A 61765-nucleotide genomic window follows, 5' to 3' on the forward strand; every position below is an offset into this window, starting at 1 on the left:
ATCAAAAGATCAATAGCAAGCAAAAATAGTGGGGTAATCCTGCCACTGTATAAATCATTGGTGAGACCATACTTAGAGCACTGCGTACAGTTCTGGTTGCCACAGTACAAAAGAGATATTGAAGAAATCAAGAAGATACAGAGGAGGGTAACCAGAATGATTGAGGGAATGGAATAGATCATGACAGGCTGTCTCAACTTGTCCAGAATAGTAAAACCAGAGGACTCGGATTGCAATTGAAAGGGGGTAAATTCAGAAAGAATCTATGCAAACACTACTCCAGTGAGCGAATAGTGATCCTGTGGAACAGGCTCCCTAGGGAGACGGTTTAAGCAGGAAGTATTGCTTCTTTCAAACACAGATTTTTTTAGGAAATAACATTATGGGATTTAGTGCACAGGTAACTTGGGACATATGTGCATGCGACCGCAAGGAAGGTGGAAGGCGAACTAGATGGACCTTGGTCTTTTTTCGTCCAGCATTTCTTATGTTCTTATGTTAAGAGCCCAGCTTATCTACTCATTCCTCAATGTTAGGGTCCAGTTCTTACCAATTTGATAAATTAACCTCAAAATTATGGTTAACCTATTTTTTCATTTAACCTATTCATTGTGCCCTCAGCATTGCTTTTCCTTTCGTTGGTTTTGTGCTATCTGAATTGCTGTGGATCAACCAATAGATGGCAACAGTGTAACAATGACAGCAATTTAGCATTTTGTTCAGTTGCATTACCCATCCACATTTTTTTATGGGATTGTAATAATAAATAAGTTTTAAATTGAATATTTTGTGGAGTTAACTTAAATAGTTATGTCCAGTTTAATTTGCCTACAAAAGTACAGTCACTACACTTTACAGTGAATCCAGTGAAGTGCTTTGAGACGTTGGGAAAGCCGCTATATCAAATGCAAAAGTTTATTATTAAGATGATGTTACTATCTTCATGCCCTTGTATGTTTTCCCTTACTCTGGCAGAGATGATGGGTTGAATCTTCTGATCTCAGAAGTGCATAGGGGAAGTCCGAGGAAGTGTCCCACAACCAGCCCTCTGTGACCCATTGAAAGGTGTTTAGCCTCCACTTGGAACCTCCCTGCAGTCATGCACTTGAGATCAGATGTTCTGCCAAGTGAGGAATTGAATTGTGTCACACCACTCAATGGTACCATATGTTAGTTCTCCAATGAAATTTGCTGCTGTGACAACTGTTCAGGTCAATGTTGTTAACATATACAGCAGTAGAAACAAGCACTTAATATAACTCCTAATCAATCATGTCAGTATCTTTCCACATTAGAGTCTGCAGTCCATTGAAGTTCAGCTCAGATAAGATCACATCTCTGACAATCTGAATTTTTGTTAATGATTAATTCCTGTATTGTTTTATCTCAGGTGAAGTTAAACACATTGTAAGATTAACTTTCTTTCAACCATACAGATTAGATCCAATGCATTTGAAAGGGTGTTTTATATGCACAATTAGTATCCTGACAAGTGGTTGGGAAATTCTCATGAAGGGTCAATCATTGAAATAAAACATTTTAGATTTTGAAAAAAATCATTACACGGATGAAAAGATAAAAGCAAGCTGATCATTTGTGAAATAACTCATTAAAGTAACAATCCTATTAGATCTAAATATTAATTAACACGGGAATCCAAAGGAAAATGTTTTAGGACTCAGTGGAATCTGAGTCTAAAAGCTAAGTACAGTATGTTATTGATGGAATGTTAACGAACTCTTTGGATTATTATCAAAAAAAATTGAATTCCTAACATGTGCAGAATCTATGATCAATAAAATTAACGTAATTTTCTACTTTTAGACCTTGAAATCAAATATTACAGCTTCACTTGTTCCTATATTTTATCCTTCCATTGCATTTTCCAATTCACTGTAGTTATAATAGTTTTTGTTTTGAAAGGATATAATTCATATCACGCAAGCTGAATGATTAGATATCTACTGGGCCAAACAGTAAAACATGATGGTGAATGGTATTTGTGCACTATCTCAATTATATTAAAAACAGGAAAAACGTATGAGATGAGAAAATACCATTTGATCTATGGAACCTCATTCCTCTAACACATTGGTAACAACACCGAACATCAATACAGATATCGTTCTTGTTCAAACATACCAAACGTGTATATCTGCAAGTCTTCAGAATGGCGTCTTACCTGAGTCAACCCCAAGAATTTCAGAACTATTTATAAAGTTCCACGGCATTTTATAGCACTGGTCTCTCTCACTTTCGAGGATACTTTGCAAATTGCATTCCGGTGGGGTGGCTTTCACCTGAGAAAGGAGATGGATGAATACAGTAACACCTACGTCCACAGTTCTTCCGTTATAAAAGATAAGACACTTTATACAGCAAAGTTTTATCGAAGTGTAAGAACATAAGCCCCGGTAATAAAATATAACATTTTTCTTTTTTTAATACAAGTCTTAAATACTATACAACCAACTACCTAATGATTTCATTTTTCTAAAAAAAGCACTTCAACTGTTAAATGCAAAGATTAACGCAAAGACACCATTGATCGATTAGGAAGAGAAACCGCGCGGGGACTCCCTCACACCGTCACACACGGTACCTGGAAATGGGAACAGTTTCAAGAAGAGTAAAATAAGATTGTCTCTCAATTCAACATTACAGGATTTATTATTTTATTTTAAAGAAAGATATTGATGTCGAGGATGTAACGATATGTTGTATTATGAATGTATACGGCAATAAAAACGTTAAAAATCCGCTTCCTCTGGGGTCACGGTGGGAACTATTGGCGCTTCACCAAACAGCCCGCAGTGAGCTCGGCCGCTACACTGTTATCTTGCACATGGGTTTGTTTGGTTTGGTTCGATAGGAAGATTGATTAAAGTTTATCATAGCGTAACCCTCTTCTTCGACAAGACATACGGTACCGAATATTTCTCCTGCGTTCTGAAAAAAATGGCCAAAACATTAAAACACAACTCCCTCTTGACTTGTCTTCTCTCTCTCTCTCTCTCCTCTCTCTCTCTCTTGCCTGAGTCTTCAGCGAAGCAAATAAATCCGCGATTGCATATCACAATTAATCACAAAGAAAGATGAAAAGGTTTACTTACTGTGAGAAGGATGTCCAAATAAATGAGAAAGAGTAGGGTCCTCATTGTGTAGCTGAGCCCCAGACCTTGTACTGCAGCCGATGTGCACATAATTGTAACAGATTAGAGCGAGTGCAATAAACCCTGTCCAATTAAATGTTGTAAATTGTAGATTTGTTTTAGGTTCTGATTCGTCAGAAACCCAGAGTAACTCGGTTTTATTGTTCTGTGAAGAACCTTCGGACGCTTTGACCAGAGACGGAGCTGCTAACCCGCCTTCTCGCTACAGGATTCCCCTTCAGCTTCACTGCAAACCTCTCCCGCCACCGACTGCAGTTTGACCATTTCACCTGAAACAGTGCGTGTTCCGAGGGCTACATTTACAGATCGCATTGACTCAATGAGAAGATCGTGGATTTTACACCATATAAAACATAGATCAACCTTTACTCTGTTGTTTTGAAAAAACACAAAACACTTAATTTTTCAATTTAAGAAAAATCATTATGTCATGACTTAAATTTGGAACTTTCTCTTCCAACTTTTACCGAGACATTCCTTTGTAAGCTGTTCTGAAACTGATCGTGATGCGCGACCTCTTTCCAATGCTGATAAATTATGTGGAAAAAAAACTTCAGCTTCTCGATCTGTTGGGAGCAAATGATCTTTCGTTTTGGTCGCTGTTCTGGAAACCACCAATAGTCTTCAGAGATCAGTCAATTTCTCATTTTCTTTTACTCACCAGCAGTGAGTTATACAATCCGCAGGAGGTGGGACATTGTCCAGAGGACAAATAACACAATTATAACACAAGAGACACTAAATGGCAGTTTTATATGCTTCGAGTAATATTATAAAACGGAAAATAGAAAGTCTCTGTTATGATATATTTAACTACATTTATTTAACAACAACAACAACAACAACAACGATAAAATTACATCTGTATAACGCCTTTCAGGTCGGGAGGACCACCAACGGCACTGGACAATCATTGAGATTCAGATCCGCGCTGGAGGTCGGGATCTGGGAGGGTGGGGCCCAGGGGAGGAAGGAGGGTGATCAAAGGCACAGTCAAAAAGGCGGGGCTTGAGATGGGTCTTGAGGGAGGTAAGGGAGGGGGCGAGGCAGAGGGACTGAGGGATGGAATTCCAGAAGGTAGGGGCAGAGTGGCAGAAGGCCCACCCGCCAATAGTGGGGCGAGCGAGGCGGGGGACGTGAAGCAGGCCGGAGCCCGCTGAGTAGATAGAGCGAGCAGATGGTAGGGGTCTAGGAGATCAGAGAGGTAGGGGGGAACAAGCTCATGGAGCCTGGTGCGGGAGAGGACACGGGCTGCAGAGTTCTGGATTATCTGCAGCCTGTGGAGGGTAGAGTTGGGAAGGCTAACAAGCAGGGCGTTTGCATGCAACATGACAGAACTCCTTTTGTATCTGAGGAAGATAAGATAGCTAGGAGCAGATATTAAAATCAAAACTGGAGCTACATGGTCCAGATGGGTCAATGGTACCTAATTTTTGACCCAAGAATGGCACTGAAGGTGAGAAGAGGTTATCTGCACATCTTTCATCAGTGATGTTTTTTGGTGGAAAGGGGGCAGAGTATCAAATAAAAAAAAATCAATACAGACTAAATATAAAACCTCATTTAATCTTAAAAGCTTTACAAAATATCTACCCTTGCCTCCAGCAGCCATCTGTTAAATAGTTATTGCAGCTACAAATTCTAAGTGCTCAGTTTGCATCAGAGCATAAAATTATGTATATTAGCTTTACCATTCAACCAGTTACCATTCAGTGGTCTGAGATTGTTAAACTGAGAGTAACTGTGTGTTTAGCCATACTGGTGGTAAGACTGTCTTCTGTTATAAATTAAGCAAACTTACCAAAATGAACTCGAAACAAATTGGATGTGGGAAAAAAATGGGTCTCATTTAGAAAACTGATAGGCTGTAAACTTTTGAATTCAGATTACAATTCAAATGAGAGTAACATACATCAGATAATTCATATTTTTACAATTATTGTAGAAAAAGGTCATTTTTTATTTTTGCAGCTGAATTTCTAAACCATTAAATTGCTTTGAACAATTTTTTTTAAAAATCAATTGTTATAGCTTTAATATTTTTGTCACTATTTAAAATGTTCTCTATCTTCACCAACAATCTTTTGATATTAATGCCACTCTAAACTCAAGAGGATGGATAAGTAACTTGCATCCAGGCTTTGAAAGAGTTGTCCTGACGCTCATTGTGTATCATTGAGATTCATAATAATGTTTATTTATGTCAATGGATTTAAATGTAGACAATAATTTTCTCCATCTATTGATTAATGGTCAATCTTGCTGACATAATATCTCAAAACAAGTAAGCTGGCTCTGCACTTCCTCTGTGAGGGAAGTTGACCAATTGTCCAGACCTTAGCAGTCGAATAGGTTAAGCATATGGTTGACACATTTATAGAATATATTGCCCGCTATACAAATATTTTTAAAACTTAGTGGAAAACCTATATTAATGAAAAATGTTTGTACAATACAGTAAAACTCACATAAGCCAGGACCATAACATTTTGTATGACTTACACAAAGCCCAAGTTGCACGCAAACTATATAAATCATACAAAATCCTATTTAATCAATAATCTACATTGTGCATTGTATTCTACATTCATTGCAGCTGGTAAGTCGACATGTGGTAGTTTGTCACTGCAACCGGTAAGTGCACATGTGATGACGGGTCAAAACTACATTCCATGCAGCTTGACCTGTCGCTGCATGCACACTTACCAGCAAGTATTGAATCGCTGGAAATGGAAGTTCTTCTGCACATGTGTTGACGGATCAAGACTATATTTTCCACGACTCAATGCAGCCGGCTGGTAAGTGTGCATGCGTTGCCGGGTCAGGGCGCCATTTGTCGCAATTTAATACAGCTGATAGCTGCTGAAGTAATGGAGGTTAGAGGTGCAGCATTATGAGTTAGGAGGTGATTAATGTAAGTAGTGCAAAGAAATATAAGTTTTGATAGGATGACTGGGACTCGGGTGGAAGGTACAAGTTTTAGGGGATTATATGATTTATAACGATAAGACTTATGTGAGCTTTACTGTATAACCACTTACTTACTTGCGCACATTTACAACACACGGCTTCTATTGTAGCCATGCTGTTTCAAGCACTGTTGCATAACAATATCTAAAAGTGTTTACATCGAAACCCTTTTTTTTCAGCTACTTTCAAACTGTTTCCTTTGATTAATTTACTACCAAATAAAGTTACACAAGAAGACATGGGGATCAGAACGTAGCATCAGGGAGGGGAAACGAGTTACATAGTGGACGAGGAGAGACAAATAGAAATGAAACAAGGAGGAGTCCAGCAAAAAGTGGAAAGAGACGGGGAAGAAATGTAGAGCGGATTAAACCGATATTGGAGTGCATGTGGGTAAATGCACGAAGCGTGACCAATAAGCTTGGTGAGCTGCAGGCTCAAGTTGCCACATATGGTTATGATGTAGTGGCAATTACAGAGACTTGGCTCAAACAAGGACAGGAAATGGGAGCTGAATATTCCTGGTTACAACCTATTCAGGAGGGATAGGGAAGGCAAAAAAGGAGGAGGGGTAGGAATACTTGTAAGGGTCACGTTCACGGTCCTGGAAAAGGACGATGTGTTAGAGGGTCCAAAAACTGAATCGATTTGGTTAGAGTTACGGAACAGAAAAGGAGCTGTTACTCTGTTAGGCATTTACTATAGACCTCCAAATAGTGGGAAGGAGATAGATGAGCAAATCTGCAAGCAGATTTTGGAGAGATGCAAAACCAATAGAGTATTGATAATGGGGACTTCAATTATCCGAACATAGACTGGGAAACACACAGTGTAAAGGGTAGGAAGGAGAGGAATTCCTGAAATGTGTGCAGGAAAACTTTCTGGAACAGCATGTTTCCAACCCAACGAGGAAGGAAGCAGTGCTGGATTTAGTTCTGGGAAATGAAGTGGGGCAAGTGGAGCAGGTTTCAGTAGGAGAGCATCCAGATAACAGTGATGTTAGGTTTAGCATGGGGTTGGGGGGGGGGGTGTTCCGTGTGTGTGACTGTGTGTATGGGTGGGTGTCTGTGACTGTGTGTCTGTGTGTGTATAGGTGGGTGTATCTGTCTGTGTGTGTGGTGTTGGAGAGAGGGTGGGGAGTTCTGTGTGTGTGTGATTGTGTGGGTGGTGGTGGGGTTCTGTGTGTGTGACTGTATGTGTATGTTGGTGGTGGTGGGTTCTGTGTGTGTGTGACTATGTGTGTGTGTGGGTGGTGAGGGATTCTGTGTGTGTGTGTGACTGTGTGTATGGGTGTGTGGTGGTGGGGGGGGAGTTCTGTGTGTGTGTGATTGTGTGTGTGTGTGTGAGAAAGGCGGTTCTGTGTGTGTGATTGTGTGTGTGCGGGGGGGTGGGGTTCTGTGTGTGTGTGTGACTGTGTGTGGGTGTGTGGGAGGTTCTGTGTTTGTGTGTGACTGTGTGTGTGTGGGGGGTGGGGGGGTGTCTGTGTATGTGTGTGGGTAGTGGGGGGATTCTGTATGTGTGTGTGTATCGTATGGGTGGTGGGGTTCTGTGTGTGTGGGAGGGGTGGGGGGATTCTGTGTGTGTCTGTGTGGTATGGATGATGGAGAAATCTGTGTGTGTGTGTGGGAGGGGGTGGGGGGTGGATTCTGTGTGTGGTCCCGACTCCATTGGCTCCCTATCCTTCAGAGGATCCAGTTCAAGATCCTGGTCCTCACCTACAAAGCTCTCCATGGCCTCGCCCCACCCTATCTCTGTGACCTCCTATCCCCCTACCAACCCGCACGCTCCTTCCGCTTAGCCGGTTCCAGCCTGCTCCACGTCCCCCGACCCACCCATCCCACCATTGGCAGGGGAGCCTTCAGCCACTCTGCTCCCAACCTCTGGAACTCCATCCCCAATCACTCTGCCTCACCCCCTCCTTAGCCTCCTTCAAGTCCTGCCTTAAAACCCTCCTCTTCGACCATGCCATTGTTCATACCCCTTCCCCTCCCCTCTCCCCCCTGACCCCAGCTCGGGTCTGAAATTCTGTACACTGTCCAGCGCCTTGGGACGTCCTCCTGATGTGAAAGGCGCTATACAAATGTAATGTTGTTGTTGTTGCAGGAATGTAAAATTAAACTTTGAGCAAAATCATTGAGATATATGTGTAAAAATCCTTGCCTTTTATATGGCACCTTTCAAGTCGAGGGAATGTTGTAAAGTGCTCCACAGGATTTACTTTAGAGTGTAGTAACTATAGTGAACATTAAATTGTATACTTAATGCTTTACAGGGAGGTTTAGTTTAAACCTTCAATAGAATTCTTGAGACAATTGTGTACAGTGTACACAGATGGCAACACATTGGTGTTCTCTAATTTAAAATTGTATTCCATTCAACTTGTCTCTTCAAATGATGTTTTTAAAAATAAATTGAGAATGCATCCTTAGGAGTCGTGGATTTTTAGTTCATCTGTATTTTTTTGTTTTGTGCATCAGTCAAAACAGGTTTTTTCGATCGTAACTCATCATGGAGGTGGAAAACAATAGTACCTTTCATCTCAGCAACCACAATGTTACGCTTGGGAAACAAACAATTCTTCCTCAAGACAGAATGGTTGAGGAGCCCAAACGTGGAAATGTACCAAATCATCTGCTGGAAACAAGTAAGATTGTTTTAAAGAAATAATTGAAGCAGATATAACAATTTAAACCAAAACCGAAGATAGTCTTATCTCACGATACATAACAGTTGCATAACCAGATTTTTACGCAAGTCATAACATTCTCTTTATATATCAACAATTCATTATATTCCGATTGGTAAATCAGAATATAAGAATTGGAATTCTGATTAGTTTTGTAAGTACAGTATATCATAATGTCTTTTAATTTTATTAATTTAGCTCATTTATTGTTGTGCATGGTGTGACTAGATGTGTTGAGGTAGTTCTTGCGATAGAACTTCATGTATAATAGTTAATGAAACTATTAACTTAATAGAATTTAAGCTTCTCTAATATTTACTGCATCCATTTAGTTCATAAAATATTAAGGCTGTGGACAGGTCAGTAATGACTTGTATTTCGTAGCCTGCAGCATTTTCTCCTGAGAATTGTTTTATTAAGAGGTCAGAGTGATTTTACACTGAGTACCCACTATAGTTGATTGAAGAGAGCAAGTGTTAATAATCTATGTTCTGCTTGTGCTGTAAAATTAGGATTACTTGCATGTGGCCTGGACTGGGAAGGTTAATTGAATCATAAAATACAAATTTATTGTTATCTTCATAAAATTCTTAATTTTCAACATGGCGGAATAAAATATATAAACTCTGATGTAATTTATGGAAATATGTAATGTTGTGCGGATGAGCCTTGGCCCTTCAGCAATTGTCTCAATAATTAAAATGTTTCAACCATTCTGCATTAGTTTTATTGTATAAAGTGCTGATAAAATGTTGATTGATTTACAAGAAAGTGCTCAACCTGAATATCTCCTGAAAATTCCAGGAATGTTTGATTTACTTTAAACCTTCTTATGTTCTTTATGCTCTGTTGTAGAGGTTTATGCCACAATGATGAGAAACAAAGTGATTCAGGCTCAGCCTCCTGTATTACATTTTGGAGGTTATGAGATTGGAAAACCTCACCAACAGACTCTGGTAAGATATATAAATAGTTCTACTCTAAAAAGTTCATCATCCAACCCAACTCAGTGTTTTGTTGTCTGGTTTATTAATGTAAGTAGGATATGTAATATGTAAATAATAATATAATAATGATAATCCTTGCATTTGATATAGCATTTTTCACGTCTTCTAGACGTCCCAAAGCGCTTGGGATGTCCTATGTTCTATGTATATATTATTCCAGACAATATTACGTCTGTGGTGTTGGACTTCTGGCCTTTGACTGCCGTCTAGTAGGATATTATAATTCTGAGATTTTATTTACCAGAACGCTAAACCTGCTAACTGGTAGTTTTGAAGGCTAAAATCTGGAAATTGAAAGATTGAAAATAGCCGCTAGGCTGCATCCTCCTCCCCCAGACAATCTAGACCACCACTCCTTCCACCACGGCCCCTACAACTCACACCTCCCTACACTTCTTTGCACCAATTACTCCCACCTCCCTCTCAACCATCATCTCCAAAATGAAGCCCACCACCTGCTATCTCGACCCCCATTCCCACCTAGTTGCTGGTCACCCAATTCCCCCTCCTCTGCCTGCTGCTGGCTGACACAATCAACAGTTGCTCTCCTCAGGTTCTGTTCCTCGCCCCCTTAAAACGACTGTCATCACTTCCCCACCTCAAAAAACCCACCCTTGACCCCTCCAACCTCACAAATTACTGACCTATCTCCAATCTGCCCTTCATTGCCAAAGCTCTGGAATGCGTTGTAGCTAACCAGCTTTCCTCTCACTTCTCCCTCCACAAGCCCATTCAGTCTTGTTTCTGCCATGGCCAGTGCCTTGGGTCGTCCTCCTGACGTGAAAGGCGCTATACAAATGTAATTTTGTTGTTGTTGTTGTCCATAGCACAGAGATGACACTTGTCAAGGTCACAAACGACTTCCTGTCTCTCTTTGACCAGGGTTCCCTCTGCCTCCTCGTCCTCCTGGACCGTTCTGCCGCGTTCGACACAGTCGACCACAGCATCCTCATCCACCGCCTCTCCTCAGTGAGACCGCAGTAGCCTGGTCCTACCTAACAAATTGCCTTCACTTTATCTCCTCAAATAGTTTCACCTCCCATCCTTGCCCGGTCACCTGTGGTGTATCTCAGGGTTCCATTGTGGGCCCCACTCCTCTTCCTCATCTATATGCTCCCTCTTGGTGATGTCATCTACAGACATAGGGTAAACTTCCACATGTATGTGGATGACACACAAATCTACTTCTCGTCCTCCAGCTGTGACTCCAGGTCCGCCGATGTTCTCTCAGATTGTCTGGCAGTCATCAGGGCCTGGATGAGCGGAAAGTTTCTACAACTGAATGTTGACAAGACGGAAGCCATACTCATTGGCTTCCGTCAACGTCTTCTATGCTGTGGCTCCGACCTCTTCAAGCTCCCCAGCCTATCCCTCCAGCCCCCGCACTGTCTCGTGCGGTGTCCCTCAGGGCTCTGTCCTCGGTCCCCTCCTCTTCACCCTCTATATGCTCCCCCTTGGTGACATCATCCGCAGACATGGGGTTAACTTCCACATGTATGCGGATGACACCCAACTCTACCTTTCCTCCTCTACCCTCAACTCCACGACCACCGATGTCCTGACAGCTGCCTGTCTGACATCGAGTCCTGGACAAGAGACAACTTTCTTTAGCTAATTGTGCGCACAACTGAGGCCCTCCTGATTGGCTCACATCAGCGCCTCCGCACCTCAGGCGCTGACAGCATCCCCTGCCCCAACCGCCCTAGCATCGGTGGCCGGGCCTTCAGCCTCTCAGCCCCTAGGCTCTGGAACTCCATCTCCCAGTGCCTTCGCCTTGCTTCCTCCCTTTCCTCCTTCAAGGCCGGTCTCAAGACCTTTCTCTTCGACCATGCCTTCAGCTCCCCTCTTGACTCTCTATCCCCTCCTCGCTCATTCCATTCCCTCCTCTCACCCTGACCATTTCCCCCCTGCTCAGGTCCCGACCCAATTGTCTAGCGCCTTGGGACGTCTTCCCGACGTGAAAGGCGCTCTATAAATGAAATCTTGTTGTTGTTGTTGTTGTTCGCAAATGCCCTCTTTGCCGGTCTACTCAGCTGCACCATACACAGAATCCAGCTGATCCAAAACTCCGCCGATCACATACTCACCCATACTAAACTCTGTACCCCATCACACCAGTTCTAGCCAGGCTCCACAAGCTCCGTATCACCAAACGGATCGACTTCAAGATTCTCACACTCGTTTTCAAATGCCTTCATGCCCTGGCACCACCCTACCACTCTGACCTGCTGAGACCACAACCCACAACCCGCTGCCTCCGCTTGACTGGCTCCAGCCTTCTGAATGTCCCTCAGGCCCTCCGCTTTCGGCCATGACATCCTGAAACTCTGGAAAACCTCTCCCCGGCTCGACCTCATGCTCCACCACTGTCAACCACTCTGGGACGCTACCCTGCATGAAGGTCACAATATAAATGCAAGTTGCTGTTGTTGAAGTTTAATGATATGGACGAGATACTTGCTGTTGGAAAGATTTATGTGTGTGTGTGTGTGGGAGGTGGGGGGTTGGAGGTTTCACAACTGGCTCAATCAATGAAGGTAAATACTGTATCACAAAATACAGAACTTAAATGTGACACCACTGTGTGTAAATGCAGAACCAATTGATTACCATATTTCACTAACAACAGCAAATTACATTTGTATTGCGCTTTTCATGTCAGAAAGAGCGGGGAGGGTAGGGATAGGAAGGTGACCAAAGGCACAGTCTAAGAGGAAGGTCTTGAGACGGGTCTTGAAGGAGGCAAGTGAGAGGGTGAGGCAAAGGCACTGTGGAATGGAGTTTCAATGGTGGGGCGGGCGAGGCAGGGGATGTGAAGCAGGCCGGAGAACCCGCTGAGCAGTGGGAGCAGACAGGTTGGTAGAGGAATAGGAGATCACAGCAGTAGGGAGGAGCGAGGCCATGGAGGGCTTTGAAGTTGAGGACCAGGATCTTGAACTGTCTCTGACGATTTAAAACTGAAGCCAGTTAAAACTAGCAAAATCAATTGTTTCCCATGAAGTAGTCAGTAGTGACTTGGTAGTGTAGGAAAGCCTCTCAATCTGTCAAGTTGGCTGATCGGTCGTGTATTGCAGCTGCCTATAGAATGCATCTCCCACCTCCCATTTGTTGTCCACTCTAGGTCTACTTGAAGACTTACTAGTAGTTATCTTATTTACATTTGTTGACAGTTGATGCTATTTTTTTGCTGTAAAATTGTGTGGATTGAAAAAAATGCCATAACAGGAATGGAAAAGTGAATTGAAGGAACTTACCAGAAACTAAAATGGAATAAGAAAAGGAAATTTAGTAAGCGGAAACATGCAAAAATGTTTTTGGTGCTTATAAACTCTAAGCTCTGGTGTTCTTTTTTGAGTGGTTCTGACCCTAAACTTGGGTACAAATAAATATCATAATTCAGTATTTAGTGACCCATATTCTTTCTATTTGTTAATGTGGAGATTCCACATGGCTTTACATCAATTTAAATTATTTTTTGTCACATTTTGTTTGACACGCAATATTGGTTACAATGTTAATGCTTACAAGGAATTATAAATAGTTCAGCTACTACCAAATAATGAAAATTACCTAAAATTGCCTAAATTTTGCAAAATGTTGTTAAGTATAGACTTTGGAGAATGACCACATACAACAACAACAACAACAAGATTCCATTTATAAAGCGCCTTTCACGTCAGGAGGACGTCCCATATAAAGGTTTTTAGTATTGACTTGTTGAAAGTTCCATTGTGGAATGTAGCTCATCATAAAATCATAAATGTAGGATATATAATAAGTTAGAACCATTCTGCTTAAAATTGTATTTTTCACAAATTAAAGAATGCACAGAAATATATACAGATGTAATGAAGGGTAAACTAAATGACTCAATTCTAAGAATAAATCCGCAGACATGGGGTTAACTTCCACATGTATGCGGATGACACCCAACTCTACCTTTCCTCCTCTACCCTCAACTCCACGACCCCCGATGTCCTGACAGCTGCCTGTCTGACATCGAGTCCTGGACGAGAGACAACTTTCTTCAGCTCAACGTGCGCAAAACTGAGGCCCTCTTGATTGGCTCGTGTCAGCGCCTCCGCACCTCAGGCGCTGACAGCATCAGCATCCAAGGCTGCACTCTCCACCTCTCAAAGCCGTCAGGAACCTCGGCGTTCTTTCAACCCTGAGCTGTCCTTTCCCCCTCATATCCGCACCACAACTGGCACTGCTTTCCATCACCTCCGAAACATCGCCAGACTACAGCACTACCTCACCCCTCACGCTGCTGAAACTCTGGTCCACGCCTTTATCACCTCAAGGCTGGAATATGGGAACTCTCTCCTCGCCGGCCTTCCCGGCACCTCCCTCCACAAGCTGCAGGTCATTCAGAACTCTGCAGCTCGTGTACTGTCCCGCACCAGGCTTCGGCACCACATCACTCCCATCCTCGCTCGTCTCCACTGGCTTCCCATCCCCCAGAGGATCGAATTCAAGATCCTCATCGTCAGCTACAAGGCCATTCACGGCCTTGCTCCCTCCTACCTCTCCAACCTACTATCCCCCTACATACCTGCTGTTCCTCTGGCTCCGGTCTGCTCCACATCCCCCGCCCCAACCGCCCTACCATCGGTGGCCGGGCCTTCAGCCTCTCAGCCCCGAGGCTCTGGAACTCTATCCCCCAGTGCCTTCGCCGCCTCCTCCCTTTCCTCCTTCAAGGCCGGTCTCAAGACCTTTCTCTTTGACCGTGCCTTCACCTCCCCTCTCGACTCTCTACCCCCTCCTCGCTCCCTCCCTTCCCTTCCCTCCCCTCCCCCTGACCATTTCCCCCCTGCTCGGGTCCCGACCCAACTGTCCAGCGCCTTGGGACGTCCTCCCGACGTGAAAGGCACTCTATAAATGGAATCTTCTTGTTGTTATTGTAAATGAAGATTTTAAAATGGTTCAAATTTAACAATTCTGAAATATTTGTTTTCTTACAGAAATTGATCAACATTTCTTCGGCAGTGATAAATGTTCACATAATTCCACCTCAGACAAAGTATTTCCAAATAAAATATTCCAAAAGAGTAAGTACATCATTTATATTTATTTTTGTCATCTGGTGTCCATTTACTGTACCTTTCCTGATCATCAAGGGATAAGAATATCATGCAGATATGTTAATTACTCTAAATACCTCAGTGCATGAATGGTAAATGATTTTCCTCCTTGCACTCAGTAGCACAGCTTAAACGCATTGGTTATACTTAATGCAATGTATATATTGTTGTGTTGTATTCCACAGAAATGTCTGGTGCCTGGAATGTCATGCACTGTTGCAGTTAATTTCTGTCCAGATGAATGGCGCTATTACTATGACTGTATTCGAATACATTGCATGGTGAGCTTTTAAATTTATCAGCACTGATAGCTAGCATATAAAATAAATGAATACTTGCATTTGTTCATTTTGCGATGTTTCTAAAGGTAACTCAGTGAATATTCTGTGGCCATTAACTGCCAATTTGAAACCTTGTCATAAGCTTTCTGAAAATTCAAGTACATATTAACCATATTAATCTTTTATAGGTCAGTAATGCTCTCGAACACTTCACTTGGTTAATCTAAGTTGATTGCTGTTCAACAGGCTGTATATTTTTCTTTACAGATATTCATCTTCAAAGTGATACAAATTAATTTGAGACTTTCTGTGTAACTGATATTAAACTTGCTAATTTATAATTTGTGGGTATGTCTCACAAACATTTTTAAAATAATGCAGATGTGTTAATTGGTTTCCAATGCTCCCAAATGTAGCACACTTAAATAATATTAGATAAGAATTATTCATTTCAACAACAAACAACAAATTACATTTGTATAGCGTCTTTCACAACGGGAGGACATCCCAGGGCGCTGGACAAATAGGGATTTGGACCTGAGCAGGGGATTGGGATCGGGAAACATGGAGGGCAGGGAGGGAAGGGGTAGAAGGGTGACTAAAAGCGCAGTCGAAGAGGATGTTTTTGAGACATGTATTGATGGAGGCAAGGGAATGAACAAGGCAAAGGTACTGTGGCATGGCCTCTCAAAGGGTGGGGGAAGAGAGACTGAAGGCCCGACTGCTGATGGTGTGGCATCTCGGGCACAAGAAGTGGAGCGGACCAGAACCTACTGAAAGGAGGGAGCGAATAGGTTGATGTGGAGTTAGCAGGTCACAGAGGAGGAAGGAGCAAGGCTGTGGAGTGCTTTGAAGGCGAGGACAAGTATTTTGAACTCTATCCTCTAGGGGATGGGGAGCCAATGGAGCCGGGCGAGGGTGGGTGTGATGGATTTATAACATACTCAATCCTTATACAAATGTAATTTTGTTGTTGTTAATATGCTGATCTGAAATGGAACTTTCACATTTCCTCCATTAGTAAAGCATAGATTACTCCTGTGTGTTAAATTATTTTCCCCCTCAACAGCTACTCAAGGCTTGAATGTTACTCCTTACATACGAGGAGATTTTTTAAACACCTCTCATGAAGCTGCGGACAAGTGAAGGAAAAGGTTCATCATGTGATATACATTCTTTCCAACATCGTTGGCTTCTAATTTCTCCCTGGTATAACAGTCTTTCTCTTGTTTTATTGGTTCTAGCATGCTCCTGATAAAGAATTTTTCTCTTTTGTTCCTTTCCTAATTTACTTGTTCTCTAACCTGCATCATCATTGATGAAACGAGATTCATCAAGTATCATTGCATGACACTATCTTATATTGTAACGTATTCTTTCTAAAAGCCTCAAGACTGGAACTTCCTTAATCTTCTCTTCACCTCCAGGGGTTTCAAATCCAAGCTAAGAATAAGCTATTCTAACTAGGTTTACATTTAGTGTTTTTTTCCTGCAGCTAAATGTTGATCAGACAGAAGCCATACTCCTTGGCTCCCGTCAACATCTTCTGTCCTGCGCCTCTGACATCCTCAACCTTCCCTGCCCTTCCCTCAGATTCATTGAACCGGTGTGAAAACTAGGCGTCAGGTTCAATCCACAGCTGTCCTTCCTACTACACATCCGGTCCCTGACCAGGACCCCTTTCCTCCACTTCCACCATATTACCCACCTCCAACCATACCTTACCCCAAATGCAGCTGAAATACTCCTTTATGCGTTTATCACCTCCTGCCTCGCCTACTCAACTGCCCTCCTTGCCTGTTCCACTATCCAAAAATTCCAGTTAATCCAAAACTCGCTCGCAATAAACTCCTTACCCCCATCACACCAGTTCCAGCCAGGCTGCACCAGCTATCACTGAATGGATCGATTTCAAGATCCTTACACTCGTCTTCAAATCCCTTCATGGTCTGGCGCCTCCCTACCTCCAAAATGCATACGCCTCAACCCACTACCCGTTGCCTCCACTCAATTAGCTCTGGGCTCCTCCTCTTGCTCTCTGTTCCACCATCACTGGCCACGCTTTCAGCCACTATGCCCTCAAACCCTGGAACACTGTCCCTCAATCCTTCCATCTTGCCCCTCCTTCCCTATTTTCAGGTCATGTTTGAAGACTGTTCGATCGTGCCTATGATCACCCACCTCCTCCTCCCGGTGTGTTGAGCGCTACCCTGTGGCCTGGAACCTGCATTTATATGGCACAGGCTACCCTGTGCCATATAAATGCAGGTTGTTGTTTTCCAAACTTGGAGATGTACTACACTTGGACCAAAACCCATCACATAGGTTTTTCTATTTTAAAAATCCTCATGCTCACTAGATTCCTATATATTTTAAAAGGCTTCTGCTTATCACAAATACATTTTTTACAATTTCAATTTAACTTTGCTGATCTCTTAATCTGTTTTACTTTGGCTGGAATGAATTTCAACTGTAGCTCACACAACGGTTTCTTGAACATTTCACAATTTTCGACTATAGATCTCTCAACCTTTATTGCTTTCAAATAAACAGTTTGTAACCCATTTCAAATTCCTCAAAGTCTATCATTTTAGAATTCAATATTTTTATTGGGTCGTCCTCCTAATGTGAAAGGAGCTATACAAATTAATTTGTTGTTTTATTTTGGTGTATCCCGAATAGTGTGTGGTCTAACAGCATTATAATTAGCTTTGAGTGCTGCATACGTAATTAATAAAGCCTACATTCCGAGAAATCTTCAGCTCTGTTGGTAGTTTAACAAACTACGTAAGGAATATCTATAAACTCCAGCTCCCTAGTTTTGCTTCTGCTGTTTTTTGAGTAAGTTTTGTTTTAATGGATGCCTTTTCACAGATTTTCTTGATTAATAAAAGTTCCTGTTAACCCCTATTTCCTGCTCTTAATCACACCCTGCCTTCTGAATAACTATTACTGCCTGGTTTAATATAAATTAAGAGTTTTCTAGTTTGACTAATTCTAATTTCTAATGTTGGGGATGAAAAATATCTGTTGCCAATGACAATTTTAATATGCTGCAGTGAAAAAAAATTCTTGCCAGATAGCTTTAAATGTTTCTGACTAGTTTGATTCACTCTGAGGCTCATTGTATTTGTACATTAAGATTATAGATTGATGGTTGTATCACTAATATTTAGGATTCGTTAAATGTTTCAATTTCAATTTTGAGATTTAAAATGCATTCAAAGCACTTATTTGTTTTAACCAGGGAGATGATACACTTCTTGTCCCTGTGCATTCTTATCCAGTTGCGAACATAGCGAATTTTCCTCCTTACTTAAACTTAACCAATGTTCCTGTTGGACAACGGTAAGTTTTAAAATGCTATAATTACCAACCAAATTATAATCAAACTTTACCAAGTTTTGTTTCTAGCTTCAAAGAAAGTGAAAATCTAGGGGAATTCTTTGTGGGCAAGCCTTTAACCAGTTTACCCTGGAAATCTCTTCCTAAATTCCCTACTCTTTCAACTCCACTTTCAAAACACTGCCACATGCGTACCTCTTTAACTGTGCCTTTAGTCCTCAGCCTGGCTCAATTGACAGCACTCTTGCCTCTGAGTCAGAAAGCTGTAGGTTTAAGACTTTAAACTCACAAGTCTTGGCTAATACTTCAATGCAGTACTGAGGGTATGTTGCATTGTTGGTGGTGGCTTCCATCGACTGAGAAATTAAACCAAGGTCCCCATCTGCATATTCAGATGCACATTAAAGATCCCAGAGCACTATTCGACGAGAAGGGAGTTTCTCCTGGTGTCCTGCCCCCTCCTACCTCCAGACCTGCTGACTCCCTACGAGCCTGCCCGTTCTATCCGTTCATCGGGCTCTGGCCTGCTCCATATCTTTCAGCCTCTCTGCCCCCACACTCTGGAACTCCATCTCACGGTCCCTTTGCATCGCTTCCTCACTTGCCTCCTTCAAAGCCGGTCTCAAGACCCTTCTCTTCAACCGTGTCTTTGGTCTCCCTCCCACCTCTCTCACCCCTACACCACCCCCACCACCCCCCACCCCATGCTCAGGCCCCGACACCTGAGTGTTCAGTGTTTTGGGATGACCTCCCAACGTGAAAGGCGCTCTGTATATGTAATTTTGTTGTTATTGCCCAACAATCCCCCAGTTCAATAGCATCTAGAAGATGTACTTGATGTACATCCTGAAGGAATCTGCATTTTCCGTTTGTTATATTGTGAACCTATTGTACAATTCTAAATATGATAATTTATTTGAACAGTGACTTGAATATTTATTTGTTTAATTTTTCAAATCAAATATTGATAGCATTTTGTTAAATTTTACAGCAAAGACACAGTCATACCTTTGAGATGCAGTTGTCCAGTGGATTTTGAATTCCACTTGAATTGTTTAGAGCTTCATCATGCATTCACAATTAAGCCAAAAAGAGGTGAGCTATTTGTATTTAGTGTGCTGGTGTCTATTAGTGAATGTAATCCCTTCAGATTTACTGAATTCAAATATTATAAAATTAAATACACATGTCAAATCTATGTTGCTAGATTGGGAAATCAAATACTTGAAATCAAGATATTTGATTTAAACATCTTTCTTTATTGGCTTCAAGGAAAATGTTTTTAAATTCTAACTATGAAAACAAAATAATAGTTTTTTCAGGCCACCTTGTATAACAGCCCACCACATCAAACTGTATTCAGTTTGGTCCTGGTTGAATGTCACTGGCTGATAATCAAGGCATTATAGTAGTTCGATATAGATTATGGTTAAAATCAGTCATATTTATCTGAACATATGTCGAATCTTAAATGTTAAATGCCCACACAGCCAGTTCTTTTTCCCTCCTGTATCTCTTTCTATATTTTTAACTATAAGTCTACGATTGTTCTGTCTATCAGTTTAAAACAAATTTAAAATCTGTTTTTTCTGCCTTCCTTTTTTAAGAAATCTGTGTTTAAAAGTTTGGTGTAGGTAATCAAAAAGGCAGATTTAATTCCCCTGCATTGTACATTATCACTTAATATTTGGTAAGAGTTTTATTTTCTGTTTTTGGATTTTCTTTGTTTTCTCCTGAAAGCAATTGACTTCTGCAGGAAAGTTGCAGGAAGACTACCTAACTATTTTAGGAATAATTTCTTAAAGGGACTGTTGTTTGTTCTCTGTGGATGATGAATGTGATGTATTTGTCCCTACAGATTATATTTATTTCAAAGAATGATAGACCATTTATTATCACAAAAGTTATTTTACTAAACATGTATTGATTTGAATCTTCTTTTGTCTATGCAGGCATAATTCCAGCTAATGGGGAAGTGAATATTGTTGTCACATATTCACCCTCTGAATATTCTACAGCTCAAATAAGAGTGCAGCTCATTATTTCACAGTTTAACTCAAAGCCTTATAACTGTGTTATTACTGGAACTTCCTCTCCAGGGCTTGCTTTTAAGTAAGTCATAGACTAAGAAATGAAAAATGAAGTCAATTTATGTTTTGTGTATTTTTTTATTAATCAATCCATTTATATGCTCAAAGTAATTAGGACAATAAATTAATTTGAGATAGAAAAATTCTGAACTGTAAAATCATACGTCAACGTATAGATACAATATTTGCTATTACACTTTTATTAATAATGCTGATATTAATACTTGTTTGACAATGTAGCCCAGCAATATAGCCCAGTCATCAGCCCATTTGCATACCTCATTGTAATATTTTTGTTGCCTCCTCCAATTTTACAGTTTTCCTCAATCTGCGGTCATCTCAAATTTAATTTTTTGAACTGAGACTGTAATTTGAGGGCATTAATGTTTGCCAGGAACAGGAGGAGTCCCAGTACAGACCTTCTGAGGCACCCCACTTAATAATATTTTTCCCACTATCAAATCAATTGCTGTAATAAATCCAGTGTTCAATTCTATAACAGGAAAAATAGCAACTATGTAATTGGCACCTTATCCAAAGTCTAAACCAGTATATATCCCAACATATAATTGGGAATATTGTGATAGTTTGTATGTTCGCTTTTTTTTTAAGCTTTGCAAATAGATGAATAATTTGAGCAATTTAACCAGAGTAGATGTATGATAAAACTAGTTATAAAAGGCATAGTGTAATGGATTATATTTATTATTTTGTTACAATAATAATAGGACTTTGTAAACACTGGTTTTAACATCTGTCCAAGTTAAAATAAATTAGATACAGATTAAAATAAACAATGCTGATTGAAACTAGATGAAAAGCATCTTTTGTCATCAGTTCATTGTGTTCAAAATTTTAGAATTATATTTTTACAGGATTAATAGCTTCAATTTATTCCTATTCAAACCAGTCAAAATCACCAGGGTCATCCATAATTTCACAACAATGCAAAGAATATTCTGTGGGAAGGTAATCTTTTAAGCATGACATTTAATTTATTTCTATTCAACGAGTACAAAATGACAATGGTAATCTAATTTCACAACAACACAATGAACAATTGTGGGAGAGAAGGCAATGCTCCAAAACTGTTTTTAATAGTGTTGGATGAAATAACAACTTGCAATTATATGCTGCTGTTCACGTAGGATAACATCTCAGAGTGAGACCATCCAAGAGAGAGGGGGGTGGAGGTGACCAAAGGCGTGGTTGAAGGGATAGGATTTAACAACAGAGAAGAGGGGAGAAGGAGACAGAGGGATAAACGAAGGAAGGGGTTAGGGACACATAGTTGGAGGCTCAGTCTCTGATGATGAAGAGGAGGGGGTGGAGAAAGAGTAAGCAAGTCCGAGTCAGCTGAGCAGATGGGGTGAGCAGACAAGTAGGGAAGGAGAAGAACACAGGGATAGAGTGGTGCTTTAGGGTATGAAGGGATTTATAGGTGATTGTGAGAACCTTGAAGTCTATGTGGGTCCTGCATGATTCATTTCTAAAAGCAATTTCAATAGGTTTCCAGAAAGTAGAAGAAAATAGCACTCCTATCAAAAACTGAAAATTACAGATTGTCTCTTTATTATAATACACTTTTCTTTTGCTATTTGAAAGAAACGTTGAGATTTTCTCCTGGTTATATTGGTTTACACTCCATGGAGACGGAGGCAGCCTCACAACCAGCACGTCTATTTGCCAAGGACCCTCACATGAGGACCTGGATTGAGCAGCTGGTGCTGCATAAGGCTGGTATGTGATATTAGACTTGAACCTTGAGAATATCAAGGTGGATGGCAGGTCACAAGCTGCCCTGTAAGTTCCACCCACCACACTCAAGGCAAATGCCCGCCAGATAGCTGATGAGGAAACTCTGAGGCTTGGGGCGACAGTTGCTGGAAAGCGTTACCTGGAGTCTGAGTTCATGAACACACGTTCATACATCCAGCACCTGGACTCCATCTTGATTGGCTGCAGAGGCCAACAGCTGCTGCTTAAACTCTTCTCCAATTGGTGGAACCATCACTGAAATGAAAAGGGATGTGTGCCTGAGCTGCGGACAGGAAGATGGTGGCAATGCTCTGACACATTTCACGCTGACAGAGAATTCCTTGTATCTACAACCTAGTGAGGGCTCAAACCCGTGTTTGTCAGATGTCGAACGATAACTAGTGACTATCCTCCTTGGGGGGGAAGGTAATAATAATAATCTTTGCATTTTATATAACTCTTTTCACGTCTTCTAAACGTCTCAAAGCGCTTCACAGAATAGACTGTAAAGTGATTTGACTGTATATTTGAGGGCAAAATGTGGCAGCCAATTGCGCACAGCAGTTGCCAACCTGCGCCTAATAATTTCCAGAACTAGGTAAACAGGATGTGTCCTTCCAGGGAAAGAGTGCGCATTCTATTCCATCAATCTATCTCTGGGATTTCCATGTCTTGGTGGGATGCATGGAACGCTCAGCTTGGTTTGGATAATCTTAAGCATGGTGATGGGGTTCCACACGTGTGAGACACCTGGCTGACCAAACAAAAACTCCTCCAAATTCAAGTTAATTGATAGTTCATCTCATTGTTGTTGTTTACAGGATGTTACCAGCACAGATTAGCTGCCACATCGGGATAAATAACATTTACTTCATTCTTATTTATATTTTGGAAAGCATTTGGGGATGTTTACTTTTAAGCAAAAGATACGTTATAAAACCAAGCTATTTTGATTAATAAGAAATTGAAGGTATTTTGAGTTATAGTTACTGGACTTTGTTTAGGTAAAATCCCTGAAGAAGGGTAATCCGAAACATTTCCAACAGAAAACAACTGCATCACAGAAGCCAAGAAGTATATCCTCTGTCCTTTCCAGGCAGATAATAGCAATAATACTTGTACGCAGTTTTGATGTGTTCCAAATTCTATGACTCGATCACTCCCATCTTCGCCTGGCTTCACTGGCTCCCCATCCCCCAGAGGACCGAGTTCAAGATCCCAGTCCTCGTCTTTAAAGCCCTCTGAGGGCTTTAAAGACGAGGAGCTTCTCCATACCTCTGTGTCCTTTAAAATGTTACCAACCTGTCCACTCTCTCTACTCGGCAAGCACTATGGCCTGCTCCACATCCCTTCCCTGCCCACTCCAACATCACAGGCTGGGCCATTCTGCTCCACTCTCTGGAACTCCACCTCAGAGCCCTTCCAACTCACCACTCTTTTGCCTACTTCAAGGCCTGACTCATGACCTTCCTATTCGACTGTGCCTTTGGTCAACTTTTCATCCCCATCCCTTGCCCTCTACCCCTCTTGATTCCAACCCCAGCTCGCGTGCAAACCCTCACGGTCTAGCACCTTGGAATATCCACTCGACGTGAAAAGCTGTATATAAATGCAATTTGTTGTTGTAATTGTTGTTGTTTTCTCTTGCTAAATTTTCTTGCACATTGCTGAATTTTGTTGCATGCCTTCCTATAGTAATTTATCATGCATCATGTTTGTTAAACTCAAGCAGTATCCCAACACATATCCTGTGGCTCTTGGGTCTTTCCAACCTGCGCTTAATACTTTATTAATACTTTATTTATTGCGTTCGCCCACAAATATACAGTCAATTCACTTTACAGTGTGTTCTGTGAAGCGCTTTGGGACGTCCTCCTGACGTGAAAAGCGCTATATCAACAACAACAACAACAACAACAAGATTCCATTTATTGAGCGCCTTTCACGTCGGGAGGACGTCCCAAGGCGCTGTACAGTTGGGTCAGGACCCGAGCAGGGGGGAAATGGTCAGGGTGAGGGGAGGGAAGGGAGGGAGCGAGGAGGGGGTAGAGAGTCAAGAAGGGAGCTGAAGGCACGATCAAAGAGAAAGGTCTTGAGACCGGCCTTGAAGGAGGAAAGGGAGGAGGCGGCGAAGGCACTGGGGGATAGAGTTCCAGAGCCTAGGGGCTGAGAGGCTGAAGGCCCGGCCACCGATAGTAGGGTGGTTGGGGCGGGGGATGTGGAGCAGACCGGAGCCAGAGGAACGGAGGGTACGGGCAGGTAGGTAGGGGGATAGTAGGTCGGAGAGGTAGGAGGGAGCAAGGCCGTGAATGGCCTTGTAGGTGAGGATGAGGATCTTGAATTCGATCCTCTGGGGGATGGGGAGCCAGTGGAGGCGAGCGAGGGTGGGAGTGATGTGGTCCCGAAGCCTGGTGCGGGACAGTACACGAGCTGCAGAGTTCTGAATGACCTGCAGCTTGTGGAGGGAGGTGCCGGGAAGGCCGGCGAGGAGAGAGTTCCCATAGTCCAGCCTTGAGGTGATAAAGGCGTGGACCAGAGTTTCAGCAGCGTGAGGGGTGAGGTAATGCCGTAGTCTGGCGACATTCCGGAGGTGATGGAAGGCGGTGCCAGTTGTGGCGCGGATATGGGGGAGAAAGGACAGCTCAAGGTCGAACAGAAACCCGAGATTCCTGACTGGCTTTGAGAGGTGGAGAGTGCAGCCTTGGATGCTGATGCTGTCAGCGCCAGAGGTGCGGAGGCGCTGACGCGAGCCAATCAGGAGGGCCTCAGTTTTGTGCACGTTGAGCTGGAGAAAGTTATCTCTCGTCCAGGACTCGATGTCGGACAGGCAGGCTGTCAGGACATCGGTGGTCGTGGAGTTGAGGGTAGAGGAGGAAAGGTAGAGTTGGGTGTCATCCGCATACATGTGGAAGTTAACCCCATGTCTGCGGATGATGTCACCGAAGGGGAGCATGTAGAGGGTGAAGAGGAGGGGACCGTGGACAGAGGGACACCGCACGAGACAGTGCGGGGGCCGGAGGAAAAAACATTTATGGAAACAAAGTGAAGACGGTGGGAGAGGTACGACCTAAACCACTCAAGGACAGGGCCTTGAAGGTTTAGGTGGGAGGACAAGCGGTGGAGGAGGATAGCATGGTCGACCGTATCGAATGCTGCCGATAGGTCGAGGAGGACGAGGAGGCAGAGGGAGCCCTGGTCACAGATGGTCAGGATGTCATTGGTGACCTTGACCAGGGCAGTTTCTGTGCTATGGGCAGCACGGAAACCCGACTGAAGGGGTTCGAATAGTGAATGGTTGGAGAGGAAAGAGCGCAGCTGGGAGGCGACAACTCGTTCCAGGACCTTGGATAGGAAGGGGAGGTTGGAGATGGGCCGGTAGCTTGATAGCTGCGACGCATCAAGGGAGGGTTTTTTTAAGGTGGGAGTGATGGTGGCAGTTTTTAAGGGAATGGGAATAGAGCCAGAGGAGAGGGACAGGTTGACGATGTCTGTGATATGTGGGGCAAGGAGGTGGAGCTGGGAGATAAGGAGTGGAGTGGGGATGGGGTCAAGGGAGCAGGTGGTAGGTTTCAGGGAGAGGATGAGTTTGGTGACAGAGGATGGGGAAACGGGTACGAAGGTGTGTAGGGAAGGACGGGTAGGAGTCGGAGTGTGGGAGGGAAGGGGTGGGTGGTGGGTGGATGTTGGAGGGGAAGTGACCGCGGAGCGGATTCCCTTGATCTTGGATTCAAGGAAATCCAGCATCTCCTTGCAGTGAAGGTTGGAGGAGATGACCTGCGTGGGGTGGCGGGGGGGACGGAGGAGTTGGGATGTGGTAGAGAATGCAAGCTTTATTATTATTATTATTATTTATGGAATATTTGGCCGTTCCATTCCAGGCAAAGGAAAATTTCCATGCATATGTGTCGAATTCTTAGTCTGGTCTGAATAGTGATGAGTTCTGCATGTGTCAGTCTATAATGTATTTGTATGATGCTTTAGGTATCAACAAGAAACTGAAAAGGAAGATGTATTTACAGCCAAGTTGGTGGACCGCCAAAACCTTTCGCCAGTGCAAGTTTCCAAACAAAAACAAGTGAAAACATTACAACCAATCAGCTCTAAGAAAGTAAAGGTAAAGTCTAGAAAATATACATTATGCATTTTTTTTGTATACTTGTAAATTATGAGTCGAGTTAACATCTTTAATTTCCTGTAATTTATTGACCACAACATAACTTTCTGAATATAAATACACTTTCAGTTGAGCGGAGGCGGACGTTGAGGAGTAAGCAGTTCGAAGAGTTAAGAAATGTCAAGGCATGAAGGGAGGAACTTGAAATCAATGCATGTGATGATAGGGAACTGGTGGAGCCTGGCTAGAACTGGTATGATGGGGATACGAAGTTTAGTGCAGGATCATATATCTTATAGTATACATATTTCAGTCAAACTCCCTTCAGTTAGCCTCACCTTAGAATAATACACAGGTTAATTAACAAAGAATCTCAAACCATAATGTACTGCTGTCCTCCAGTCTGGTCTCTCATTTCCCCAACCAATAGTAGAGCAATATTTGGGAATCTTAATGAAAGAAAAACTTGCATTTATATACCACTCGTCACGCAGGGTAGCGTTCCTGAGCGCTTAACAGTGGCGGAGCACGGGTAGGTGGGAGGTCACCATAGGCACGGTCAAAGAGGAAGATTTTGAGACACGACCTGAAGATGGGGAAGGGGTGGGGGGCAAGGCAGAGGGATAGCGGAAGAGTGTTGCAAAGTTTCAGGGCCTAGTAGCTGAAAGAGTCGCCACTGATGGTGGAGAGTTGGACATGAGGGACAGCAGGAGGCTGAAGCCAGTCAAGCAGAGGAGATGGTAATGGGTTGGGGAGTAAGCAGGTCAGAGAGGTAGGGAGGTGTCAGGACATGAAGGCATGATGATGTGTGTGAAGAATTTGAAATCGATGCGTTCGATGATAGGGAGCAGTGGAGCCTGGTTGGAACTGGTGTGACGAGGGTACAGAGTTTAGTGCAGGATCAACATGTAATCAACAACTAGAACAGAGTACAAAGAAGGATGTCCAGGTCAGGCACTGAATTTATTCAAGCAATCATTAACGTGTAATGAGAAGATGGCAGGAATGGTATTTTAGGATGATATTAAAGCAACATTTTCATCCAAACCTTTCTTGGGATTTTTACTTCATGACATGTGCAGGAGTCTGGAATCCAGCATTCTCTATTAAGGAACTGGCCACATAACTAATAATTTGATTTGCACTCCCCATTTTTTATACTGCGAAGAGGTGAATTACCCTTCCTGAGAGGATCTCCTCAGGCTAACTTAGGAGCAGGTAGCAATACTGCCAATTCAATAACAAAATAGTATTGATTATTTGCAAAAATCATGCAATATAATTTAGACCCAATGTTTTGCAATGTTGAAATTAATTTGGAAATAGTAAGATAACAACAAATCCACAATACTTTCTTTTTTATTGCACAGGAAATTGAGTACCAGAACCTGTGGATTCCAGTTGATTTGTCCAATCCTTATGCTGTAGCCACTGTGTTGAATCAGCAGCCAGGCAAACTACGAATAAAAGATCTGCGTCAGGGTAATAGAGATGGAATCATATTTTTTATATATTGCTGTTTGACTCTAAAAATAACGTGTTTCAAAATTGCTGTGAATACAACGTATTGCATAGATTTATATAGAATATACAGCACAGAAACAGGCCATTCGTCCCAACTGGTCTATGCCGGCGTTTATGCTCCATGTGAGCCTCTTCCTGCCCTTCCTCAATTAAGTCTATCAGCATAATCTTCTAATCCTTTCTCCCTCATGTACTTATCTAGCTTCCCCTGAAATGCATCTATGCTATTCGCTTCAAATACTCCTTATGGTAGCAAGTTCTACATTCCCACCACTCTCTGGGTAAAGAAGTTTCTTCTGACTTACCTCTTTGATTTATTGGTGACTATTTTATATTTATGGCCCGTGGTTTTGGTCTCCCCACAAGTGGAAACACTCACAGATGTTCTTCTTCAGCAGGTCAAATGTCCTCTTCTCATTGGATGGTTTCTGACATTCTTATCAAACTAACATCAAACTAACATCTCATAGCTCACTGCAGATTAACTCAATATCAGTTGTTGGTCAAGCTAAATTAGCACAATTTACAACAACAACAATTTGCATTTGTATAGCGCCTTCCACGCAGGGTAGCGTCTCAGAGTGCTTAACAGTGGCGGAGCCTGACTCCGACTCGGGGGGTGGAGGTGACCATAAGCACAGTTGAAAAGGAAGGTCTTCAGGTGGGACTAGGGAAGAGAATGAGCAAGGTGGAGGGATTGAAGGAGAGTGTTCCAGAGTTTCGGGGCATAGTGGCTGAAAGCGTGACTTCCAATGGTGGAGTGGAGGGTGCGAGGGACAGGTAGGAGGCCAGTGCCAGTCAAGTGGAGGCGCCGGGTGGTGGATTGGGGAGTGAGGAGGTTGGAGAGGTAGGGAGGTGCCAGGGAGTGAAGGGATTTGAACATGAGTGTGAGGATCTTGAAGTTGATCCATTCGATGATGGGGAGCCAGTGGAACCTGGCCAGAACTGGTGAGATGGGGTTACCAAGTTTGGTCCGGGTAAGTACGCGATTTAAGAAAACAATGTTTTCTGACACTGAAAAGAGCACTTTATTATCTTACTGATGGAAATAAATTTGTTACAAGATACAAAGGCATATTTATTTGCATGCTTATGCCAAAGGTTTTCCTCAAGCATAACTCTTACGGTAAATCACCAGTTTATTTTCTATCTTCTGCTTGCAGGATTCAATGCCAGGATCGTTTTTTTGCACTGAAAAATGCCGGTGCCGAAAAAAAACATTAAATGCCATTACCGGCATTGTAATTACAGTTAGCCGGAAATTCTGATTCGCAGCACATTGGTCTGAGCAGCAGGGATTTAGTGTATGGACTTCCCGGATTCAAACTGTAACCAATGAACCTTCATTACATATAGAACGCTACAGCACTGCCATTCCACTGCACTGTGTTTACGTCCCACATGAGCCTTAATTTTCTTCAATGCCTTCCTATTCCCTTTACTATCATGTTTGCATCAAGTTTTCACTTAAATGCATTGATACTTTCTGGAATGGAAATCCACATTTTAATGAGTTTTTTTTAGCTCCACATTCTAATTTAATTAATATTACAACTAACATTAATTCAAAAAAGATTAGACATGTGTAAGAGAGGATAAAGTTGTGGGATATGGAGAAAAAGCCGGGATATGGAACTAGGGATAGGATATAGGAGAGGCACTCATGGAGTATTATAAATACCAGTCCAACTGGTTGGGCCGAATGGTCTGTTTCTGAGCTGCATCTTCTCTGAAATTAGTTAATTACCCAACACCCAAGCTGGTGAACTAGATAATGTTCTCTTGTCAACTCAATAATCCTCTTGTTCATTTAGCTATATTTATATTTTGCCCACAAATATACACTCAATTCATTTTACAGTATATTCTGCAAAGCACTTGGAGATGTCTCGCAGACGTGATAAGGCGCTATATCAAATGTAAGGAGTATTATTATTATCTACTGAACGTATTTCTTTTTTTATAAAGCATTGACTCATTCTGGCAAAGGATTGAAAAGCAGACAGACAAAGGAAGCGATATATGAGTTAAAAGTCAAGGCAGAGGTCATGAAGGAACGTGCAAATGAGCTGCAATGGTGAGCTGAAGATGAAACAGAAAAGTTAAACCTGAGTAATATTCTTATTTATGTTATCACAACTGTGACTTGATAGATAAATAAGTTAAGATTACTAATTTCTCCCAGTACTGTATCTACTTGGTTACCAGATATCATCTCAAAATAAATATTGTTTTGTTTGTAGTCTGTTTGCAGATCTTAGTAATGCAATTCCATCCCCATTCAGGCAGGTACACCTTGGTCATGATCCAGTTCCTGCTAAAGTTAAACAGAAGATCCTGGATGACAGACTGGTGGCAGAAGAGGAATATAAGGTGTGAATAATATCATTGCCCAGAAACGTACATACACAGTTAAAAATATCCATTACTGCTTATACAGTATTACCTCATTATACACCATGTTTCAAATAAGAAAGTAATGATTGCAGAAAATGTGAAATATCGTCTCTTCAAAGAACTCCCCCATCTTTATTTGAAACATCTAAATATATTTGGTTCCACTATGAATACACTGTGAAACAATGCAGTGTGAAAACATGTGATTTTTGCTCTTTTTCTCCTTAGCCACTTCTTCCAAATATTTTATTGGAAAATTTTATCTCTACCAGCTCAAAGTCCATTAACAATTTTTATTGGCATAGTTAATGTTAAAATCACAACCCCCTTTACAGGGATTAGCGACTCTCCAGAATGTACTTCGACCCTTCCTGTAATATACAGGTTTGTCACCGGACTAGGTGAAGATGAAAGGACACTTTACTGGATAATAATCCTTGCATTTGATATAAAATAATAATCCTTACATTTGGTAATCCTTATGCCTTTCACATCAGAAGGACATCTCAAAGTGCTTCAACAACAACAACTTGCACTTATCCTCCACGCAGGTTAGTGTCTCAGAGCACTTAACAGTGGCAGAGCCTGACTCCGAGCCATGACGGGGGGGAGGGGACCATAAGCACAATCGAAAAGGAAGGTTTTCAGGCCGGACTTCAAAAAGGGTAAAAAGGGGGCAAGGTGGAGGAACTGAGGGAGAGTGTTCCAGAGTTTCGGGGGGTAGTGACTGAATGCGCAATCTCCAATAGTGGAGCGGAGGGCGCGAGCGACAAGCAGGAGGCCAGTGCCAGTCATGCATGAATTGGGGAATGAGGAGGTCGAAGAGATAGTGAGGTGCCAGGAAGTGAATGGATTTGAACACAAGTGTGAGGAACTTGAAGTTGATCCATTCAGTGATGTGGAGGGAACCAGTGAAGCCTGGCCGGAACTGGTGAGATGGAGTTTAGTCTGTGTAAGTATGTGGGCAGCAGAGTTCTGAATTAGTTTTTTTTGAATAGTGGTGAGGAGTGTGTTTGAGCCTCATAGGATATACTATAATGTGCAGAAACTGTGTATTTTGAGGAGAAACACGGTAGCCAATTACCACAAAGAGCAGTGAAATAAATTACCAACAACAACAAAATTACATTTGTATGGCGCCTTTAACGTATGGAGAACGCCCCAAGGCGCTGGACAATCAATGTTTTGGACCCGAGCAGGGGATAAGGATCGGGGAGGGTGGAGGGCAGGGGGGGAAGGAGGACATCCAACGGCACGGTCGAAGAGGAGGGTTTTGAGATGGGTCTAAATGGAGGTAAGGGATGGGGCGAGATGGAGGGACTGCAAAGTGAGAGAAGGCCCACCCGCAAATGGTGGGGTTGGTGAGGTGGGGGACATGAAGCAGGCTGGAGCCTGCTGAGTGGAGGGAGTGGGCCAAGGAGGGCTTTGAATGTGAGGACCAGAATCTTGAACTGTATCTTCTGTGTGATGGAATGCCAGTGGAGTTGGGCAAGGATGGGGGTGATAGGGTCACGTAACCTTGTGAGGGAGAGGACATGGGCTGCAGAGTTCTGGATGATCTGCAGCCTATGGAGGGAGGAGTAGGGGAGGCCAACAAGTAGGGCGTGCGTTGTCGAACCTGGATGTTATGAATGCTTTAAAGCGCTCTGAGACCACCGTCCAGAGTGGAGGGCGCTATATAAATCCAAGTTGTTGTTGTTGTTGCATGAGGGTCTCGGCAGCCTGCTATGTGAGACATTGGTGGAGCCGGGCGATGTTGCGGAGTTGGGGGAAGGCAGAGCACGGATGTAGGTTAGATAGGATAGTTGAGGGTCAAACAAGATGCCAAGGTTCCGGACTGGCATAGTAAGGTGGAGTGTGCATCCTTGGATGGTGATGCTGTCCTTGCCTGCAGTTTGGAGACGCAGGTGGGAGCCAATCAGGAGAGCCACTGCCTTTTTGATATTCAACAAATTTTACTTGTTTCTTTTTGGAGAGGGATCATTTTGGGGGGATCCTTTCGCTTACATGAATTCCAAGTCCCAATATGGATCTCAGAGGCAAAACTGCTGCTTGCTATGATAGGCAGACACAATAAATGGGCAAGAAGGTTATAAAAAACTCAGCTAGAGTACTGTGTTCAGTTCTGGACACCACACTTTAGGAAGGCATTGGAGAGGGTGCAAAGGAGATTTACCAGGATAGTACTAGGAATGAGGGACTTTAGTTAAGAGGAGAGGCTAGAGAAGTCAGGATTATTCTCCTTGAAGCAGAGGTTAAGGGAAGACTTAATAGAGGTGTTCAAAATTATGAGAGGATTCGATACGGTGAAAGAAGAGAAACTATTTCCACTGGCGGGTGGGCTAGTAACCCGAGGGCACTGATTTAAAATAGTTGGTAAAAGAAACAGAGGGGAGGTGAGGAACAACAATTTCACGCATCGGACCGGATTTTCGAATCTGGAATGCATTGCCTGAAGAGGTGGTGAAAGCCGATTCGATAACAACTTTTAAGAGAGAAGTAGATAATTATTTGTGGTGGACAAGTTTACAGGGCTTTTGGGAAGAGAGCGGAGGAGTGGGATTGATTTGGATAGCACTTTTCAAAGAGCCAGCACAGACACAAGGGTCTCCTTCCGTGCTGTATAATTCTATGAAGAGAAATAGTTTGAAATACACTCAAAATTGCACTGTTCAAACAGTCTTGAGTTGAAAAATTAATTTATTCTGTTTCAGTCAATTCCCAATATGCATTGCAGGAAATGTAACCCGTTTTGATTCTTATACATATCAAGGGACACGTCTCAAGCTGTCCAATTAATTATTGTGGAAAATGCAAAACTTCACACTGAATCATTCAGGTATCTTGTCTGAAGATGAGGTTAAAGCTTGTTGTTGGCAGAAGGATCTTTTCTACGGATGTATCTTGAGTTGTAACTGACCTTGATAACTAACTTAACGGAAAAAACATTCCGTTCCAAACACTGGCATATTTAATCATTATAAATACAAAAATCTAACAGGAGAACATAAGCTTAGCAAAAAAAAACTTTAGAAACAACTTTTCCCTCAGAATGGAATACTTTATTTCCTGCTTCATCTCAATACTCTTTTATATTGTTCCTCTTCAAATGCTTGTCCAATTTACCACCACCAAAAATATTATTATTTCCTAGATAAGCAGAGGTGACCCTAAAATGGAAAATGAATTCCAAAGAAGGCAGACCCAGACTTCATTGAGACCTGTTCTACGAGCTGTTGGAATGGTTAGTGAGTTTTTTTCACAGACTATTTCATGTTATTTAGTAATAATGAGGTGGGGATTCTGCGTCACAGGCAGGATGGCATTTAGAGTAGATTGTCATTGTATATGAGTGAAACATCTACCCAGCATTCTACACTAAATCATCATAAAACAGCCAATTTTATAATAGTATCAGTAATTATAGTTCACTATTACATTAAGCTAAGAATTAACTCCCAAACAATTTGACTTGGGGGCCTTACAGCTAATGGACTGAGAAGAAAATCAATAACGCTAAATTTCAACCAAGACGATGAAAGGTAAGGTGCTGCATCACCTGTTCCACGAAATGTTTAAGCATATACGGTATTTCCAAAAACATTTTTTGGAGATAACGTGCTAATAGTAAGTGGGCAAAAGTAAGGAAGATGGAGTTTAACATTACATAAGAGCATAAGAAATGCTAGACGATAAAGACCAAGGTCCATTTAGTTCTCTTTCCACCTTCCTGGCGGTCGCATGCACATAAATCCCGAACTACCTATGTACTATATCCCATAATGTCATTTCCTAAAAGAAAACTATCTAATCTGTGTTTGAAAGAATCAACACTTCCTGCTTCATGGGTTCACTATTTGCTCACTGAAATGGTGTTTGCGTAGATTTGTTCTGAATTTACCCCCCTGCAATCGCAAAACATTGCAACAACAAAACAAAAATTACATTTGTATAGTGCCTTTCGCATCAGGAGGATGTCCCAATGCAAATTCTGAGTTAGTATTCTTCAAGTGGAAGAATAATAGCAATTGGGAGTATGTCCAAAATGGGGAATAGCAGTAGGAGGGGTAGATGAGCAGAGAGATCTAGGAGGTCGAGTCTTTAGATCATTAATATCTAGTTTCCAGGTATCGAAAGCAGTCAGTATGGCAAATTAAATGTTGGCCCATATTCTAAGAGCTTTGTAATATAAAAGTAAGGAAGTGCTTCTCCAGTTATATAATCCTGGTCAGAGCTCATTTGGACTCTCTGTTCAGTTTTGGGATTTTTTAGCCTGCATTAGACCAAGGCTGAGTAAGCTATAATTGTATTGAAGAGACACCAATTTAGATTATATTTATTTACTGACCTTTCATTTTATGTATTACAGGTTCCAAATTGCAAACTAGGATTTGATCCCTATTCTAATGATTATTGGTTATCTCGCCATCGAGCTCTCAAACACTTTCGGGAAGCTGCACGGAAGGTATGATGACACATTCATATGTAAGACTTAGTATAGTTTTCAGCGACCTCCCTCCAAAAAGAGAAAATGCAGTTCTTATTGAGTATATTAGTGAATAATGATGTGGTTAGATTTATTTCTTCCCATTGTTCTCCACCAATCTTCTTTACTTTGGGCATGATTTTAAAGGTTGTGGCTCCTGCATGGCTGCAACTTCATGTGCACCATAGTACCATGTCCAAATGACCTACTTCACAGTAATTGCAATCCCTGCCAGAAAATGGTTATGTGTGGATGTTGACTGAGGACAGATTTGAAGATGTCTCATAAGCATTGTTGGATGGAGGGGTGCCTATGAGTCATCTTCAAATCTGTTCTCAGTCAACTTCCACACATAACCACTTTCTGGCAGGGATTGCATGATAGTGATCGGAAACAAGAATTTTGGTTGAATTTCTTCTCCCTGTTCTTCCTTTCACTTAACTCAAAAGTGCTGATGCTAAATAGTAGCAGCTGAGATTAGCTAACTGCACCGAAACATAAAATTGAGAATGTTCTTAGTAAATTAGAACTCATAAAATCAAGGAGAATCTACAGCACTGAATCGTATGTTTATTGAAGCCTGAAAAAGTTATAAGATGGTTTTTATTTTTGTTCATTGGTTTTTTGTCAGTTAGAATATTATGGAAATTAACTTTTTCATTTTAAAGAAAGTTTTTTTTCTTGAACTTCAGGCTAGGAATGCTGTGACATATCAATCAGACTTCCCATTCCACATTGTTCTACTGTAAGAACAAAGTTGCCAGTATAAATGTAGCATAAATCTCCATCCATTTTATCGGCATAAACCTATTCGTCAAATTGTTATTTGACTTTCTTTTCTCTTCCAGTAGAATTGAAGTCTATATTCAGAGTTTAATTCTGGAATGAATAACAATCTGATTTATCATGCTTCTGTACCGTTCTCCTTGGCTCAATATTACTGAGCTTATGTGATAAGTGCAAGTATTAAATAACTACAGAGCCTGATGAGTTCAAAGGAAATTCTGGAGAGTTGTTTTCATGCTGCTTTCATCGTTTAATTTTTCTATTTATATTAAACACTAAGCATGGAAAACAACAGAAGAATAAACTGATACAGCTGTTTTCTTCAAGAACTGGAAAGTCTCAGCCCTGTGATGTTAGATCTATGACTAAAGCCCACATATCTGACCTTAGCCCATTTGCCAAAAATAAGCTGGTTCTTTGTATGAATTGTCTGTGACACCTATCTGTTTTTAGTGTAGTACACTGAAATTGTTGATAAGAGCACAGTTGAAATGAATATCCTTCCACTTTTCCTAGAAATTATCAAAAGTAATTCAATAATTTTGAAAAGAATTAATGTTCGCAGTATTCATTTCTATCTCATCCTCACTTTTATGAAAACAACACGGTGAGTTGCACTAAACTAATCTGCATTTGGGGATCTTCAGGCAACTTTTCTTCCTTCACTTTTCTTCCTTGTTGATTAATGTTTGTAAATTGCGCTGTCCTTTATTTGGGGTAGAATTCCAGAATATTTTAAGGATCTGAATGAATTCTATTTGAGGAAAAATTTTGAAATGTTTCCAGATTCAAAAAGATATTGCATTTGGATTTTCAACAATGTGCATGGGACTATTCAGGCAGGTATAGATGCATAATTGTTGGTTTAAAATGAACCTGAACATGAACTAGAACAACAGTTGCGTTGTAAAGATTGGATTCAGACTCAGTTAACCAATTCCTGCTTGCCATGTTCAAATACTTTTGTCAATAATGTACTTAATTAGCTAACTTTTTTTTGTCTTAGATTATTATACGATGCAGAGTAAATAGCAGGTTGATTTTGTTGAAGAAGCTTGTTGAAAACCTCAAAAGAAGTAGTGCAAGCAGTTTAAAAGGTATTTTGTATTGTCACACATTGTATCTTTTTAAACTCCAAAAGCATTTTTGTCCAACATATAGCAGATAAATGTGGAACATTCATCCTATCCTACCTCAGCAACCTCCTACCACTATTGCCCTAGCGATTCCCCCCACTCAGCAAACACCAGCTTGCTTCACATCCTTCACTACTCTGCCCCATCATTGATGAACAAGCCTTCAGCCACTGTATCCCAGAGTGACTCTTCCTCGTCCTGTCCGTACAGATTCTAATGTGAAGTGGAGTGACTTTATTTTTGTAGGTGAACACTGCACCAATATTAGCCCGCAGCAAGGTCCCAAATGAAGTTAATGATCAATTTTATCCGGGGAATTGTTGGCTAGGACACTAGGAGAAGTTTTTTCTGTTTTTGAATGGTACCATTCACCAATCGAACCTAGCTCGGTTTAACATCTTATCAAAAGAACAGCACTTCCAACACTTCTCCAGCATGGCACTGGAGTGAGCATAGATTATAAACTCAAACATGATCTGATATCAGATATAAACCCACAAGCTCTGAATCAGAGGTGTGAGTGTTACCTAAGTGACTAAGTTACTTGCACAAACAAATTGTGTACTCTGTTCTCTGATAAAATACGTTTTCCCCTTTTTACCTCTTTTGACAGGGAGCACTCTCAGCTTTGGCAACAATTTGTATCAGAATACAGAGGAAAACAGCCTTCCAAACCTTTCCAAAGACAACATATTGCCTTACACATTTCCTTATTATGTCCCTCCTGACTGGATTGATGAATTGGTATGGAATATATAAAAGTATTTGGGAATTTTGAATTATTTATGTTTAATGACAAACTTTTCCAGTCTTAAATTGTCTGCTGACTTAATTGTTTTCAACATTGCAGTAGTTAAATAAAAACTAAAATGCTTTCAATAGTTCACATCCTGTTTGCCAAGAAAAGACTGCAAAATGTCAATTCAAATACAATGTATTCAGATTGTGGAATGGGAAACAAAAGTTATTTAAATCACTAGGAAAGAGGTCTTTTGTCATCTGCATCTCCTTCTAGCTTAGAATATTAGTGAACTATCCACATAATTTACCTGTACATCCTAGGGATCCTGTAGTTGTAGGCCCAGGGCAATACAGCCGTACTGAGAAGATAAGTAACTTTCTAAAGTTTTCAAATTTATCAGAAATCATATGAATAAACAAATGGTTTTGATATTATGAAATACTTTTTTAGAAGTATTTTTCTTCTCTACAACAGCTATGGTCAATTCTCTGTTTTCTCTCTCTCTCTCTCTCTCTCTCTCTCTCTCTTCCCTCACACATTTACTACTGCATGCCAACTATGACATGCAGGAAAAACTTTGGTTCTTGTAATTATTCAATCATTCAGTCACTTATTTTATTGTTATAATTGACCAGTGTAATATGACATTTCGGAATCAAGTGTGCATGTAACATTGTTTACTAATACTATATCACTGTTAATGCTGCCACTTAATGATCTGATGCTTCACAGCTCAAGAACAATGTTACGTTTAATGATGTAGGATATTTGGCGACTTCACTATTCCAGTCGTTATATTATAACAATAATAAATAATCCTTGCAATTGATATAGCACCTTTCATATCAAGAGAACATCTCAAGGAGCTTCGCATGATTTACTACAAGTAATAGTAACTGTGTGTTCAGAGTCCCGATAAAGTGCTTGAATTCACAATCCTGTGACTCAAAGGTGAGAGGACTGCCAATTACGCCAGGCTAGTTTCCAATTATAATTATGAACTTCTGTTGCCATTTTGTAGAAAGGGAGGAGAATGGTTAGAATGATATACCAGAGTCCAACGCGATTTATTTTTTAGGAGCCTGATATTTTAAGAACGCTTTAAAACATTCAAATATCTCGCGAAAACTGTAGATTGACCGCACAATGCAAGCATAATGGGTGGGAGACCAATCTTGCAATGGTAAATTTTGAAAAGAATAATAACAGTAACATTATGCTTCTCCTTTGAGGAAATCAATAGCACCAGTAGTTGCTACCATGGAGACTAGATAGAGATCAGTACCATTTACTGAACCCTGTCCCTAACTCGTTTCTGACATCCAGGAGCTAATTATGCACAGTGGGAGAAAAGGATGAACCACATGATTCAGGGAGTGAGCTCCGTTTAGTACAATTTTATCTTGTTTTTCTCTTTCATGTCCAAATTATACTCAGCTTGTGTGATATTTAAACAATGCAGCACAAGTGTTTTTTTTGGAATTTTTTGGAATTAAAGAGACATAGTCTTCATGAAAAAAAGATTAGGAAACTATTTGTTTGCATGGGAGATGAATTGTATGTGATTTTAATCCCAATGACAAATATGATGCAATAATGAGTGCAATTTATGTCACTGTTTATAAAAACAATGGAAATCAAATTGCTGGACATTTTATTTGTGGACATAATACCTCAAAATCAAATAGATAGATGGTATTAATCATTCAACAAAATACAAATATTTGGCTACTTGAACAAAGAAAATAAAATTATTGCTAACTGCTCCTCTACACCTACATGTGTGACTTCCGTAGCCAACGAAAAATAACTAATAAAAGTTGATTGCTTTGATGTAAATATGAAAGTCTTTCAAGCTATTCTTTTAATCAAATAATTCCCTATCTTTCTGATCTCTTGCTACTCCACTTCTTTGCTCACTGCCTCCAACCAGCTAACTCAGGCTTAGGGTTTGTCCCATGGCCTATCTGTGCCACTATCGGTGGCCAAGCGTTACAATTTTACACCTCTAACCTCTGAAATTCCCTCCCTCAACCCCGCCATCTCGCCTCCTCACTATTTGTCTTTCAGTCCTGCCTTAAAACCTATCTCTTCAACTTCAACTCTCTCTTCCTCCTCTCCTATTTCCCTGCTTGGTGTCCATCCCCACCACTGCAAAGCACTCAGAGATATAATTCTGCACAATGTTTGTTATATAAATGCGTGGTGGTGTTGTTGAAGTTAACCAAAAGCTCCCATTGTATCTCATGAATGAAACTTCTTTTTTTAGGCTCCTGATGCACTTGGATTGGTGCCTGTGAATACTTTAGAAGTAACAGTTGAACGTCCAGTTTTATTCTTCAATCTAAAGGTTATGTATTTTAGGTTACATTTCAATATCAATGATACAAAGTAACTGCTTTAAATTAAATATTGTTGTTACATATTGAATGAAACTCCTTATTTTTAATGTTTTCCTTACTTTCTACTGATACAATCTTTGATGTATTGATTATGGTTAATGTAACCTTTATCTGCATGTAATTTGTAAATTTACAGATTCCTCAGCATTATAAATTAATGGGATACCAACGTGATTCTGCCCATAATGCTTCATCTTCATATATTCCTTTAAAACTGTCACGACCCCTCCGATCAGGAGCAGAGGTAATATTTTCATCAAATCTTGGGAACAGGATAATATAGGTCTTGGAAACATGGATATAAATATAGTCATTAGTTATTACTGTATGAGGAACAGTGTTGACTCTCTTGAATAATAGACATACTACACTTAGAGGCACACTTTCCCCATAATGATGCCTGTGATGCTTCTTCCAGTTATTATATTGTACATCGCAATATTCCACAATTGTCAAGATGCCTCAGATTAGAAGCAAAGTTGATTATTACAATGTTGTGTATTTCTTTATGCCTCAAGAAAAGATCTTAAACTATTGATTGGAAGATACAGTGGCCTCTCCCACAATTGTTGATTTGTAATGATATCTAGAGAGGTATGCCAATATTTGCTTGGCAACAGTTCTTCAGCACAAAAAGAAAAAGACCTTGTCATGTTAAAATGTCTTAAAGCACTTTAGAAATAATTGTTGCTGCTGATATCACTTTCTATGTGTAAATGGTGCTGCTAACATCACTTCCTTTGAGGAAATAACACCAAAGCTGCTTCATGTGCGCAGTGTACAGATAGTGACATCAGCAATGATTCCTGTGTTCAGTGTGCAGAAAGTGGTGTCAGTGGTTTCCTGGCAACCCATTTTTAATGTGGTTTGCTGGCCAGTCAGTACTGAAAACCAGATGTCATGCATTTCTGATTAGCGTGGATCCACAGAACCGCAGTGCTTTAAGTGAAGCAGATTGATGTCAGGGTACCAGGTTTCCCCAGCATGCCACGTCCACAGCATTATCTTTATGACTTCTCTCAGTTATTTCACCATTCTCTCAGCTTTATTAAGCAAAAATTGTCATTAACAAATCCATGCTGATTGTCTTTAATTAATCGTTTATTCGTCCCCTGCCTAATCCTCCCCACTATCGGCATGAGGGCAATCAACAATTCAACCCCCACTCTTTGGAACTCCAACGCAGAGTCCCTCCGACTGTCCCCTTCCTCCCCTGAAAACCATCTCAAAACATAGCTCCTTCACCATGCTTTCAGTCATATTTCCCTCCCCATGCCCTTCAGCTCCCACCCCCAGCTTAGGTGGCCAGCCAGCAGTGTTAAATGCTTTGAGACGTGACGTGAAAAGCACTACATAAATATAAAATGAAAACAAGTGGCTGGGAACACACAGCAGGTCAGGCAGTATCTATGGAGAGAGGAAAATATATTAACATTTCAGGTCTTTGATCTTTCGTCAGAACGTAAATATGAATTGTATTGTGTATTGTATGTCTTTCTAAGTGATTATTAATATCCTGTTCTGTGGGTTCCACAATTTTGTCCACTATTTTATGAAGAATTTATGTAACAATATGTAAATATATATGTAGCACTTTTTTATTTTGAAATGTTCATTTCTGCAGAATGAATTATACCCAGTGGAATCATTAGAGAAAAAGGTTCCTATAGCTACCACACATTTGGTAGACTTAGAAGAATCGCTTAATCAGGATTTTTTCCTGAATCTCACAGTGGATCCTCAGAAGAAACCAGTTCATCCCTTGAACTTGTTACCTCCTGAAGGATTATTCAAACCGCCTGTTTATCATCCACTCTATGTGCTGGTAAGTACATTAGTAAGAACAAAACAAATCCTTATTGAGTACCTCAGTCAAAAAAAGTTAATATTTTCAAGTTATTTTTAGACTTCAAAGATTACTGAATATTTTTGCTTTCAAACGTAGAGCCAACAGTGTATTTATAGGCAAACGCATCAGCCAGTTTGACCCACAAACTAGCTGACCTGACATGAATATATCGCCTTTCAGGCAATAATGACATCCTATTCTTTTTCCCAATAAGCAGTACCACACATGCATCGTCACTAAACATCGCCACATTTCCAACTATTTCTCTAGCCTATCAATTTCCTCCTGAAGTATTCTAAAATTCTCATTTGCCTTTTTTTACTAGAATTCTGTTCCTGGACTTCATGCATACAAGCCCCCTCTTTCATATTGTGAAACAGAGCTGGATTTTCATATTTGTCCTTTACCAAAGTACATCGTCAATGCAAACCCTCCAGGTGATGTTAATCTTCCCAAAACACAGAAGAAATTCCTCGATCGAGATGTAAGATTACGACTGGTGTTCTTTTTCTTTTACAAATGTAGCATTCTTCATTCTACACTACTACATATTTAAATGTATGTTGTTTCATTCTGCATATTCAAATACTATTGTACTTGTCCAGATTTTCTGAAGACCAGGAATAAAGCGTAGATTTTATTATGAGGAAAGTATCATTTACTGAATTAGTCCATAACTATAAATCTTTTTGTGATATCTGAATTGTTATAAGGAACAAGAACAAGGTTTAGGCTTGAATTGTATCCATGAGCAGCCCTCTAGATTTTGCTACTTTCTTCAATTTACAGTGAACAGTAAATAAGATCACTTAGTCTATCATAAGTATTCGGTGCATGTTTAATCAGACAATTTTATTTGGTTTCAATGCGTTGATCCTTAAATATATTTTAATTTATTTTTATCATTCAAAAGTTAAAAGCAGAATGATTGACCTTCATTATAAATCTGTTTTGTTGTAAATGTAGAATAAATTATTAATTAGCAACTAAGATATATCATTTTAATCATTTTAATATTCAATATATCTCATTTCATTCTATAATGAATTATAAATATCCTAGAAATCCAAGAGAATAATATTGTAGTTAATCAAATTAACTATTCTGCTGTTGATCAAACAGGAAGTAATTAAAGGTCTAATGACTTGGAAGAAATTTTATTCAACACCTATTCGATCTTTATCCAGCACTGCGACTTTAACCAGCTCATGGGTGCCACGATGGTATGTATTATTTAAAAAAGCTCTAGTGTTCATATAAATCTAATTTCTAATTGTAATAATAATAATATAATAATAATAATCCTTGCATTTGATATAGCGCTTTTTACGTCGGGAGGACGTCCCAAAGCGCTTCACAGAACACACTGTAAAGTGAATTGACTGTATATTTGTGGGCGAACGCAGCAGCCAATTGCGCACAGCAATGTCCCACAAACAGTCATAGATTGAAAATGACCAATTTATTATTGTTTTTGGTTTTGGAGGGATTATTATTAGGCTCTGTGTGGAGTAAGAAAACTTGCCCAAGGTTTCGCTCTCTGCCTGGAATTGAACTCAGGTCTCTCGCTTGCAAAGCGAGTGCTCTAACCACTGAGCTACAGGACTCCACAAATAATAGCATGTAATAGTAATAGCATTTATGATTTTGATATGCTTTTGTTTGTTTAGGAGTGATCCATTTTCAACAGATCTGCTTCCTATTAATGCCCCATCACTATTGGATAGTTTACCAGAAGAGGACAAGAAGAATGTAATTGAAGGAGCGTAAGTACAAATGATTCACAAAATAACCACAAAGATCATCAGTCGCAAAAGTATTAAAAAATATATTGTGCTTAATAAGACTCAGTGTTGAAAAACACGAATGTAAGGCGCATTAGCAAAAAGAATAGGCAGTCTCACTCATGCAGATCCACAATACATCAAGGACTGCTGAAGATAGACCAGTCAGTCTGACCCATTAGCAGGACTTGGAGAAGCAGACTTGTCACTGAGAATATTATTAACTCCCTATAGAATTTATCCAGCAGCATTTGCATTTATATTTTTTATCCACAGAGTAACATCTTAATTACATATACTTTAAGCATTTAAGATCCTGTGGCAATATGCTGTCACATGTGCAACATGAAGTCGATTGAGATGGCCAGTGAAATTCATTGCCTTGACCTGGTGGCAGTAATATTGCGGACAATACAGAGTTTAGAAATAAAAAAAGAATTAAAGTGTATTTTGCTTACCAATATTGTGGTAGTCATTCTAATTGTTTTTCTTTGCATTCCACTGAAAGGGAAGGAAAAGTGGAACTAATACCAGAGATGCTGAATGTTGAATTCACAAAAATTGAAACTACAATGGCTTACTTGGGGGAAGACGGGGATAAAACTGCTGAAGATCACAGGTACACAATGAGCTCCTGCGTAGGCATGATCAATGTGGAAAGCATTGTTCATGTTACGTTTAGGAAAAATATTCTTCCTTGAATTTTTGCCTATCAAAGTTGAAATTGTACATAATGATGTCCAAAACGTGCTAGTCGTTATGGTGAATAGTGACTCCTGAGAGTAACCGGAGATTCATCATTCAGAATTGTGGGAACTCTGCTCTGACACATCTACTGCTAGTGTAGTGTTCCTGTTAGTTTGTGTAAGCCATTTCAACTTCCAGTTATGAGTGATTAGTTATCACTTCTGTTATATCACATATTGAACTCTGATGTGTTGGAAAGAATGAATTGTACATTGCATATAGGAAGCAAGGAATGGAATTAATAATTTACTATCTTCCACGCACAAAATATACAGTTAATTCACCTTACAGTATATTCTGTGAAGCCCTTTGAGACATCTCAAAGACGTGATAAGGCTCTATATCAAATGCAAGTATTATTATCTTTTTTCATTCTATACTATGTTTTTATGTTTTTGAAGTGGTGATGTGTAGATGTGATAGAAGAAGAAGATGACCTCTAGTACCTTATTAATTGACTAATTAACTTATTCATTATTTTTTCATCTGAAAGCAGCTGAAGACACAACTCAATATTTTCCAGTAATATTTGGATAATGTTAACCTTATCCCACTTCAAATGGTATTTGGATTAGCCTGATATCCATCCATCCATGAAGATAATTCAAACCAACTCAAAATTGAGTAATTGTGGAAAGAGCAGAGAAATGGGAGTAATTTAGATAACTCAAGTTATCAAGTCAGAGCAAACATAGACACAATGGGCCAACAAATGACCTTGTTCTGCACAATAAACATTCTATGATTCTTTTGGGGGAAAAAAATCTTTCAAATGCAATTTTATAGAAAGGAGTTTCTTGTTCAAATTATGAAAGTGAAAATGAAAGTCATCCTTTGTCATTCTAGAATCCTGAACATCAGATTAGAAAAAAATTCTGTTTAATACCGTAATAGGTAAAATAATGTAGGTACATTATTTTCAAAGTACTACTACCTTAATTCTGTAGAAATTGTGTTTTTCTGTGTTGATCCTTGATATTAATAATAGCGCACTTCTAGGTTGTTTTAAAGTAACCTCTTAGATTCATCCTTTTTTTAAATACAAAGAGGAATGTTTGGTGTGGTGGCCCATTTTGACACTTCCTTTGTGAAGGAAGTAAAAAGGGAAGGATAACAGGAAATTAAATGTTTAAAAAGCATTAATGAGAATAATAATCACTGTTTAGTCTTTTCTTTCAGTGAGTTCAAGGCACAACATCCAGGAGCAACACCTTGCCGTGGACCTATTCCAAGGTAAATATAGCATGAACAAGTTGTAACTGATTATCCTTTGTATGAAATGTGTGTGAGCTTCGCACACCTGCTGCTTTTTTAGTCTACTGTAAATCGTTAACCAGAAGAACACTGAAAAACTATTTCTACTTGTAAAATCTGAAGGGTTCTGCATTCAACATTCATAGTCAGAATATTCCTAACAGCTATTATGCATAGAATAGGTAATTACATGAAGAATACACCGCAACAATAAAATGGTCTTATGTCATTTTAAAAATGGCATCAGAATAATTTGCATGCAATTGCAGTCAAGCAAAACTTTTGCTAAATTCCCTGTTTGTTTCTGATGTAGACCCCTATTCACAAACCCCCAGTTAGTGTATTTTCAACCATTCAATAAAACATTTTTATTCAATTAAAAGCTTTTTTTATAAGTACAGAGAACTACATTTCACAGATTTGCAAAAACTGCACATAAATCGTTTATTTTTAATCTTCGAGTCATTCTGTGTTAAAATTTAAAAATAGCCTCCAGGTTTTGATTGGAAACGGAATTATGTTTTATATTGAAACATTCATTATCCCTGCAATATGAATATATCAATTAGCTGGTGGTGTAGGTAGCAGTTAGCGTTGGAAACTCGTATAAATTTTATTAAGATATTTAGATAATTTCAAAGATTAAATATTTATAGAAATGGAGCATATATGGCAGTCTTTGTATGTTTACTTTGTATGTTTTTAATAGTGCAAAACAATGTGACTACATTACCAATGAGTAGCAGTCACAAGTTGAAACAAAACCAGCAATGCTGGAAATCCACAGCAATTCAGTCAGTTTCTGAAGAAAATATTTCGGACTCAGATAAAGAATCACACCCGAATATGTACCTTTTTTTTCTCTTTCTCATTTTTACCTTTTTATGATATTTTCTGGGGGGGATTTCTGATTTCCAATCTTCAGATGTTTCTGTTTCACATCAAAAATATGTTAATCAAGTTCACTGGTAGTTTAAAATTCATGTACATTCCAGCTGGAGACACTATGCTATACTTGTAACATGCTTTGCCTTTGTAAATCTAATACCTTTCCATGCTTCTAGTCATCAAAAGTGTGATCTTAATTTTGTATTGATATAACATAGAGTACCAAATGTATAGGCTTAATACATTTATATTTTTTATTTATTTGTGCTGTTACTATTTCTAGCTCACCTTTGAAACATTTTTGGTATTTTCTATTCAAATTTACAAAAGTGCTTTAGCTAATCTGAAAGACAAAATAGTATATACAACATTGCTAATCAGTGATCTTCCGCATATATTTCAGGGATGTACGAGAGCAGCAGCTAGAGTGGTTTCTAAGATTACAAAACAATCAGCTCGGATCAAAGTTTCAAGCCAATATGAAGCATCTGAAAAAAATATCTTCCAATAACTTTCTACTCCTTCCATGAGTCCTGGTTTCAGTTACATGCTGCAAAGACTGTTCATCAGAGAAATATTGTTAGCCTACTGTAAACCAAATGCAGTGATAAGCTTGTAATATTTGCAATCTTCTCTTTAGAGATAACTTGTGTGAGTAAAATATACTTTGAAAAAGACCGTGGTTATTAGAGGCATTCCAAGAGTTAGTTATTACAGTTTTGTAATATTACTATTTGGATATTTAATATACATCATTGAAAATGAGAATCAAATTGACTAATTGCATCTTTCATAAGAAAATATTTTTTTAATTACATGACTTCCACTGGAAACAGTGCACATAATTATCAAGCATTTTTTTAAATGCAGTGTGATTTTGTTTAGATCTCCCAATATCTAAGTGCACCATGTGATATTGCAGTGAGCTTCATTTACAGACTGGGTATGATGTACATTTGAACCCTTTCTGTACATACACTTAATGGATATTTATTGGCCTCCATCTAAACTTGTGTTATGGATAAAGTAAGAGGGTCTACTTGAAGTGACTGGCTGCAAGATAACGGGTTGGCAATGGAATGACAGAATTGAGCAAACCCTCTTTGGCGGTCTCAGTAGTTTAATTCCTGAGCCAGACAGGTCCATAATACTCTAGATCAATGTTGATGACAGCCAATCTAGCCTGGCTCATCAGTAGGATTTGGAAAGGCAGACAAGTCAATGGGGCTTGGGCTCTACCTGTCAACTCAGTTCCCTGATCCCAACCCACCCCCCTCCCTGCTCAAATCCTATTCCCTCACTGTCCCGACATGAAAGGTGCTTTACAAATGTAGTTTTGTATTGTATCAAGCCCTAACATGTAGCATGTCCCAGCTGGACAAGCAGCCGAAATGCTTTCAATGGCAAACTACGCGGTTATAATTGGTTAAGACTCTTCAGTAGTACCCCAACGCAACCTCTGGGTTCCCCAAACCTTAGCTCTTGACACCTTTAGCCTGATACTGTCCACAATTAGGGAAGCAGGTTATGTCCCTCCAGAGGGAGAGTACATGTTACATTCTAATAAATATGTGTGGAATTTCCATGTATAGGTGGGATGCATGGAACTTTGTTTGTTTTGTATACTCTTAAGCATGATGACAGGTTTCCACATGTGTCAGGCACCCAGCTGACCCAAAAAAGTATTGTGGACGAAAACAAATATCAACTTTCAAAATAAATAAAAGTCATACATATTTTATCACTTAGTGTTTGTTCCACTGACTTAAAAAAATTATTTGAGTATAAATGTGTAAAATCGTCTGGAAGAGCAAAATTAATAATAATAATAATAATAATAATCCTTGCATTTGATATAGCACTTTTTCACGTCGGGAGGACATCCCAAAGCGCTTCACAGTACACACTGTAAAGTGAATTGACTGTATATTTGTGGGCGAACGCGGCAGCCAATTGCACACAGCAATGTCCCACAAACAGTCGTAGATTGAAAATGACCAATTTAATTATTGTTTTTGGTTTTTTGGAGGGATTATTATTAGGCGTGTGGAGTAAGGAAACTTGCCCAAGGTTTCGCCCTCTGCCTGGAATTGAACTCAGGTCTCTCACTTGCAAAGCGAGTGCTCTAACCACTGAGCTACAGGACTCCACGACTCCACGACTAATATATTAGGAATACTTTAATAGAAAATACAAAGTTCACGATGGATCACCAGGAGCGAGCCTACTCCCACATTGTTCCTTTCCTCTGGAACATTTTACCACTGCCATTTTACCATTTCTCTCTCTGCTTTCAAATCCAACCTAACTCTTGACTGTGCTTTTATCTACTTCTCACGAGATGCACTTTTTAGAAAACACAACAGTATTTTATTGGTCCTTATAGCCCTATGCCTTACTTATACTGCCCGATAATACAATAAACCGTCACAATGTTAAGACATAGAAAAACCCTGACACCATAACTGTGACACGAGCAGCTTTACCCAAAGTGAGTAGACAATGNAAAAACAACCTTCATCTGGAGACAAGGCTCTCAGGTCAGACATGTACCTCCTTGATGACACTAAAGGCAAAGAGTGACCCTGATTCTAATGAGTCCCCTTCTTTTATACGATTTTAACTCCTCCCTTTTTCAATATATCTCTCTATACCTTTACCTTTTGAGAAGTTTCCCAATGTGAAAGGCACTAATTCTAAGTAAGTATCAATTATTGTTGGTGAAGCCTACCAATGACCAATTAGACATTTACATTATTATTTCCATAGGTTTGGTAAATTGAGCTATAACTGATTTAAACCTGATTTTCCCTTTTTTGTTGCAACACTTACCCAGGTTACAGACTTTGTGTCTTCAAGCCAGTACCTCTTTAAATTATATTTTCCCTAGACCATAGTTGCACTTAAAGTGAAGCGGCTTATTTTAACACAAACTCTCTATACATAGACTATCTACAGCAACTATCATTAGAACGAGGTAGAGCATTAATAAGAACAAGTTGTCCAGGACAGTCCCCAAGCCATGGTTTTTGTCAAACTGCGCGTAACACTTTCCAGAATTAGGCTAGCTGGATGTGTCTCCAGGGAGAGAGCGTATTCTATTCCAACGATCTATCTCTGGAACTTCCATGTTTAGGTGGGATGATCAATTCTCAGCTTGGTTTGGATACACTTAAGCATGATGATGGGTTTCTGGATGTGTCAGACACCAGCTGATAAAAACATGCAGGCTGTGCATTTACCCACTCAGCTAGCAGGAAGTTGTTGTTAAGCTCTTGATAATTCACTTCAAATTCGTTAAATTTATATTGTAACATGAAACATTAATATTGGACCATAGAAATATACAGCACCGAAGAAGGCCCCTCAGCAATATGCGATTCTTTGAAAGAGCAATCGATTCCGTCCCTATTCGGACCTTCCTATTCCCCCTACCCCTTCATAGTTATATAGTAAACCTCACTTGAGTTGTATCAGTTGGTCAGATGTACTGACTTAGGGCCTGGCGATTAAGTGCTGTGTGAGGGTGACTCTACCCTGTGTGAGGGGCGCTATGCAAATGCAAGTTGTTATACGATTTATACAGATTAGACTTTTGCTAGTTTTACTGTAGAAATGTAAGGGTTTCAGTCTTTGACTTTTGCAGGGGCAAAACAATGAATACAAAAATATGAGGTCATCAACACTCAGTGCTAGACAACATGTATAGGGAGACAAATATTAGTTGTATTTTCATCAAGAGTGTGAAAATGCTCCTTTCTGCAATAGACATGTTATCAGTTTGTTTTAAGCAACATTTCATTTCTAGCTTACTATAGCTCTTCAATTGTCTACAGTTTGACAGGTAAATATCCTTTCCCAAAAACAAACTTGAATACTACCGCAATTCACAGTAGAGTTTGAATCGTAGCAAGTGACCCCATTCATTCAATGGAGATTATCTGTCATCGCTCTAATTACTAAGTGTAAATAATGTTTACTAATATACCAGCTTCAATTAATTTTGCTGAATATATTTGGACTGCAACACTTACATTTCTCACAGCTTTTGGTTTAGTTTTCATTAACATCAGCCTGTTATTTAGTAAAAGATTAATAGTGCTGTTTCAGTGAAGCCAAGTATTTACAGAGCACTGGTACTTATTCCATATTGAAAAATGTAACTGTGGGAGTACGGAAATCCTAATAAAGTAGTTTGGCGATAGTTTGTGATTTTATACAAAGAAATTCAAGAGCTAATTCATTTTTAAGTTTCTAAATATATCAAATCAAAAATGATTAATATTTGTGACAGCTTTATATTATCTGGTGTTGGCTGATCATAATGATCCTAATACCCAAAACATCCACTTCTATATGGTTAACAGGTGAGCAATCTGTTTGTCATTATAGGAACACTGCTCCTTAATTGCTGTTGGCACTAAAATTATTAGAGTATAATTCTGCCTCCAGCAATCACCTGATTCAAAATATAAAATGCTAGGCTGACACCAGGTCTAAGGAAATGACCAAACTGTTGGTGGGGGAAAACAGGCAATAACCCAGCCAGTGGTAAGGGAAGAAACGTGTGGTTTATGGTGTGGTTTATGCCCACCGAATAATAATGATTCAATCACTTGGGGAAAAGAGCTGTATGTTAAACCTACATTGAAAGGTACTTTAACAATAACAACAACAACTTGCATTTATATAACGCCTTTCGTGCAAGGGTAGCGTCCCAGAGTGCATAGGGAATAAATAAAGGTTACGCATTATAAAATGAAATTAAACAGCTTAATTTCCTGATAGGTATAACTCAGTTCTTGTTTATAAATATAGTCACTACATGTGACTGTAATTACTCTAAAGTGCTTTGAAACACTGAATTTATAGACCCTACAAAATAAAATTATATTTACAAATTAATTAATAATGCACATATTTCTTCAAGTGATAGATTAATAACTCATACAGCATTTACATTAATTACTTCCCTATTCCCATCACTACACTGGAAAGTAAAAACACCTCGCAATCTATTGACTGGAGCATTACTTGAGTCCAATCTCACATTTAGATCAGGCAGGCCTGGGATCCTTCTCAAAACTGGGTGCCTGCCAAAATAAATTTAGTGTTGACTTTTATATGAAATAAGTCACAGATTTCACTGCTGTTTTCTCAGAATGTCAAACAATTGTTTGATTTGAGGTTCGGTACACTTTGTCTGGATTCCCTCTCTGCAGCAAGCCGTGCATCCTGTGTCTAATTCATTCAAAACGCCTTCAAAAAGGTAACAGCTAAAGGCTGACACTAAATCAAGGCAAAAGTCTCTTCAGTGAAATTCATACCAATATCAGTTTAGATCATGACATCCCCCTACTACTGCTTTACTAGAATTGATCAAACAACTGAAATGCAAAACAAGATAATTCAAGTAAGGTACACATGCCGTGAAATGATCATTGAGACTATATGCAGTCTCATCTTTATTGAACTATTTAACTCTTATTTAAGGTATAGTTTCCAGGTTGATTCAATGTGAAATGGCACTGAATCAATGCAAAAAATGCAGTATAACATGTTTAAGATGAGATTTGAAGATACATGAAGAGGAGCAAGGCAGAGGGACAGAGGCAGGGAGTTCCAGAGGTTGGGGCACTTAGGAGCATTTGCAGAGCGAAACATTAATAACTTTAATGATAAATAAGCCAAAGCACATCGAGCTGGAGCAGGTGATGCAATATATGAATGTGAATGTATTCAGTCTCCGTTAAAGAAACAGACCCTGAAAAATTGTTGGACAACCCTTTGGACTGCCATTAAAGTGGCTATTGTATTCAGTTTCAGTTGATGATACATAGTGGTAATTGTAGTTTTAGTGTTCATAAACCACCTGAACTTTGCTTTGCTGCTGGTTTCATAACCAGCCACTGAATGACTATATTGTAATTCACTGCCAATCATCTACATAGATTGAATTTATGATTTAATACCTTGTAAAATAGGTGACATTAAACTATGGATGTCCAATTCAAAATTGTGCATATTTATATATATATATAGTCTCTGTTGAGTGAGACGTTTAAGTGTACGAATAAGAATGTTCCAATATGTCTGCAATACTCAGAGGCTTGAAGGACAATGAGTATTGGCAAACTTCAAAATGTAATAAGCTGCCGCTAATCTGATTAGGGCTGGGCTAGTAGAAGCCTAGGTTCAAAGTCTTTAGTGTCTTTAGTTTTCTGAGTGGCCTCTTTCCATATATATCTCATAGAATATATATAGTAGGATGATAATTTTTCAAAGGAGACTTGATACAGACTTGGAAATAATAATCAAAACTTTCGATATATCAGTTTATATCATTGAGATAATAAAAATAATAATAATAATCCTTGTATTTAATATAGCGCCTTATCAAAACGTCTCAAAGCGCTTCCCAGGATACACTGTAAAGTGTACTGAGTGTATATTTTGTGGGCAAAACATGGCAGCCAATTGCGCCCAGCAGTGTCCCACAAACAGTCGTAGATTGAGTGACCAACAACAACAACAACAAAATTACATTTGTATTACATCTCTCATGTCGGGAGGTCATCCCAAGGTGCAGGATATTCAGTGTTTCGGATCTGAACTGGGGTTCAAGATCAGAAAAGGTGGAAGACAGGGGGCGGGAAAGAAGATGACCGATGGCATAGTCAAAGAGGAGGGTTTTGAGATGGTTCTTGAAGGAGGCAAGGGAGGGGGTGAGGTGGAGGGACTATGGGATGGAGTTCCAGAGGGTGGGAGCAGAGTGGCTGAAGGCCGCCCGCCAATGATGGGGCGGGCAAGGTGGGGAATGTGAAGCAATCCGGAGTCTGCTGAGCGGAGGGAGCGGGGAGGTTTGTTAGGGGCTTAGGAGGTCGCAGCTGTAGGGGGAAGTGAGGCCATGAAGGACTTTGAAATTGAGGACCAGGATCTAGAACTGTATCCTCTGTGTGATGGGAAAGCCAGTGGAGTCAGGAGAGGATGGGGGTGATAAGGTCACGGAGCCTGGCACAGGAGAGGACATGGGCTGTAGAGTTCTGGATGATCTACAGCCTATGGAGGGAGGAGTTGGGGTGGCAGATATACAGGGAGTTTGTGGTAGTCGAGCCTGGATGTTATGAATGCATGTATGAGGGTCTCGGCGGCCTGCGGTGTGAGACAGTCGCGGAGGTGGAGAAAGGCAGAGCGAGTTATGGCACGGATGTGGGGTATGAAGGACCGTTGTGGGTCAAACATGACACCGAAGTTCCGTATTGGCTCCGAGAGATGTAGAGTGCATCCATGGAAGGAGATGCTGTCAGCGCTTGAGTTATCGAGGGGCTGATGGAAGCCAAGCAGGAGGGCCTTGGTTTTGTTGACATTCAACTGCAGGAAGTTGGCTCCCATCCATGACTTGATGTCACAGGCAGTCTGTGAGAACAACAGTAGTCCTGGAATCAAGGGTGGAGGCAGAGAGGTAGGAGTTGGGTGTCATCCGCATACATGTGGAAGTTGACCCCAGGTCTGCAGATGAGGAGGTCAAGGGAGAGCATATAGTTATTGAGAAAGAGAGAGCCAAGGACAGAGCCCTGAGGGGCTGGAGGAGAAGCCCTTAGTGACAACAAAGTTGAAATGGTGGGAGAGGTAGGATTCGAACCAGGCAAAGGCAGGTCTGCGAAGATTGAGCTGAGAGGAGAAGTGGTTATACACACAAACTATATATAAAAATAATTATTACTATACACACTCACAAACTGTATATAAAATAATAATAAAGAATTATTATTATCAATTATTATTACACATACTCAGACACGCACTCACACACACAAAGTTAATCTAGGATTATTATCATTCATCTTAATAGTGACCAACACCAAAATGGTCATTGTAGTATGGAGATCAGATCAGTTGCAGATGACCTGTAAATTTAACCCAGTTAATCTAGTGAACTTTGTAATTGAATGTTATTTGACAGATATCTTAATTTAGATTTGCATATCTTTATTTTGGTTGTTTTTTGTACACATGACCCTTTGTTGACATAATTAATAAAAAGACTACAAGATGTATTAAATTGAATACCAATTTATTAAATTGTAGGATTTAATATTGCAAAGCTATAATAAAAATATCGCTATCTTTAGTCCAAGTCATTTGTTTTCTTCTAAAGTACTAGTTTCAGATGATGGATTTGGAGTTCAAGTCCCATGATTGTATTTATAAATTAAGAAACAGCATGTGCTCTGTGTTCTCTCATGCTTTCTGTCATCACTTGGCACTGAGCTCCAGCAAAAACATAGATAGATGGCTACATGATGAATTTAGCTTAATATGGCGGGCTCTACATTTTCATTGTTTACTGAATATTGGCGTCTTCGTTGTTCTGTTAAAAAGGTGAAAGATATCCTACAATAATTCATAAGACAAACTAGCTACTAAAATCGTCTTATAATGCTTTAAAAAAATAATATTACAAATTATATACCTTTCATTTCTGGGCAATTGTTTAATCTATCACAGCTCCAGCTGAGTTCATATTGTGCCTGGTCAGGATCACACACCATGCAGATTTTAAATGATCTGAAATAAGCAAATTTTATTAATATGAAGATGTCCAGTTGGGAGCAATATTTCTTTCGAGGTTTCTTTACCTTCCACTGGGACATGACTCAAACTTGTCCTTTTCGTCATTTCTCTCCGAAAACCTTGGAAAATCATCTTCAAAATGCCAGCCAATATTATCTCCACTGGGAAATGTACACCAGATACCAGTGTAGTGTAGTTAAAACCTTTTGACATTACATTGCTACATTGCTTTGGTTTAAGAATTCCATGACAAGAACCAATTTAGGTTGTAGTTCAGATGTTCTGGTGTATATGCTACTTTAATTGTAAATTTAACTTCATTCTAAACTCATCTTACATTGTCCCTAACACTGAAGATATATGTATTGTATCAGTATAATATCCTAGTTAACCCTTTGAGTACTGAACATATTTTTCAACTTTCAGAATGCATACATTTTTCCAAAGTAAAATCAGTACAACTGAGATAACTGCTAAACTATCAGAACAAGAAAAGGAGGGTTCACAAAAGTTTCATTTGACAGCTTTAGTAAAGGAGATAAGGTATTGCTAGAGAAGCCAGGAATATATACAGTCACAGTATTTTTAGCATTTCTAATAATGGACTTAGAGGTTATGATCAGGAATGATATTTGTTTGGGATGATCCAAACTGATTAAAGCATGGCATATCATGGCAACAACAACAATGACAACTTGCATTTATATAGTGCCCCTCCTGCAAGGTAGTGTCCCAGAACGCTTGACAGTGGCGGACACCAAGCCAGGGAAGGGGAGGTGACCTTAGACACGGTCAAATAGGAAGGTCTGCAGGCGTAACCTGAAGATGGGGAAGGAAGGGGCAAGGCAGAGGAATAGAGGAAGAGTGTTCCAGATAAGCAGAAGGCCAGTCGAGTGGAGGCAACAGGTTGTTGTTGGACGTCCAGCGCCTTGGGACGTCCTCCCGACGTGAAAGGCGCTCTATAAATGGAATCTTGTTGTTGTTGTTGTGGGTTGGGAGATAAGTAGGTCGGAGAGGTAGGGAGGTACCAGGGCATGAAGGAATTTGAAAACGATGCAAGAGATATCAGAACAGTTGGCAGGTTTGATTGATTACATTGCTTTGGTTTAAGAATTACATTACGAGAACCAATGTAGCTGCATTTCTGATGCAATAGCTCAGCGTGGTCCAAGAGGCGGCTCAACATTCCAACTTCCACTCCCTCCCTCACTGGTGAACATCCTCCCAGGGCAGCGCCAGGAGCCAGCAGTTGAGGGGATGAGGCACAAAAAGTGGGGGTGGAAGCAGGGAGATCAAAAGCAAGGTCAAAGAGGAGGGTCTTGAGGTGGGACTTGAAGGTGGCGAGGGAGGGAGCGAGACAGAGGGACTGCGGGATGGAGTTCCAGAGGATGGGTGCAGAGTGGCGGAAGGCCCGCCCGCCGATAGTGGAGAGTGTGAGGCGGGGCACGTGAAGCATGCCAGAGCCCGCTGAGCAGAGGGAGCGAACAGGATTGTAGGGGGTTAGGAGGTCACAGAGGTAGGGTGGAGCAAGACCATGGAGGGCTTTGAAGGTGAGGACCAGGATCTTGAACTGTATCCTCTGTGTGATGGGAAGCCAGTGGAGTTGGGCGAGGATGGAGATGATATGGTTGCGGAGCCTAGTGCGGGAGGAGACACGGGCTGCAGAGTTCTGGATGATCTGCAGCCTATGGAGGGAGGAGTTGGGGAAGCCGACAAGCAGTGAGTTTGCATAGTTGAGCCTCGATGTAATGAAAACATGTATCAGGGCTTCGATGGCCTGAGGTGTGAGACCGTGGCGGAGCCGGGCAACGTTGCGGAGGTGGGGGAAGGCAGAGGGGGTCATGGCATGGATGTGGTGTAGAAAGGATAGCTTAGGGTCAAACAAGACCCCAAGGTTCCGGACTGGCTTAGCAAGGTGGAGTGTGCAACCATGGATGATGCTGCTGTCAGCGCCTGAGGTGAGGAGGCCCTGATGGGAATCAATCAGGAGAGCCTCGGTCTTGTTGACATTCAACTGAAGGAAGTCCAGGACTTGATTCCTGACAGACAGGATATGTCCCCCTCCCACTCTCAGACCCCCTCCTCTCTCCCCCTTCCTCTTTCTACCCCCTCGTCTCTTTCCCCGCTCATCGCTCTCCCCTCTCTCTCCCTCTCCTCTCTCTCCCCCTCTTCATCCCCTCTCAATTCCTTTCTCTCCCAATCAGCCATGCAGGTCACCACTACAGCAGCAGGACTAAGTTGCTAAGGATACAGTTGGTAAGAGACACGCTTGCCTTTCTGACAGACTGCCATAACTTCCACTTCCACTCTGCTCTGCGTCCCCCCAATTGCCGGTTCCTATGGCTGCCCTGGAAGGATGTTCACCAGGGAGGGTCAGAGTGGAAGTTGGAATGTTGGAAGTGGTCTTGGGCCGGATAAAATCATCGGCCAGGCCAGATGTGGGCCACAGACCGTTCTCAAATAGGAAATCTGGCCCACAGCAGCTAGAAGGTTGGACCACCCCGCTATAGCTGATCTCACTATTGGCAAGATTGAAATATGAAACCATTCAGATTAAACAGTTACAAAAACATCAGTTACTTCGCTGGTGAAGACAGAAGGGTCAGAGAAGTAGAAGCAGGATTTGAAGCAGGAAAAGGCGGCAAAGATTTCTCCAGATCAACCCAGTCAGCTGATTTAGTGCCAATATGTCAAAATTAACACTGGTTATTGTCCGTATCATTTTGTACCAAGAAGCAACAGATATATGTTGCAAAATAGAGCCCTCTGCTGTTAAACTGATAAAATACAACTGGAACAAAAACTGAGCATCTATGGAGAAAGGAAAGTGAGTCAACATTTCAGATCCACGACCCTTCGTCAGAACAGAACGTTTTGTAACTTACGCCTATGAAATACACAGTCACCCCGCTTTACAGTAAATCCTGTGAAGAGCTTTGATGCCCTCCCAAAGAGAAAAGATACCATATCAAATGCAAGTATTATTAAGTTGGGACTGATACTTGAGTCTAGTTGCAGAAAGTTACAGAACGTTCCGACGAAGTGTTGTGGACCCGAAACGTGGCCTCACTTTCCTTTCTCCACTGCCTGACCTGCTGAGTGCTCCCAGCAAATTCTGTTTTTGTTTCAGATTTCCAGCATCTGTAGTATTTTGTATTTTGAAAATACAACTGGATCTTGTTCATGAACTGCACCTCCGATACTGTAGCACTACTGTTGAACTAGACTCGAGTATCAGTCCCAACTTAATAATACTTGCATTTAGGAAGTCATCAAAGCTCTTCACAGGATTTACTGTAAAGCACAGTATTTTGTAGGCATAAGTTACAAAGGTTAACACAAACACAACTGTGGAAAAATATAGAATAGATAAAATGAGAAAAGGGCATTTGGCCCATCAACTTTTGTTTTTTTCGCACAGATAAAGCAAAACCTGCCCTATACTGAACTACTCTTTTATTTTCTAGGGGAAATTTATGTATAAAAATTACCTGATTTCCAAACATAAACAAAAAACATCTCCAGAACTTTCATCCACTCATCTTTAACTATTTAAGACTTTACCAGCTTGTGATTGACATTTGCAAATTTCAGCAATATAATCTAATTCTGATATTTGCATACCTGATATCAGAAATCACAATTACAGCAATAAATCCAGTTGGTGAATATCAATTTTAGATTTCAATATTCCAAACATTGTATTGGAATGCAAAAAAGAAGGAAAGAAAACCCTGTTTTGAAATTAAATTGCATTAGCCCATTATTTTCACTTTAGACTTACCATAATACTGAGAAAGAAGTAAACTAAATCAGAAATTAAATATCAATGCAATGTTGTGTCTTATTTGCAGTAGAGAGTATGAGCAGCAGAGTGATAGATTTAAACAATATTTCCCATTTTAGAACTTCAAAATGTTTTTAGAAGTGATCTTTACATAAGTTAGTACCACTGATTGTAACTGCATAATCTGTGAGGTCACATAGCTTCACTATGAACAAGTCACAGCACAGATGTAATCAATGGTGCAGTTACAGATCAATGGTGTAGAGCAGTGGACACTGTCCTGAAGTTGTAAACATATATAAAAGTGGTAGTGTGCTTCCCTCTGGGTCAGTATATTGTGGGTTCAAGCCCCATGTTTGGATCTTGAGCTTACAGTATAAGATGGCACTCCAATAAAATACTTGAGCCCGTCAATATTGACAGGTACCATCTTTCAAATGAAAAATTGAAACAGGTCTATTTGCCTCAGGTGGATCTTCAAGATCCCATGACACAATTTGAACAGAAAAGGAAGTTTCTCCTGGTGTCCAGTTGAATTGGTCATTTACTGAATGCCTTTGCGTGGGAACTTGAAGTGTACAGATTGGTGCCTACAAACAAACAGTAACTACCTGTGAAGTTCTTGGAAATGTTATAGCATTAGAGACATTGTATTCAATATAATAATCACTATTAAATTATAAAGTTGCTCCAATAAGATATTTTAAAGCAAATCCAACAAAATGTATTTGTAATCTCTGGACATTGGGGATGTTAAAGTAATAATTAAAAATATTTCCAGTATGTTTATTACTTTCCCCTATGCGATGACAGATTTTGTACTTGGGAGGCGTTCTTTGAATGAGCACAGCCATATGTATAGTAATGATCTACTGTTTTCTGAGTGAGCCAACAAGTGGAATCTGTTGCTGTGGTGTAACAGCAACTGAAGGACGGACTGAGGCTGTTCAAATGTGTTTGAAAGTCAGCACAGAGAGAGAGAAAATATTTCTCAGGCATTTTCTGCTGAATTAAAATATTGCCGTCAGTGATGGTAAGATCCAAACATCCTCTGAATTCCATTACAAAGATGTGATAAAAAAGGGTTAAAATATGGTCCTAGTTTTAAATACACAGTAGAAGGATAGTTTCATATAGTAATACTAAAAAAGGAATAAGATGCTTGCTGTATAAACATCAAAGAAACTGGGATAAAACAGACTCAAGTTAGACTAAGACTGGTACTGGAACGTGGCTTCTGGACAAGAGGGCAAAGGAGCGGAGATAACAGGGCTTGTGAAAGCAGCGTTGGGAGTACCTGGGTCCTCACCTAATCGGTACAAGCCAGCACAAAAATACATTAAGAACGTGGGCAAGATAGCAACAAATGCATCATGGGTATAAAAAGCCAATTAGGCCGCACACACGCAACAGGAGGGAGATAATTGATCATCTAAGGTTGTCAAGGCCAGGAGTCAGGAGGACTGGTTGGGACAGATAGGGAAGAAAGAATGGAAAGAATGGTGAAGGATAACAGCAGTCAAGAATGCGACTAATTGGACAAGGTAACAAACCCATGGATTAGAAGGAAAGCCAGGGCAAGGGTTACAGACAAGGCCAGAGAAAGGAGAATCAGGGAGTTATGGGAGAATGAGTGTGACGTTGTCCCGATGGGTGAAAAAGGGTATAAGACTGGCAGCCAGAGCGAGGGATAGCACGCACCTTCGAGGGGAGAGAAAGACGCGGGTCTAACTCTCACTGAAAGGGAATGCCAGGAGCTGAGCAGAGGTTGTCCAAGTCCAGAGGCGAGAGAAAGAAAGATTGTCCAAGCCAAGAAGCAAGTTGAAGACCTCATTCCACTGACAGCCGACAGATTGGTAGTATTCTCTCTTCCTAAAACATGCACCCAACACTATAACAAGGTCAGAGAGGTACACACATATATCACATAGGAAACATAATAGGTTCAAATATGTTATAGTGGTTAGATTGGTTAATGACGAGTGTAATTATCGAAAAGGATAGAGTATAAGGAAGTTCATTGTGTATGCGTCGAGTGATTAATGTGCGTCGGGCCTAATGACGTAATTTATATGCTAAGCGGGTTTATAATCACCTGTGTACTGGGATTTTGATAGTTTGGGAATAAAACATTTCAAAACATATGCTTAGTATGACTCAGTCTAGTGCTTGGTTATACCGGGTCAGAGGCGGCAATCCAACGAGCAAGTTAAGACTGGGAGTAGAGCAATCAGGGGGCATCATCAGCCCGTAGGTAAGGCGGGAGCTTGGGGAGGCTTGAGGAGACAGTCCAGAGGGTAGAGAATGGGGAAGGAACTCATAGTGTTTTTTACTGTCTGTCTGACATCAAGTTCTGGATGAGAGCCAAATTTCTACTGCTGAATGTTAGCGAGGCTGCCACCTTCCTGATTGGCTTGCGCCATCACCTCAGCACCTCAGGCTCTGGCAGCATCAGCATTCATGGTTGCACACTCCACATCACCAAGCCAGTTTGGAACCTGGGCGTCTTGTTCGACCCTCAACTGTCCTTTCTCCCCCATATCCATACCATGACCCGCTCTGCCTTCCCCCACCTCCAGTTGACCCATAAGTCAACCATGTAGTTCATAGACTGATAATTGCATGCCAAGCCCTACTTTTCGTACAAATGTATCGATATGGATAGCTATTATATACATACACTTATGTTTAACCCATCAAATCCACTCTTATAACAGATCCTATCCATTCTGTGAATTTTTATAATCTAATAGTCCAATCCGGATTCAACCTTGTTGCTCTTCATTGAACTAAATATCATTTTGAAAGCCAGTTGCCCAAAACACACACATTATTCCAAAAATGTTTACTTTTTATATTTTCATTTCTAGAACTGGTTTTATCAAGAATATTCAATTAACA

The 61765-nt window shown here is 40.4% G+C and overlaps 2 protein-coding genes across 2 annotated transcripts in view; one reads left to right on the forward strand and one right to left on the reverse strand.

Moving 5' to 3' along the window:
- LOC103180357 (secretin receptor) overlaps window positions 1-3236 on the reverse strand; it is a 23143-nt gene extending 19907 nt beyond the window's left edge. The window contains exons 1-2 of the mRNA XM_007896159.1: window positions 3114-3236; window positions 2183-2300 (exon numbers count right to left, since the gene is read on the reverse strand). Coding sequence (XP_007894350.1) covers window positions 2183-2300; window positions 3114-3203 — 208 coding nt within the window. The 5' untranslated portion in view covers window positions 3204-3236. The remainder of the gene's footprint in view (window positions 1-2182; window positions 2301-3113) is intronic.
- Window positions 3237-8735: 5499 nt separating this feature from the next.
- Window positions 8736-47263, forward strand: cfap221 (cilia and flagella associated protein 221). The gene is made up of 24 exons (XM_042336212.1): window positions 8736-8787; window positions 9685-9785; window positions 14801-14887; window positions 15106-15201; window positions 18449-18549; window positions 19538-19641; window positions 20499-20658; window positions 26376-26508; window positions 27879-27990; window positions 30001-30109; window positions 30318-30405; window positions 33584-33673; window positions 34799-34894; window positions 36708-36798; window positions 37451-37581; window positions 39849-39929; window positions 40118-40225; window positions 41606-41806; window positions 42156-42314; window positions 42953-43053; window positions 43501-43596; window positions 44123-44233; window positions 45541-45594; window positions 46907-47263. Exons 1-24 carry the CDS (start codon window positions 8736-8738, stop codon window positions 47031-47033), a joined length of 2589 nt encoding a protein of 862 aa, XP_042192146.1. The 3' UTR covers window positions 47034-47263.
- Window positions 47264-61765: the final 14502 nt, after the last annotated feature.

This window comes from Callorhinchus milii, unplaced genomic scaffold (assembly GCF_018977255.1).
Source record: "Callorhinchus milii isolate IMCB2004 unplaced genomic scaffold, IMCB_Cmil_1.0 Scaffold6, whole genome shotgun sequence".
Classification (NCBI taxonomy): domain Eukaryota; kingdom Metazoa; phylum Chordata; class Chondrichthyes; order Chimaeriformes; family Callorhinchidae; genus Callorhinchus; species Callorhinchus milii.

Bases quoted from the DNA above. Each gene is read 5' to 3' on its own strand.
- cfap221 (XM_042336212.1), top strand. From the start codon at position 8,736: ATGGTTGAGGAGCCCAAACGTGGAAATGTACCAAATCATCTGCTGGAA. The intron at 18,550-19,537 runs GTAAGTTTTAAA...TAAATTTTACAG, and splicing joins AATGTTCCTGTTGGACAACG to CAAAGACACAGTCATACCTT. The intron at 33,674-34,798 runs GTTAGTGAGTTT...TATGTATTACAG, and splicing joins TTCTACGAGCTGTTGGAATG to GTTCCAAATTGCAAACTAGG.